General features: G+C 41.0%; 2 protein-coding genes and 1 non-coding gene across 4 annotated transcripts; 2 read left to right on the top strand and 1 right to left on the bottom strand.

Moving 5' to 3' along the window:
* Positions 1-19028: 19028 nt before the first annotated feature.
* LOC149298362 (small nucleolar RNA SNORA35) lies at positions 19029-19158 on the top strand. Its single transcript, XR_016272446.1, has one exon. It is a non-coding gene; the product is annotated as a small nucleolar RNA SNORA35 (small nucleolar RNA).
* A 26117-nt stretch (positions 19159-45275) lies between these two features.
* Positions 45276-51701, bottom strand: LOC149298361 (methylosome protein WDR77-like). Its single transcript, XM_089487510.1, has 10 exons — positions 51617-51701; positions 51164-51349; positions 50639-50780; positions 50493-50542; positions 50039-50109; positions 47994-48048; positions 46208-46276; positions 45790-45898; positions 45536-45604; positions 45276-45405 (listed from the first exon to the last, which is right to left on the bottom strand). Exons 1-10 carry the CDS (start codon positions 51699-51701, stop codon positions 45276-45278), a joined length of 966 nt encoding a protein of 321 aa, XP_089343636.1.
* A 644-nt stretch (positions 51702-52345) lies between these two features.
* Positions 52346-58316, top strand: LOC149298360 (ATP synthase peripheral stalk subunit b, mitochondrial-like). 2 transcript variants are annotated; one of them, XM_089487563.1, is made up of 7 exons: positions 52346-52366; positions 54367-54419; positions 54816-54961; positions 55525-55688; positions 56224-56349; positions 56442-56621; positions 58245-58316. In XM_089487563.1, exons 1-7 carry the CDS (start codon positions 52346-52348, stop codon positions 58314-58316), a joined length of 762 nt encoding a protein of 253 aa, XP_089343689.1. The 2 variants fall into 2 exon arrangements, with proteins under 2 accessions (XP_089343689.1, XP_089343690.1); XM_089487564.1 differs by having other exon boundaries at positions 52346-52373; positions 54383-54419.
* Positions 58317-72089: the final 13773 nt, after the last annotated feature.

Genomic DNA, 72089 nt, shown 5'->3' with positions numbered 1-72089 from the left:
ATTTACAACATGATGATGAACATATGATCAAAAAAGAGCCACTATGTAGACTCATGAAACAGAATAGTTGTAATTTTTTTTTTTTTTATATACCGGAAATTTCCGATGGATGTTACTATGCATAACAGATTTGGTTTGTATGCAAATGGACACTTAGTTTAAATTTCTCCTTTGATTAGGTCATCCATTGTGGTTATGTTGTGGTTAAGGCTTGGCTTCCCTGTGATTCATGCAGCTGCAGTTTACATCAACAGAAAGATGTGACAGGTTCAGTCCTGTATCATCTGTATTCACAGGTATACGAAGGACTTGTCTACATCTCCATATTAGAAATACTATTTATATTTTCTCTACTCTTAGTTGAGTAGTTTTGAGATCTATCTGGTCTATTTGAAAAGTGCTGTTAAATACATGTAACAAACATTGCTACCAAAATACTGTCTTCTGAAGATGATCAGAAACTATTCACTGAAGTAGAGACATCTGGTCCAAATAGACAATTGGGAGTATTCACTAAGGTGGGGCGTTTGCAGGAGACTTGTGCTTCAGCTCTTTGACTTCGCTACGCATTACAAAGTGCGATTTTTGCTGTGGTAAGAGCAAGAGTAACATTGTCCCTCCAAAAAACATAGAATTATATATGCTTGGTATATGCACCAGTAATGTGACACTGCTATCAAAGTTTTCAAGGTTCTGTCCTGGAGATATGATATGGATGCTGCAGTGGAGCCAAGCCACTGATGAGGTTTTTGGTGGTGGAGAGGGCTCTGCATTTTGCCCACCGCTTCTCCTTGAAGACTTGAGGTCACCTGCTTCTGGGAATTCTAGACGTTTAAGCCATTCCTTCAGGGAGGGAAGCAGGACAGGGCTAGGCTTGGTTGACGGGGGGGGGGGGGCAATTGCCTCCTGTGCCTGACCTGCACGTATGTGAAAGTGGTGTGAAAGGGAGTTTTTGGTTTAGCATGTGTGTACTTGTGTAAATGTGTGTACATATGTGTGGTATGTTGGAGGGTGCTATGAGTGAGGTCTGTGTTTGTCATTGAAACACGTCTCCTGTGTCTTGTGTTCCTGAACTACTTATAGGGCTCTAATGCCGGCTCTGATTTGATGACATATTTTGGCCCTATGTGGGATTAAAACATCTGCATCCAGCTAATTATAAAGTTTGTTCTGCACGTTAGGTGTATCCATCTACACCCATTAGAAGCGGTTCTTTCCGAGGCGTGGTCCAGCATATACTTTATATGAAACCTTAATTCTGGGTTTTGCATATGGTTGGTACTCTAAGGGATAAATAAACAAAAGAAATTGGAATACTTATTCTTTACACCCCAACTCTAAGGTGGGAATGGACACCTGGTAGACAGACATTGAAAAGCCTTCCCCACCCTTCTGCCATGTATGTCAGAAATTGCAAGATATATATATATATACTTCTACTTGTCGCGTAAGGGCTTTTTTTTTTTGATTGCCGTCCTCTGTATGGTCGAGAGCTTTAGTCATAAGCATATTAATTCTCGCTTACTGCTGTTTGTAGATTTACGTGCATGGGTCAGGAACGTTCCTATCCTGCAGTGATGAAGTTGAAAGTTCAATATGTAGGTCGAATGGTTAGGCTTCTGGAGTTCAACCGTGTGCTTTGCCCAAAACTATGTATAAAGTAGCAGATATGTGCAAATGAGGGAGTACATTTAATAGCAGCTATGGATTATGAATCAAAAGCCTAGCTTTTACCCTTATTTGTATGGTTGTAAATGGGGGTCCATTTTAGAAAGTATTTATAATGTTAAGGGGGCAAATTCACCATTTGTATCCCTAATGGCATGCCATTGCTGTCTAGACCTTTGGTCACAGCATAAAAGTAGCGACAGATTCTTCATGTCAGTCTCTGGGAATCAGTAGAGCTGTTCTTGGTCATGTGATCTCTACAGGTGACAGAACAAAATCTTTTGTGGGTTGAATTTTACGTTTATCTTTGTTCGGTTACACATTGCTCAATTTATTATTGAAATAAATGTTTTTCTGTGTTCATTAGTACTTTTTTTATGGTAAATGATGGATAAAATATGTATATGTTGTATCTGAAGAATGTCCTCTCCATTCAGAAAAAGATCATGAATAATAAGGGTGCCTTTTAAATAACAGAGCAAATTCCTCGTTTAACAAATGCATAGCAAATATGTCCACTACTTAGAACTTCAGAATACTAAGAAAGTGAAGCCAATTCTTCATTCTCAATAATATGTTCCATTAAAAAAAGTGTTGACAAAACAGCAGTATATGCTGTATTAAACTCCTTATTATAGGGTGACACAGTCTCTGAATATAAATCTCCCACGCTCTAAATCCTTGCTGACTCACATAAATGATGTCACAATGGTTTCAGTACAAGCTAGAATGAGTGTCCAAATTAACTAATTATGAGCGAATGAGGTGTGTCTATAAGTTAGGGTGTTGAACCTTAAAGAATGTTTCCAGACTACTGTTGTGATGCGTTTTTAATCCATGGTGACAAGCTCGGAATGGCTTTATTGCCAAATGGATCTGATTTGTGAATGCAAAATTAGAACACTTCTTTAATTCCTACCTTCTTTCTTTATTTTGTTTGTGGAGGTTTTCCAAAAGAATGTGGATCATTCTAGCATAAGTATATGGCGATAGAGTAAGTGTGGCCATAAGAAAATGGTAGAATGGTTCAGAGAAAATGGGTAGGTGTTCTCGCTTGAGTACAGTTTACAATCCATGCGAGGGTCAAAGAAGCCTCTTAATTGAACCACAAAAGATGTGGAGTTGTATAAGCTTTGGGGACCTCAGAGGTCCTCAGAAGTTACTGTGAACCTCGTAGGAGACATGTCTACTATTTGGCATATTCTACCTTTTTTGTCTTTAATGGTAGCCTATGTGTAACACACTGTTCTTCATTACCACATTAGATACATGTTGTACTTTAGTGTTTATAATAACTGTTCTAGAATATACATTTTCTATGTCTGGTTAACCATGACGCACGTGTTAAATAAAAGCATTTCCATATATGTGGTTTTTGCATTGAAAGAAAATCATATTCTATTCTTCAGAAAACTCAGCTCCATTTTGGTATTTTTTTACTCATCCGACTGTAACTTTAGGTGTGGCTGTCGCTACTTCAGGAAATTAAAATGAATGTTATGAGTCTATTAATATTTGCTAGAACATACATGCTCTTGCCCTGAAACTAGGCAATGTGATCTTTCAATGATCCTGCCAGGTAGTTTCATTGGGACTGTTTTAACCATTGCTCTCATTTGCATATGTATTACAAGTATAAGGGTATTACAGTATGTACTAGGCCTGGAGGACGTCACAAAATGTCTTTTGCAGCTACCTCTGTATCCATCATAACGTCATGAACTATTACAGCTTAATATAATTTTTTTGGTTTACTTAACAATGCCCCTCTTATCCTCCAAGCTGCCTGAGCACACATGTAGTCTAGGCCTGGCCTGGCCTGTCCATCTGCACAAATATGACCTACAAATCAATCTTTTACAGCCCAAATACCTATCTGGTATACTTTTAGATAATGGTCATTGTGCATATAAAATGGTTTAGCCCTCGGTACACTGGTCAGAAGTCCTGCTGTTTATATAAAATATATATTGTCTATGATTATTGTTAGTTGTTCCATTGGTCTAATGCCAAGCTCAGTTAATGCACAAACAGCATAGGTGTAGGTGTACCAAATCCTTAGGCTAGTAGCAAGAGGATAGTGACTTGAATATATTAACAGTAACAAAGGTTTTATATAATGTTTATTGATGGTCTGTGCCTTAAGTCCCACACTACAATATGTCTATTAGTGAATAGTCCAAGCTTTCAGAAGAATACAATGTATAATATGAACCTTATGCATTAGTAGATGGTTAAAAATATTTTTCTTAGACCTAAAATCTGACTTTTCCTCGATTGCAGATGGAACGATGCCCTCCTTTTCCTTTTTGGATGAATCGGGTACTGCAACTCTGAAAGCCCGACCTGGACCTCGTGCCAGACCAATGCTTAATTTCTCTACTAGTGTAAGTGTTTTATACCTTATCTGGCAACCGTTCATTATTCATGTTGCCAATTATTGTTATTTCATATCAGAAAAGGTAGACTTGTGCTATGCTTACTCACACTAGAATATGAGTTCTTGCTGTGTTTTTTGGTGTCCTTTTAACTTTCATTTGCATACAGCCTACAATACATTGCATGCAGTGCATTCTTACAGAGGTTAAAGATAATGGATCTATATAACATTTAATGTACATGAGTGCTTTTGCTCACGTAATGTATATAACAAATATTATACATAACTATAGTTGACCTTGCGTTCCAGACATTTGTGGATAACAGGCCAACATACAATGCATGAGGTTGACAAACCCATAGACTGCACATACTAAGCAATATGGGGGTTGGGCAGTGCGGAGGTATTCTTATTGTGCAAATACAAGGTTTGTTTTTCCTGGTCAGGTGCTTTTATGAAAAATGTAAATATGGTTGGAGTATATCAAAGAAATACAGTACAATTTTAAAGATGAGCCATGATTTATTAACAATAATAAATTATACATTTATAGGATTTATTAGCCAGGTGTAAACTGCAGTATTTAATTTAATATTAATGATATAATCCTTAATCATAAAAATGTATAGATATATACAGAGCACTGGCTGTGCTATTGTGAAGTTGTCATGCTCTGCGCATATACGGTAGTTCCAGTCCTCTTCCCCTAAACATACTCGGTACCTATTTCACTGACAAATGAGACACGATTGCTGTTGGTTGCGGTTCCCAGCAGGACATGTATTCTCGGGTGTATCTCAAGATAGGTTGAACTTGGACATGTCAAAGTAACTATTATGTGATCTACCTTGGTCACATTCCTATGTAAACTTAACATATTATGAATATTTCACATTTGTTTTGTAATTGTTGCAACTGTGATCTCATGCAAGAGTTAGAACTGAAGTCAGATGGGATCTATTCGCTAAAGGGAGCATTGTTAAGTGTTGTGGTTTCAACTCCCCACTCAACTATTTATTATAAAGAGCCAACATTGGCATGAGTCTCTCGCAAGAAGGAACTGTATAAAGCAGTGATGAATTGGGTGAAACATTGCTTCCCTGGGTCTCCGTGTCACTCGCCTCTTTCTCCAGGACAGGAGAGTGGTGGTTAGCCATGCCTGCTCCTTGCCCAATCTTTTTCCCACTCCCAACTAATTTAATGGAATCTGGGGATACACCTGCCCCTTGAAAAGCTTGGATTCTGCAGACCCCCCACTCCTACCACCTGGCTTAATATATTTCCCTGCAAGGTATATACTTACTGCCAGTAAGTCCCAGCAATGGCTCGGGTAACTCTTTGGGCATGCTCTCCCATTTATTTTAATAGTAGTGCTTTCCTGCAACTGGTTGACAGCTCCTGTGTTTTCTAGGTTGCTGTTTTTTTGATTTTTTTTTTGTTTGTTTTTGTTTTTAAGAATTCATATTACATTAATATGCAGGTTGTCCGGGACCTTAAACTGCCCATTTTGTAATATTTTGTTAAAAAAAAAATAGATAACTTTCTAGTACATGGAGATCTATTCTGTTTAAAGAATGACTGGAGAGGGCAGTTCATTCCTTTCCTAGTGTAAATATTTGAGGATGCTTGTCAGGGATTGGCAATTTAACCATTTATATTTCATAGAGTTGAGCAACAACTTTATTTGTAATATACTTTTACCTCGAGGACAACTTTTATATAAACACAGTGAAATCTAATGTAAATGTGGCAATAGCAGGTAGATATACTTTGGCACAGTACACATTTTTAATATATTACCTCCGCTATATCTTACACCCTGGAGATAGGCAATTTTTTTTAGAATGACCAGTTGGTGTCTTCACAAGACTTTAAAAGGAGCAACTCACTGCTCCTATGTGGTAATTAATTCACACATTTTTGTATAACATGCCTGATGAAGGGACCTGAGAGGTCTTGAAAGGTTACAATCTATATTTACCAATAAAGGTATCATTCAAACGCCACTTGTCTCCTGTAATTCTACAGCTAACACAGTACCAACTCTCATCTCCAATGTGGTATGGCACTCTGGTCTTCCCCGGTGTGTATGTTGCATTCAGTTATTCCGCATATGGAGGGTGGCTCTCAATTATGAAACTCCCAGCTATATGAAATAAAATAAAAAAAAAACAAGCAATATCCCTTTACATGTGAAAAAACAGGTCCTTGAAATTCATTTAAATTGCTCAGAACCACTTCCTGCGGAGTCCCTCGCTGTCAAGCACTTTGGATCCTATGTGCTGAAATCTTGGCTGTCGCTGATGGAGCAGCGTTCAAGACGTGCATGAACACTACACATTTTGCTGATAGAGGATCTGTGGAATAATTGAATGGAACGTACCAGGGAGGACCAGAGTGCTATACTGCATTGGAGCAGTGCGTTGCTCCTTTTAAAGTCTTGTGAAGTGAGGATAAGGGAGAGAGAATCATGCTGACCCTGCTATAAGCTGACATTATACACCTTAAATAGGGTTAACTTTTAAACTAAGTTCATCCAAAACATTTACAGTGGTCGACCGACAATGAACACAAGCCAGGCCCAGACGGGCTATCTTGCACGCAGAGCAAATGCGCAGCGTAAAAACGTAGTGTGCTGCTCATATCCAGCCAGTGGTTGCACCTACATCAGCTGCTAGCCTTAAAGTGCCAGGGCTGCCTTCAGACCGGCCCTGGCCCAAGCTATCAACGGTTTAAAAAAACAGATTTACTTCTGTAATGTAGATGATTATTCTGTAATGATTTAGCAATACTTGAAAAGTTCTTCCCTTCTGTTCTGCTCAAACGAGATTTCTGGTATTTAGTTTTGGTCATATTTGTTTAAATATGCAAATTTAGCACTATTGATACATATGTATTATATGTACACATATAATGTACATTCTTTGTGTCAACCCAGCCAAACCGGCTGTGGTTAAGCTCTTGCAATGGTTACATATGTTTCTTACAAATTCTTGACATGCCTATTTGATTACTGGGAAGGGATCTGCCATTTCCATTTAAAATTGCTATCTGTTAAAATGCTGATCACTAAATTGTTGAAATACAATTTTGAAGAACTAATTACATGTTAAAATATATATATATTTTTTTTTTTAATGTTTATAAAACAGGCACATTCCTTACAAAAAAAGAGTTCATTGGGAATACTTTTTACTGAAGCCTGTCAGTAGAGGTGGCAGAGGGCTCGAAAAAATTATTTTGATGCAAAGGACAAGGTAGAGCTACCTTGGGCTCGCCCTTATGTGGCGATCTCAGACTGTGGCTTGGCTCCTGCTGCCCCCCTGATCAGATGATAATGTTTTGATATGTAAAGCCATTGAATTCAAAGAGGGTGTACTTTCTTTTTCACACAACTGTGCGTGCATGTATGTATGTATACAGTATATGTGTGTATACTTAGAGTTTACATTATTTCTAGTTTCTTTTGTCTGTATACGTTTGAAAGCTGTTGGCCCTTTTGAAAATGTATGTAAAAAATACATTTTAAGCAAATCAGTCAAGTGTATTTAGATGGGACCAGGTGAAATTGGTGCATGTTTTATTACTTTTTTATTCTTGATGCTTACAATTCACATTATCATTGTCAGAACACAGAGACTCAAGCATTAGCGGTGCCAACCCCATCCGTTCCACCTGGATTTTCTGATAACTTTATGGGTAAGCAATTTTTATATATTTGCCTTGAGTACAGTGGGATTATGGAACACTAAAAAAGTGTAGCAATGCTCACCTTCCGCAAGTCTGAACTTTCCCAAGTAAGCTAATGTTGGTGTCTCTATGTTGAAAAGATATCCCTGATTTTTCCCTCTCGCTCCTTCCCTCCTTGATTAATCTATAATCTCCATAACTACCCTTCCTTTTCTGATTTCACTTTGCCTACCGTCTGTTCAACTTGCCTACCTTCTCCATCTCACACGCTTCATATCGTGAAGCTGTCTCCATTCCTCTCCACTTAACCTCTTAATTTTTTTTTCTCATACTAACTTAACATCATGGGAATTCAAATGCTGCGTGGGACAAAGACTAGCCCTGGCTTTAAGACCCACCCAGCTTGACTAACAATTCCTACAGTGAGGAGGCTATATAATATTCATTTTCTGAGCTGTGGAGATTAATTAGGCAAAAATATTTGATCTCGATTTTTTTATATCTTATATCCGGTTTACAAAAAGTGGTAGCAAAAAAATGGTTCTCAAATTTTAAATTTTTTTTATTTTTTTTTAATGTATTTTAGGAAATGGGGCAAAATTAAATGGGAATTACAGGATGTACAGTTCTGTTGGCGATTTGAGAGGAAGTCACTATTATGAAGATAATTTTGATGAAGAGATTCCAGCCCCACCCAATATGCCGCCACCTCCTCCTCCTACAATGCCCCCACCTCCTCCACCACAGGAGAGCCCACCCTCATCCACAATATCCTCTCCAGCTTCTCCAAGTCCACCAGACTTTATACCACCCACACCAAATACTTCTGTACCTACTGCACCTAATTTCAATGTTGCACCTGTACCTCCTACCATTATGTCACATGGGGACGAGCAGCCTAATGTCTCGAAATGGAAATCTGAAACTATCCTTAATACACTGCCGACTGATGAGCCTGTGGGATTGCCTAATCGGTTTTCCTTAAATCCTACCCTTCTGCATAAACCTGGGCAGCCAAACTATGATATAGAACCCCGGTCTACTTTACCAAGGTCATTTAAAAATCCACCTCCTGCTCCAGCAAGGACATCATCTATACAACAGCAAGAACAAATGATCCATCAAATAGACAACATTATGAGTAACCATTATGCCAAGGAACCTCCACTCTCACCATTAGCATCAAGCTTTAACCCCAATGTCCAAGCCAAACTTTTTGCAACTACAGGGCAAGGACAGACACCTATAAACGATACGTTAAACAAGAGGAAATCCATGATAATAATGGAAGGTCCACAAACAGTAATTCGTAGCATTGATCAGAATGTGGAAAGGACTTCCGGGACCGAAAGGGAGAATGTTGATTTTGTACCAAATGTGCAAACCAGTTTGAGTTTACCGGTTACTCCTGTCATTGGTCGTTTCAAGAGTGGCAATGAGACATTAAGTTTAGGAAATGTTAATGAAATGCCTGCATTCGATGGTAGTGACCACAAACAGCCCAACAAAATAACACAGAATAAAACTGAAATAGTATCAGTGGTTTCGGTAAATGACAAGGCTAAAGGAGCAACAAGACGTCCCCAGAGCAGCATAGAGTTCAATAAAATTACGTTTAACAAAGAGGCATACTCTACAGATAATTCAAAGCCCACTATAAAGGTCATCTCACTGAAACCTATTTTAGACAATTTTTCCATAGCCAATACAAATGTAAGTGGTAAAAAAGATTCTTTGACCAAAAAAGATATTAATGCATTTAATAAAGATTTGGAAAGTGTTGAGTGTGGTATGAAATCTGAGGCAATTACACCACCACCTGTCACCTCTCCACCTCCACCACCATCTATGGCTCCACCAAATCCACCTTCAATGCCTCCACCGCCTCCACCAACTGCACCACCACCAATGCCACCTATGATTCCAATGGCTGTACCACCAAAGACACCACCTGCTCCTCCCTTACCTACCACTTCTTATGCATCACCTGTAGCTGCTAAAAACAATGACTCTCCGACTTTTCCACCTGCACCACCATTAATGGTTCCCCCACCTCCTCCACCAAAAGTACCTCCTGCACCACCTTTGCTGTTGCCTGCTTCTCAGACTTTGACTTCAGGACAAACTTCCCAGCTACCATTACACAAGGCATTACAGGCAAAAGAGGAGACCCTCAAGCACTTAGTAAAAAAGGAGACTACTATTGAAATTAGACCTGCTCAGTTGTCTGTTAATGCTAATATTGATGATGATCAAAAAAACAGAGTTGGCAAAATCAAAGAAGAGTTGGAAGCTTTCTTGTCATCGCCAAAGAAAGACGACCAGAAAATTGGTGGTCTTAAAAATGTTCGACAAGGACTGGAAATTAAAACCAAAAATGCTAACATAAATGTGCTATCAAAAGGTGGAGATACCAATCTGGTTAACTCCTTGATGTTGAAAGTCCCACTCTTACCTGCTAAGCCTGATAAAGAGGATCCTGATGCTGACAACTCTGAGTGGCTTCCTAAAAGTAGCAAAGTGGATATTAAGATTCCTGAGCCAGACTATTTGCCGACAAAACACACTCCGGAAGCTACTCATAAAAAACATCTTGTACAAGATACTAAACCCAGTCTTCTTGAGCATGTGCCTCCTTCACCACCAAAAGCTACAGATATATCAAACAGAATTAATCCCATCCCATCATACAAGTCACATCATGAAAGGAAGGCTTCTGCTGGCAGCTGGAACTTTGATTTGGAGTCCTCAAAGCCAGACACATTGCCAAGTTTAGAAAAAGAAAGCATTTCCAAATCTGAAAAAATCCTCCTGTCCAAGGATGAACCACCAGTAGAACAACCTACAAGTGTACTCGAACCCACTGTAACAGAAGATAAAATTGAACCTGGGTCCCCTATGGCATTGCTCTTGGCAGCAAAGAGGCGTGCCCAAAAAGGTCCACGTTCTCGGTCTGTAGACCGTAGTATTTTGCCTAAAGTTTTGGTTACAAGTTCAACAAACACCTTTGCCGTTGTGCCAAAACAGGAGAATAAAGGGCATATTTCTCAGGAAGGTGGCTTGGGTGCCTTAAATGACACCAATATTGCATCCACTTATTCAGGCGGTCTTCTGAACAAATCAAGCTGGAGAGATGAAGGATTTCAGGTTACTAACCTTGACATACCGGAAAAGCATTCTCTGCTGTCCAGTGACTACAACAGCTTGGATAATGATGGGACACAATATCCTAGAAGTAAAACTGCACCAAAAACAGACAGTAGTGATAATAACTGGAAGGACAAATCTGCCTATCTACAAGAGGAACAGTCCACAAATGAAAGTTCTATTTCCACAAATAAATCACATGATAGTGGTATACTTAACTTTAATATTTCGTCATTCCCATCTCCCACCCCACCCTTAAAAACAAATGAAGACATTGAATTTGAAATTATTCCACCTCCAGCAGAATTCATGAACAGTCCAGGGCCAAAGGAGAATGAAACACAAAAGCAAGATATGACATTTAGTTATAATAATAATAATACTCGTGACAAAGTAGACTTTGGAATACAAGGCAGTGAGCATAATTATACAACAAATCAGACCACGGTTTCCCAAACAACATCAGACACCAGGGACTATCACAGATACACAAATGACAATTACAGTACTGGAATCACTAGAGATTCACGCAAAAGCTCTCTAATTAAGCAACGGTTATATATGCCTGAACCAGAAGTCCCCAGAAATTATGGGAAAAATACAAGCTCTCTAAGATCTGCACCCTTGCCATTGTCATATAGTCAAATGCATTCTCACTCAAACTCCGCTATGGCTGTAGACCCGCGTCGTCATTCGGCTGCTACATCCAGATACCTTCCCCAGGGAAGGAGAGTGTCATCTGAGAACCTAAATAGAATGGGAATGATGAATGATATGAAATACAAGCTTCAAAATCAAGACTACTCTGCCATCAAAACTACAGTCAGGTAAAATCCATATATCTATATAAAATCGTCTCTGTATAGTTTTTGTTTAACCCCATAATCTCCAAAACAATTACACAAGCTATTGGTTGTTTTTTTGTTTTTTTTTTAATATTTATGTAGATATGGTGGGGATAAAAGTCCCCATTAACTAAAGTATTAATGATTTAGAGTTCTACATAAGTTGTACATATTTTATATTTAAATATTTCAGTAATTTTCAGTAACAAAACAGAAGGCGTTCTGTGTTTTTTATTCTTTGCCTACCTGCTTGGTCTATGAACTTTTACACCATCAACTGCATTAAAATCATAAATGTGCTCGGTCCATTTGTTAAACTATGCTGGTGCATTTTTGTACAAAATGTACGATTGTGCCCTTAATAAACCTCTTCAGGATTTTCTAGTATTTCATGGTTTACTTTTTCACTATGAGTCATAATTTGACAGCTCCTTGCATATTTGCAAGTTATGGAAATGTATGTATGTGTTAAATAATAATAATGAATATAAATGCACACATTACAAAGACATATCACTTTTCCTGGTATTACCTTACTTGCGTTTAGGTCCACATTCTGTTTAGAATAAAAGCCAACACAACATACGATGCAACTTATTCTAGCAATATTAGTGACAATGATAATAACTAATATAATACAAAGCCATCCAGGGCTGGCACTTGATCAAATCAGGCACAACAGCCAGAGCTAGGTCACACGTGAAAAGTATCACGTGACCCTGCTGAGAATCTACCTCCTGAAACCTCATATCATGGAAAAAAGAGGGTTAATGCTGAGCTTGCCTCTTTGTGCTAGGGCTGTCCTGCTAATGCTGGGACTGGTGGCTACCTTAGACCTAATGTTCTTTCTTTATTGAGGACCACTGGGAAGCTGTCTAGGATGCCTGCTACTAAGATTATCCCTTTAGTGATCTACAATATTTTCATCAAATCTGAATGCTGTTCTCATATCTTGTCTGTTCCCCTGCAGGCCGCAGAGTAACTCTCAAGGCATGACCTTCACTGTCAGACCAGGCACAAGGCAGCCTATTTCGAATACTTATCAAGGTGGCTACATGTAAGGCTACAGTACCCTCAAGGTTTCTGTGACAGAGCAACAGAAGAAGTTTCCGATGATCGACACATCTTTTATCTAAGGACAAGTTTCATTCCTAATCTGTTTACTTGGTTTTACCTTGACTTTGCTTATTTCATCATTTGTTGTTTGGAGTACATTTTCACAAGTTTCCTAACAACCAGGATAATGGAATTATATATATATATATATATAATGGGTTTGTTACACTTAGCTGCTATATATATACATATTCTTATTTTTGTTTTTTCATTTTCTTTTCTAATACTGCATACTAATATATTAATATTAATAAGTAGAACATGTTCTTTTAATGTGTTATTTTGTTTTGCCAAACCTTGTAAAAAAAAATTGTTGTATGGTCTTCTTTTTAATGTTTTTATTTGTTGTGTTGTGTCTTGGTCAGCTTCATGGTTTTTCTTGTATTGTTATGTATTAAAAACCAGAAATCCAGTTTACCGAACTATAGTCCGGTAAGGGTCATTGGCAACGCAGGTTTTCCATTGTTCCTTATTCAGTGATGTACATTATTTTTGTTATAATAATAATGTATATTAAGCTTTTATTTTATAAACTGTAAAATTAAAATACATTTTTAAATATAAATAGAAAACATTTCTGTGAAGTTATTTGTTTTTGAAATGTATATAAACTATGGAATATATCTCTATCCAAAAGCACTTTTGGATCTGTACTAATGTGTATATTTCTGTGTTTGGTACGCTATGGTGCCTTTATATAGTATTAAACAAATGGCTCTTCTTTGCATTTAATGAGCATGCTTAAAGCTTGTGTGTGTGGTTTTTTGTTTGTTTGTTTTTGTTTTTTTTGTTCTCAATATTTTAAAACAATAAAATTATTTTATGCATTCAGTTGAATAGTGATGTATGTAATGCAGTATTTTGGTGAAAATATACCCTTTTATAATTAAACTTAAAATCAGAATAAACCTAAAAGTAGACTGATGGCAGTGAGCCAAAGGGGAAAAGGGAGAGTAAGGATTCACAATAGTATCCTTTGTTTAATTAAGAGCGCAGGGTTCAACCTGTAAAATGATCTTTGAAAGCCCAGTATATGCGTATCCGTGATGAGGAAAATCTCTTAACTTTGACTTTTGTTTGGTTGTGCAGTTTCACGCACCACAAACAGGTCCTCACAAAGCAATGTTTGAAAGGATGGGGTCCAAAGCAAGGAAAAAACACGAGGGATCTACAAAATTAATCATCAAAGAGGGTATATGGGGGGAAAAGGCAAGGGAGGGGTGAAAGTAAAAGGAAAGTGGTTCGTAAAAGAAGACACCAATAAATACAGTAGAGGAGCTGAAAAATAACAATGGGTCTGAAGGATAAAGATGGATAACAAAAAATAAAGGTTCTTCTGGGGGAACTCTTTGAAACCTTGATTTTGTTTTTTATTTCTTTCCAAAGTAAGTGCAAAAACAGATAGAAACTTCATTTTTGGCCCCTGTGATCACAAGTAGCCACAGAAATAACCTTTTCCTGTTATATTTCTGCAAGTGCTTCCATGGAATGGAAAGTCTTACATTTGCCTATGTCTGGAAAATTGGCTCAGTTCTATTGCAATAATAGGAGAGAGGACTAAAAGAGAAAATATTACCTTTTTATTTATATAGTGCCAACAATGTATGCAGTGCTTCTTACAATACATATTCTCAAGGGGTTTGGCAAAACGAGAGAGACAAAGACAAACCGATACATTGGGTAAAGAGGGCCCTGCTTGCAAGCTTACATTCTAGAGGAACACAAATAAGTCTACAAAAAATGAGTGTTAAAACACACCTGTTTTTTTTATCTACAGTCCTGATTTATCTAGTGGCCACCAAAACCGGAAACCATGAACGGTTTGCTATTTGCTGCGATGATTGGCCATTTGAAAAAAATGAATGATGAGCCAACATGATCCATACACAGTAACATAGTAGGTTGAAAGAAGACCAATGTCCATGAAGTTAAAGTCCTTTACCTATCCTTCCTGCTTCTGATCCAGAATAAGGGAATGAAAAAGCTATTTTCAAATTTTGCTTCTGGGTCAAAAAACTCTTTCCTGACTCCAAAAGGCAATCAGATTTTTCCTTGGCTCAAGAAACTGTAAAATTGTTACATTCTATAATTTATAGTCCTATATGTTGTCCTTTTCTAAAAAAAACCACATATATATATATATATATATATATATATATATATATATATATACACTGCTCAAAATAATAAAGGGAACACTTAAACAACACAATGTAACTCGAAGTCAATCACACTTCTGTGAAATCACACTGTCCGCTCAGGAAGCAACACTGATGGACAATCAATTTCACATGCTGGTGTGCAAATGGAACAGACAACAGGTGGAAATTATAGGCAATTAGCAAGACACCCCCAATAAAGGAGTGGTTCTGCAGGTGGTGACCACAGACCACTTCTCAGTTTCTATGCTTCCTGGCTGATGTTTTGGTCACTTTTGAATGCTGGCAGTGATTTCACTCTAGTGGTAGCATGAGACGGAGTCTACAACCCACACAAGTGGCTCAGGTAGTGCAGCTCATCCAGGATGGCACATCAATGTGAGCTGTGGCAAGAAGGTTTGCTGTGTCTGTCAGCGTAGTGTCCAGAGCATGGAGGCGATACCAGGAGACAGGCCAGTACATCAGGAGACGTGGAGGAGGCTATAGGAGGGCAACAACCCAGCAACAGGACCGCTACCTCCGCCTTTGTGCAAGGAGGAGCTGGAGGAGCGCTGCCAGAGCCCTGCAAAATGACCTCCAGCAGGCCACAAATGTGCATGTGTCCACTCAAACGGTCAGAAACAGACTCCATGAGGGTGGTATGAGGGCCCGACATCCACAGGTGGGAGTTGTGCAGAACGTTTGGCATTTGCCAGAGAACACCAGGATTGGCATATTCGCCACTGGCGCCCTGTGCTCTTCACAGATGAAAGCAGGTTGACACTGAGCACACGTGACAGGCGTGACAGAGTCTGGAGACGCCGTGGAGAACGTTCTGCTGCCTGCAACATCCTCCAGCATGACCAGCATTGGCGATGGGTCAGTAATGGTGTTGGGTGGCATTTCTTTGGGGGACTGCCATTAGGTATCGAGATGAGATCCTCAGACCCCTTGTGAGACCATATGCTGGTGCGGTTGGCCCTGGGTTCCTCCTAATGCAAGACAATGCTAGATCTCATGTGGCTGGGGTGTGTCAGCAGTTCCTGCAAGAGGAAGGCATTGATGCTATGGACTGGCCCGCCCGTTCCCCAGACCTGAATCCGATTGAGCACATCTGGGACATCATGTTTCGCTCCATCCACCAACGCCAAGTTGCACCACAGACTGTCCAGGAGTTGGCGGATGCTTTAGTCCAGGTCTGGGAGGACATCCCTCAGGAGACCATCCGCAACCTCATCAGGAGCATGCCCAGGCGTTGTAGGGAGGTCATACGGGCACGTGGAGGCCACACACACTACTGAGCCTCATTGTGACTTGTTTTAAGGACATTAACCCCTTCGTGACAATTGCCGGTCCGGGCACGTCACTGAAAATCGTGACGATTATGACAATTGACGTGCCAGGACCGGCACGTCTTTAAACGGGTGAAAAAATCGATCCGTGATCGATTTTTTCACTCAAACGGTGTTGCTCTAATGCCTCGACATCGAGGCATTGAGCAACACCAAAAAAAACATTCCCGCCCCCCCCCGATCGCTCCTAGGAGCAAAAAAAAAACATGTTTGAAAGACTGCACGTCTTTCAAACATGGCGGCGCCCGCCGCCGAAAAACGGGTTTAGGAAGCGATCGCGAGTCGCTTCCTTTGCTTAGCTGGTGTTGCTAAGATGCCTCAGTATCGAGGCATCTTTGCAACACCTGTTTAGCAAAGGAAGCGACTCGCGATCGCTTCCTAAATGCTCAACTTACCTTCCCGGTGCCGGTGTCTTCGAAACACACGCGGTGTTTCAAGATGGCGGCGCCCATCAAGCCGGGGGGCGGAGCCTGCTGACATCATCGGGGGGGTGTTGCTGGATGTCATGGACATCCAGTGAATAACACCCCTAGTGGTCAGATCACTCATAAGAGTGATCATGATTTGATAAATCAAAGGCAATGTTTTCTAAACATTGCCTTTGATCAGTATTGGATCTGCCCCCCTCCTTCACTTGCTTCTAGTGAGGGAGAGAGACAGATCGGTGTGTTCTGGTATTTCAGGTATTCCCTAATAAAAATATATATATATTGATCCAAAGGCTCTTATAAGAGCCACCCATATAATATTAACCCCTTCATTGCCATTGATCACTGCATAAACAGTGATCTTGCATAGTGGCAATTGTTTTTGGGGGTTTTTTTTTTTTACATGTTTTTTTAGTTTTTTTTAGTTTTTTTTTTTTTATTATTATAGCCATTAACCCTTTCCTTCCCCACTATTTTTGCTGCAATTCTTACCATGCAGCGGTATACGGCTGAGGAGGCGTATGCCTTTTTGGCCACAGATTCTGAGGCCACTGATACAGCGTCAGATTTTGACGTTGGTCAGTTCACAGATACATCTAGTGATGTATCTGTGGCTGTTAGGACGCCTACCACACGTAGTCGTGGCAGTGCACCAGAGGCATGGGTAGCGCCTAATAGGTACAAGCCAGCTATCCCTCCTTTTTCTGGAATTCCTGGCATCAATATTGATGTTACAGGATTCACTCCACTGCAATTTGTGCAGGTTTTTTTGGGAGACGATGTCTTGGGAGACATTGTCACACAAACAAACATTTATGCCCAGCAGCACCGTGCTGCTAGCCCTAATTCTTTTTGGGCAAAACAGCCATGGACTCCCATTGACGTGCCAGAATTTCTTAAATTCTGGGCACTCACAATGTTAATGGGCATTATAAAAAAGCCCTCCATCCGCTCCTACTGGAGCACCAGCCCCATCTTTAGTACCCCCATTTTTGCCCAAACTATAACTAGGCAAAGGTATGAAATGATTCTTCGTTTCATGCATTTTAGCGACAACAGCCTGTGCCCCCCTAAGGAGGACCCCCAGTTTGATAGGCTGTACAAAATCCGCCCCCTGATTACCCATCTCGCTGCCAGGTTTCCAGAGGTTTATACACCTGGAAAGAATATCTGCGTGGATGAATCCCTAATGAAATATAAAGGAAGGTTGGGATTCAAGCAGTATATTCCTTCCAAGCACTCCAGGTATGGAGTGAAGGTGTATAAGCTCTGTGAGAGCGAGACAGGATATACTCATGCCTTCCGGGTATACGAGGGTAAGGATAGCTACCTTGACCCTCCAGGTTGCCCAGATCATCTGGGCACCAGTGCCAAGATTGTTTGGGACCTAATATTCCCCCTTATGAACAAAGGCTACCACTTGTATGTAGATAACTTCTATACAAGCGTCCCTTTGTTCAAGCTGCTGTATTGTTTCGATACGGTAGCTTGCGGTTCTATAAAAAAGAACCGCTTGGGTTTCCCACAACGCCTGGTACGAACCCGGCTAGGAAAGGGGGAGACCTCAGCTCTACGCCAAGAGGAGCTTTTGGCATTGAAGTTCAGGGACAGAAAAGAGGTGTGCATGCTGAGCACCATCCACGATGAGAGAACCGTGGAGGTTTCTGTCCGTGGCAGAGCTGGGGTCACTACAAATCCAGTGTGCATCAGGGCCTATAACAAGCACATGGGTGGAGTTGATCTGTCAGATCAACTCCTACAGCCCTACCTCATTATGAGGAAGACAAAGGCCTGGTACAAGAAGGTTGCAATTTATCTAATGCAAATTGCAACCTATAACGCTTTTTTGCTGCACAAAAAAGCAGACACTGGGCTGAAGCTGTCTTTTTTGCAGTTTCAGCTCGAAGTAATTTCAGGTATCTTGTACCGTGATGCACCTGGTCCCCAAGTAGTGATGGGAACCAACAGAATTGGGGCTACCCATTTTATTTTTAAAATCCCCCCTACAGCAAAGAAGCAGAATCCCCAAAAGAGATGCAGGGTATGCTACAGCAGGGGGCAAAGAAAGGACACCACATTTTACTGTCCAGATTGCCCTGGAAAACCTGCACTCTGTGTCGGTGACTGCTTCAAGCTGTATCACACAGTTTCCCATTTTTAATTTTTTTTTTGTTCCTGCTCCATTTTTGTATTTTTTTTTAATTTTTTGTTACATTTACTGTTTTTTAGCTTTTATTTGCTCCACCATTTTTAAGCGTTTTTATTTGCACTGTCAAGTGAACCCTGTGTCCATTCCGTGGCATGAGGGACCACTTAAGGTGCTAGATCAAATCCCTTCTTGGAGATAGGCCAGGCTTTCTTGTAACCTGTCCCTACTGATAGTTGGGTACAAGCATTTTTCTTTACCCAGATGTAAAATTCCTACTGAATTTGAATTGCTCATGTTCCAAATGTGGCCCTTTTGCCCCCAAACAATCTGACAAACCCATGCATGTGGGGTATCGATGTACTCAGGAGATGTTGCTGGACACATATCTGGGTGTTGTGTGACAGCAACATATACCAGGAGCTGTAATTTCACACCTGAAGTACAAAGTATGTGAAAAAAACACCAAAAACAATTACTATCCCAAACTTTGACAAGGGTTGGTGGTAGGATTAGTGCATGGAAAGGGTTAAACTATCAGCATCTAAAATACCCTGGGGTGTCTAGTTTTCAAAAATATATGGTTTGGTGGGGTAAATTTAATTTGCTGGCTTCAAAGATGCCCCAAATACCACATGGAGACAGAATTACCAGATTCAGAGAAAAATGGTTTTGAATTAGCAAAACGCTACTTGTACTTATTGCCCCATAACGTGTAGAAGAAAGCAAAAAAACATAAAAACATTGGGTATTTCTAAACTCGGGACAAAAAGTAGAATCTATTTAGCAGGTTTTTTCAGTAGTTTTTTATGATGAATAAAAGATTTTTCAAATAAAAGTGAGAAAATGTGGGTTTTTTTCAATTTTTCGTCATATTTTATTATTTTTATTATAGGAAATTACATCATATGAAAAAAAATTTGGTGTCTGAAGAAAGCCCTTCTTGTCCTGAAAAAAACAATATATAACTTGTGTGGGTTTAGTAAATGGGTTAAGAGAAAATTACAGCTAAACACAAACACCGCAGAAACGATAAAACAGCCATTGTCACGAAGGGTACAAAAAGTAAAATCAGCCTTTGTCACGAAGGGGTTAAATAAAAGTTGGATCAGCCTGTAGTGTGGTTTTCCATTTTGATTTTGAGTGTGCCTCCATATCCAGACCTCCATGGGTTGATAAATGTGATTTCCATTGAGGATTTTTGTGTGATTTTGTTGTCAGCACATTCAACTATGTAAAGACGCAAGTATGTCATACGATTAGTTCATTCATTCAGATCTAGGATGTGTAATCTTAGTGTTCCCTTTATTATTTTGAGCAGTGTATTTTTGAAGGCACCCATTTTGTTTGATTTTATAGGTTTCATAAAAAAATATTTTATATATATATATATATCCTCATCGATCGACCTTGTTACACAGGGTTTGGCCTCGTATAAAAGGCTGAGCCCAATTATTAAATTATTAAGTTGCAGGACTGCTGAATGCCTAAACCTATGTGGTGCCCAGAATTCTCTTTTACCAGCTATGCTATATGACTAAGCCATGATTGCTGTATAATGCATTTTCTATAAGTGCCTACAGTTAAGACAACCTAGCCAATCCCACCAACAATTAAATATGAGATTTCATAAATACAGGCACTGCATACATTGTGCATAAAGGACACATGATAAATGAATGATGAGATCAATTTTATTGCAGCGTATATTTTAACTCCTATACATTTGCAAGTTGCCTCGCCTTGTTTATAACATGCTTTTTGATGAAGCAAATTGTCCCTTATGGCTCATTTACTCATTTCACATTTTTTTATGTGCATGTATACAGATACTCATGTTTGATGACTACACAGGGTGTGTGTTAATAGACAGGGAGAGCCCATAGTTGCAACATGTTTTATAAAAACATTTGCAAGAGCAAACATGTCACAGATTTTAGGAATATATTATATGTTGAATTAAAATAAAACAATTAAGCGTTGACATCCATAAATCAGCCACTGTCTTGTATCTTCATCTCACAGTGAGTCTGAAATGATGAAGGATTTCATAGCTGTGGGACCACATTCTAATTCAACCCCTATATGTGTGCTTAAGGCAATTCAGATTATCATTTTAGGTTTTTTTTCTTTGCCAAATCTGTGATCTGTTTTGCCAAAACGTGGATGTATTTTTCAGCGGAGGTGAAACGTTATGGCGAGGATATAGAAGCTGCTAAGGGATTCAGCTGACATTTCCTCTATAGATTATATTAAACTATGGATTAAAAAAATAAAAAAGAGCAATAATGCAAAAAAGGCTGTACTAATGGGACATTAGTTAAAGAAATTCAAGTTATAACTTAAATTTCAATTTTTATTTTGTGTGAAAATCTTTTTATTGAGTTTTCCAGGTTTCCTTTACAACAAAATATAAATTTACTAGCATCAACTCACAAGCAACTTGTATATTAATGAACCTTTGCTAATGTATGCAACTGAACCATGCCAGTGGCGTTTACCTCTATTGATAATGTTCTATGTAATAAATGAATCTGTGTTAAAGTATTTTGTTGCATACACACCTTTAGTCCTTTTCATCATTGGTTTTATTCGTCTATCCTCTTAGCCATTTCCTATCAGAAAACAATGTTTATCCCCGATTTATTCTATCTCCATGCATCTAAAATAAGAACAGTCTCCCTGATTTCCTGATTCATTATGAGGGTTGGCGTTAACAAAGATGGGTCTTTAATGTGCCCTGCATACTGGGTCGAATGAGTAGGGGAATGTAGTCAAATCCAGGGACACACAGTCATTAGTGTACATGGGCAGTTTATTTATATAGTTATCAATGTTTATTCATTATGTCCACCTAAACCATATCTTCCAAGGACAGTACCTCTTTGGGACCCCATCCTAGGGCTTCTCCTGGCTTGGAGCGCAGGTAAACCAAGTGGCCACATTGGTGGCTTGCTGAAGGTCTCTGTAAGTGAGTTAATCTTTAAGACGTTCATTCTCACCTTCCATGAAAGTTGGTAATCAGAGCGGCATTGTTCCACTCAGCATCATCTATACATTAAGCGGACGGGATGCTTGACCAGTGCAGGACTCAGGACATGGTAATTACAAAGAAACTAAAGATGGCATTTGGATGGGCAAGGGCTACAAAGTAAATGAGGGTGTATATATAGATAGTAGGGAAGGAAGTGTACACCCAGCAATTAGAACTGGGTGTGCTTTTCTAAAAACATATCCAGACCCTTTTTGAAGGCATTCATTGCATTTTCATCAGTGAATTGTAGTTTAGCCATTTTAATTGCCTTTTTGTAGGTTTTGTTGGCATCTTTGTAGTCTAAATAATGCTGCTGATCTTTCGCTTTTATAATTTTATTTCCTGTCTTACATTATTGGTAAGCCACATTGGTTTTTATTTGTGTTGTTTGCATTTATTGCATGTATACATTTATGTCTATAATTTTGTAATGTGTGCTTAAAAGTATCCGACTTGTCTTTTGTGTTCTGCCCAGAAAACAATCTTTCCTATCTATTGAATACAAATTATACTAAAACTAAGTGTTCTGATGGAGTAGTTACCAATCTGCTTTTTAGAAGTAATCTAAAATGAAACCAGGCTATGGTCACTACTTCCAAAATATTTTATGCTTACTTGGATGTTTAACCCCTTAATGACAATTGCCGGTCCTGGCACGGCACGGAAAAGCATGTGCTTTACGACAATTGACGTGCCAGGACCGGCACGTCTTTAAACGGGTGCAGAAAGCGATCTACTATCGCTTTCTGCACCCAAAAAGCGTTGCTGAATGCCTCGACCTCGAGGCATTCAGCAACGCCGCGATCGGCACGAAGGGGCCATCTCTGGCCCCTCCACGGGGCGTCAACATCCGCCATACTTTGTATGGCGGCGGACGCCCGTTTTAAAAGCGTTTAGGAGGCGATCGACGATCGCCTCCTAAACTTAAATGGTGTCGCTGGAATGCCTCGATCAGGAGGCATCCAGCGACACCAAACACTAACCTTTTGATGGGCTGTGACCGCTCCGGAGAGCGGTCACAGCCGCAGCTGCCGGCAATCTTCGCCATCAAGGAAGATGGCCGCCGTCCTGTAACAGGAACCACAAATTTTAAAAAGTTCGCTAGATGGTCCAGACCATCTAGAGAACTTTGGCTCCACTTGCAGGTTGAATACAGGTACTGCATTCACCATGCAAGTCAATGGAGCCCAGCTTTCTAATCACAGTGTGATTAGTAAAAATAAATTAAAAAATAAAATAAAATTAATAATAATTAGAAAAAAATAGTAAAAAACAGTAAAATGTAAAAATCATTTCCCACTGATGTCACTATCAGGGGAACCTCCAAGTTGAAAAAAAATGTTAAATTTTTTTAAAAAAATAATAATAAAAAAATATATATATATATAAAAAATGCTGGTGGTAAAATATGTGCATGCAAAGAGTTAAAATACCAGCATTTAAAATACCCTGTGGTGTCTAGTTTTGAAAAATATATGGTTTTGTTGGGCACACTGAAATGGCCCGGCTCAAAGATGTACCAAATAGGGCATGGGCAGTGGATCCCAAATGCCAAAGTTCAACATTGAAAAAAGCGCATGCCCCAAATGTGGCCCTTTTGCCCCAAAACAGCCAGGCAAAATCATTCATGTGAGGTATCGCTGTACTCAGGAGATGTTGCTGAACACATATTGGGGTGTTTTGTGATAGTGACATATACGAGAACATTTTAATTCATACCTGAATTAAAATGTGTGTGGAAAACCAAATGCAAAAAAATGACTACCACAAAGTTTGACAAAGACTGGTGGTAGATATGGTGCATGGAAAGAGTTAAAATACTAGCATTTGAAATACCCTGGGGTGTCTAGTTTTCAAAAATATATGGGTTTATTGGGCACACTGAAATGGCTCGGCTCAAAGATGTACCAAATAGGGCATGGGCAGTGGATCCCCAAATGCCAAAGTTCAACATTGAAAAATGCGCATGCCCCAAATGTGGCCCTTTTGCCCCCAAACAGCCAGGCAAAATCATTCATGTGGGGTATCGCTGCGCTCAGGAGATGTTGCTGAACACATATTGGGGTGTTTTGTGATAGTGACATAAACTAGAACATTTTAATTCATACCTGAAGTAAAATGTGTATGACAAAACAAATGCAAAAAAATGACTACCATAAAGTTTGACAAAGACTGGTGGTAGATATGGTGCATGGAAAGAGTTAAAATACTAGCATTTGGAATACCCTGGGCTGTCTAGTTTTCAAAAATATATGACTTGATGGGGTAAATTGCATTGGCCGGGTTCAAAGATACCCGAAATGGCACATGGGGGGAAGAATTACCAGATTTGGAAAAAATGGCTTTGAAATAGCAAAACGCTACCTGTACTTATTGCCCCATAATGGGTAGAAAAAAGCAAAAAAACATAAAAACATTGGGTATTTCTAAACTCAGGACAAATAGTAGAATCTATTTAGCAGGTTTTTTCATTACCTTTTATAGATGAGTAAAAGATTTTTCAACTAAAAGTTAGAAACAGTCATTTTTTTCTAAATTTTTCACCATATTTTATAATTTTTTTAATAGTAAATAATATGATACAATCAAAACAATGTCATCTAAAGAAAGCCCTTCTTGTCCTGAAAAAAAAAATATCTAATGTGTGTGGGTTCAGTAAACGGGAAAGAAGAAAATTACAGCTAAACACAAGCAGCGCAGAAATGTTAAAAAGGCCATTGTCACAAAGGGTACAAAAAGTAAAATCAGCCTTTGTCTCGAAGGGGTTAAGACACACTCCTTATTGTTAGTTATTTTTATAACCAGATCCATCCCTTATGAAAAAATTACTGCAGTTTTTCTGAAGTAATACTGCAGTTTTTTGGACATGAAAAAACTGCAATACTGCACTTTTACTGCAGTTTTACTGCATTTGTACTTCACTGTACTGCAGTTATTTTTGTAAGGAAGTACAAATGCAATAAAGCTGCAGTACATTGAAGTACAACTGTAGGTTTGCAATATTAAAAAAAAAAGTGCAGTAAATGTGCAGTAATACTGCAGTAAAAGTGCAGTACAGTGAAGTACAAATGCAGTAAAACTGCAGTAAATGTGCAGTAATACTGCAGTAAAAGTGCAGTATTGCAGTTTTTTCATGTCCAAAAAACTGCAGTATTACTTCAGAAAAACTGCAGTAATTTTTTCGTAAGGGGCAGGCATCCATACTGGTTGGGGGCCTCTACTAATTGTGACATAAATTTGTAATTTAGCAGGTTATGAAACTTGCTGCCCCTAGTGGAACTAGTTCTTCCAGAATTCCAATTTATATCTGGGTAATTAAAATCTCCCATAAGTAAAACTTCACCCAGATTTGCAGGCTTTTCAATTTGTAATAAAAGCTGGTCCTCCCCATCAATGCTAATTGTTAGCAGCTTGTAGCATATACGTACATGTAATGTGTGACCCTTTTTATATTTGTCTGTGAGTATCTGCAAATCTCCACCATAGTGTCTCCTCATTACTACCAGAATCATCATGCACACCTTGGTTAATATGGAGCTTTAATTTAGAATTCACATATAAACAAAACCATCCCCTTTTCTATTTACTCTCTCCCTTCTAATTAGTAAGTACATTTACTGACCAGTCAGTTCAATGATCCCACCACGTTTCTGTAATCATGGGCGTAGGAACCGGGGGGGACAGATCCCCCCCCAGTAACTCATGCGGGGGGGACCGATAATGAAGAAATCCCCCCCAGGGCTGTAGGACCCCCCCCCCCCCATAGAAACGCTGCAAATGCGGCCCGCGAGACTGTCACGTTCTGCCCAGGCTGCGGAGCTGCATATCTGTCTTGCTTCAGTTTCCCTGTTTTGCTTCGATCCATTCCTGGATTTCCTTTTGCTCTGTTCTGATCTTCCATTCCTTGCTTCTGCTTCAGGTGTGCCCCACCCATGTGTTCTGTTTGTCTCAGTCTGCAGTCTAAAGGTATGTCTCAGTGCTATGTGTTTTGATTACATGTTTGGTTTGTTTCGTACCACTGTCAGCATGGATTAGCGTTAGGACCCCCCGTCATTGGAGTACTTTGGCGTAGTGGTGGGCTAAGCATACTATGGCCATATGATGTGACGGAATCTCCAATTGTTATCATATAGTTTTAGGCTAGTTCCTGTATTCATGTTTGTTTGTCTCTTATGTACCTTTGCCCTTCTTCCTTGTATCATCTGAGGATTCTGGTTCCTCTCTCCTCTCCCTTTGTCCTAGTCAATATGGCCTATCCTTGCTTAAAGGAGAAGCGTCCGAGGATTCCGGCTCCTCACTCCTTCCCCTGTGTTCCTTGCCTTGTTCCCTGTCCTTTTGTTGTGCCCTGTATCATGTATATCTTGTCTAGTAATGTTTATTCCTTGTCTGGTTCACTGTAGTGCCCTGTAACGTGTATATCTTGTCTGGTTATGTTTCGTGCCTGGTCTCCCTGTCCCTTGCTTGTTATGTTTCTGCTATATCCTTTGCTTAGCTTCCATACTCCCAGCCTGCAGCATCCTGCACGTGATTCCAGTGATATGTTTTATGCCTGCTCCAGGGTGTCTGCAGGATATCACTTTGTTTCATTCTGGACTTCATCCGCTGCTATATCAGGGCGCTGGTGTTTGGCTGCCAAGCCTAGGAGCTCAACACCTGGGTGAGTGTGGTCGCCCTGCAACCAGGCCCTGTCTAACTCCACTACTGCACTGTCACTCCTGCACACAATCTTTGGGCGCGCTGGGTCCTTTCAGTCATCTGTTTGGACCCAGTCCGTGACAGAGACCTCGTGGTGCGGTCCGCGTAAGATCGGCAGCCAGGGCAACCGATCTTACACGGTCCGCACCTCGAGCCCTGCTATAACAAGAGCCCTGCTACTTACCTGTGGGAGGGTCTTCTGTACTGCACATAGGAAGCAGAACCCAGCAGAGTTCACGTGGCATCACATCCTGCTTCCTCTGTGCAGTACCAGAGAACGCAGAGGGAGGCCGTGCCCCCTGCTGAAGTCTGTGAGCGGCATCGAGGAGCTGCAGTCCAGGTAACGGGGTGGGGAGGGTCTTTGAATCAGTATGCGTGATTGAGGGAAGGAATCTGTGAATGAATGAGTATATGAATGAATGAGTGTGTGTGTGATAGCATGGATGTGTAAGTGCTGGAACCTAGGCATGATGGCACTGTGATTGCTGTTAGCAGTCACACTCCTATCATGCCAAGTCAGCTAGTACATGCTGAAACCTAGCTAGCTGCCCCCCTTGTCTATTAATGCTGCCAGCACTATGGGGTCTGCACATCACTTACAGCCACCCTGTACCAGCATGTACTGGCTGACTTGGCATGATAGGAGTGTGATTTCTAACAGCAATCACAGTCCCATCATGCCTAGGTTCCAGCATTTACTGGTTGGATGTATAAGTGCGGGAACCTAGGCATGATAGGACTGTGATTGCTGTTAGCAATCACACTCCTATCATGCCAAGTCAGCCAGTACATGCTGAAACCTAGCTAGCTGCCCCCCTTGTGTATTGATGCTGCCAGCAATATGGGGTCTGCACATCACTTACAGCCACCCTGTACCAGCATGTACTGGCTGCCTGGGTATGATACGAAAAAAACAAAAATGACCCCCCACCTTTAAAAATAATAATAAAAACTCACAAGTAGGTAACACACCACAATTGGACCAAAACAATTAGCAAGGGTCATTTTCGTTTTTGGCTAAGTGAACCGTGAATGTTTTGGTCCAGAATTTTCATTTTGGTGCATCCCTAGAATAAATAGAATTATTTCATTTTTAATTATCCTGAGTCCTGAATTTGTAGTCACAAAACTTTCTAGGCCCAGAAATCAGTGAGAGGAAAAGTAAAGATTTTGTGTCCTTTACTTTATTTTAATCTGCATATTTTATTAAAGGCCATATTTTCTCATAGTGAAAAATGAGTGCGGCCCGCGCACGTATGCAATTCTGATGAAGTTGCCCACTTCAGAAAAAACTTGGACACCCCTGGGGTAGACAGTAGGAAGGGGGGGTAGGGAGAGGGTAGCTAGTGAGAAGGGGGGGTAGGGAGAGGGTAGCTAGTGAGAAGGGGGGGTAGGGAGAGGGTAGCTAGTGAGAAGGGGGGGTAGGGAGGAGAGGGTAGCTGATGAGAAGGTGGGGTAGGGAGAGGGTAGCTGGTGAGAAGGGGGGGTAGGGAGAGGGTAGCTGGTGAGAAGGGGGTAGGGAGAGGGTAACTGGTGAGAAGGGGGCAGTAGGGAGAGAGTAGCTAGTGAGAAGGGAGGGTAGAGAGGGGGTAGATAGTAAGAAAGTGGGAGAGAGGGGGTAGATAGTGTGAGAAGGGGGAGAGGGGGTAGATAGTGTGAGAGATGGGGAGAAAGTGGGAATCTGATGGGGGAAAATGCTGTCCCCCACAGATTTTTAGGGGTTCCTACGCCAATGTCTGTAATACAGATTAAATCATACTGTTCCTCACTCACCAATATCTCCAGCTCACCCATTTTGTTTGTCAAGCGTCTTGATTTTGCTAAAAGACATTTAAGATTACTTCTCACTTCTGGTTCTTCCATTGACAAACATTTTGTGGCCACAGGTTTCATTTTATTTTTATATACCTTCTTATAATGTATGCTAACCCCATCACTGCCCTCCCCCTTTTCCAAAAGCTAGTCCCCCATCCTATCTACTTTAACTGCTTCTCCAGATCTATCTTTGCGCTCCCCCCAGAACCTAGTTTTAAAAACTCCTCTATCCCTCTAGCCATCCTCTCCTCTAACACTGCAGCCCCCTCATCATTTAGGTGCAGTCCATCCAGTCCTCTTCCTTCCGTAGGAAGGGTGAGGTGACTGAAACACACACCCCAGGCACAGCTGTGAGAAAGTGCTGAAAGCAGGTCCTGAAAAGGGTGGAGCCTCTATGCATCCCTCCCCCCAATTGGAGGAACAGGGAGAGGATATCCACGTAGTGCACAAAAGGTTGGAGCCTCTCCTCCATTGATCCAATCGGGGAAGAGGATTGTTGGAAGGTTCTGACCTTTTAAGACTTGGAAGCGGCCGTCGGAGAAGGTAGGGAGACATTAGTAGTGAGAGAGTAGGTAAGAGAGTGAGTAAGATTGAGTGAGGGTGTGAAAGAGCATGCATAAGACCCCATGATGCCCAGCCAGCCAATAGTCAGGCTCAGCATATAGTAATGGTAGTTATGGTGTACCACTGTCTGTGTCTGCCTTGGTATATAATGATACGAGCTAAACTGTACCACCATCAGTGCCTGGCTTAGTATATAGTGATGGGAGTTACGCTGCACCATCTTCAATGCCTGGGTCAATATACAATGATGGAAGTTACACTGCACCACCGTCAGTGCCTCGTTCAGTATATAGTGGTGTTGCTGTGTCTCCTTCTCACTTTTTTGTTACTTTTGTTAAATTCTGTACAAATTACCCTACAAATATATAGGTTTTTAAGTAAAGCGTGACGTAGTGTACACAGTGTATTCTCACATATAAACTGGTTCTAAAATCTGCCTTTTTGGAAAAATAGAAGATGAATGTAGGTCTGTGTAAACAATATCAAACAAACAATCAATGTTGTATTCTGACCTAGGCCTAGGGTGGCGGGTCCAGGGAGTAGCATTGTCATAACATAACAGGGTCACCCTACAGAGATGTCAGGCTCCCTGTAGCACCACATATCAATGGGCTGGTTGAAAAGGAGATCACTGACCTCCCCAAACAGCCTATTAGCACTACATAGCACTTTGCCAACCAGGCACACTACTCTATAGGGGCTGTTAAAAGGTTGCTGTGCACCTTTAAGACAGATTAGCAGGATGTCATGTCATATTACGGTGCTCAGAAGGACACGGATAGGCAAAATGCTGTTGCTGTAATGCCTCAATATTGAAGTTCTAGAGGGTGACCACAAGCGCCATAGCCAGAGACATGTTGCCTCTCGCAAGATGGCGTCTGTGACAGAACCCTCCATCACTGGGGTCCCTGGAGAGGCCTGAGAGACGGCCTCCTCCCTATCGACTATGGGCCCAGGCCTTGTAGAGACTTCTGTGTGTGGATACAGGGGTTCAGTTTCTGCTGATGTACCCCATGTTTTAGCACTGAGTCTCAGAACTGTAACGTCAGCTCGACATCCTGTGGTAGGAAGAAGGCTGATTGTCTTAAGCCAATTATATGTCTATCGTCATTCCACGTCTACGTCCCCAATTAATGTAATTATTTATGTCTCATGTCATTCTGTCCTTCCCCCGGATATTGTGTTGCAGGATTTGATCTAATTACTTCCTTCCTGCCATGGTAATTAGATCATGTGATATTTGTCTTGCCCCTTTTCTTACTTGTGTATATATAGCTCTGTATTTGGTTTTAATAAATGAGTCCTGTTTTCACCTCAACATGAGTGTTGCCTGATGTTTGGGGTGGGCTGTAGCCTCGCTGTGTAGCTAAGCTTCGGATAGCCACAGTGCCAATGCAGCTACGGTGCAGCGACGTCCCCCCTTCTATCTACAACGCTGGTTCTGCCCGCCGCTGAAGGGGTTACTTGTTGGTGTCCTGTCAGGAGGAAGCAACGTTTGGCGGGAGTACCCAGTCGGGGTACAGGTCGGTCCCGTCACAGCGTCGCCCACTAAAAAATAAACAAGTTTATTCAACCATACAAGTCAATATAAAAAAAATGATAACCATCCAGTTTGAACAAAAGTAATTAAAAAAAGCCAAAAAAAATATAGATAGATAGACAGACATAAAAAATATACTTTTATGAGCAAGACCTAAAATTAGCGCTTTATCTTCCCAAAAATCCTTACATGTAAAGAGTTTAAATAATATTTGACATACCCATGGGGTGTGTAGTTTTCAAAAATGTATGGACTGATGGGTAATCAGGCACTGATGGTAAATTGAATTGGCCAGGTTCAAAGATCTCCCATATAGGACATGGGCACAGATTGACCAGATTTTTTTAAAAAACACATCGCCATGATGTGGCCATTTAGCCCCCAAACAATGCAATAAACATATGCATGGGTGGATCATTGTACTCAAGAGATGTTGCTGAACACATATTGGTATGTTGTTTGCCAGTGACAGAAACAATGAGCTGTACATTCATACTTTAAGTACCATGTGAGTGACAAACAAATTACAACTACAAAGTTTGACAAAGGATGGCGGTAGAATTAGTGACTGAAATCCCCTGAGGTGTCTACATTTTGGGCCCATTTTTACATTTCCACTTACTCACTTTTGTTGCCAAGGTGTTAGACATTAATGGCTGTGTGTTGAGTCATTTTGAGGGGATAGCAAATTTACTCTGTTATACAGGCTGTACACTCACTACTTTACATTGTAGCAGAGTGTAATTTCTGCGTTGTTGTCACATGAAAAGATATAATAAAATATGTACAAAAATGTGAGGGGTGTACTCACCTTTGTGAGATACTATGTGTATGGGTAGGTGTATGTTTATGGGCAGGTGTATGTTTATGTGTGTATGGCAGGTGTTTGTAAAAGCAGTGTGTGTGTGGGCAGTCGTGTGTAAGGGCAGTGTCAATAAAATGCCACGGGCGCAAAAGGAGCCAGCTACAGCTCTACTCACAACAGCCAGGCAGCACAAGAGCCTGTCGCTCTGTCTCTGTACTTATTTGTTAACTATAAAGAAAAGCTTTCAAGATTTTTCCTGTCTTTCTCAGGTCTGAAGCAATACATGTCTTTTAAGTATAATGTTAATCAAATAAAAGGTATCATTGCACACTGCAATACTCTGGTATTTTGGCATCTTATTTATATATATTTATTTAGTTTTTTCAGTGGCATGATTTAGTGGTGGAACTTCTTAGTACCCTCCTAGTTTTGACTGTGGTATCTTATGTATAATATATACACTGCTCCAAAAAATAAAGGGAACACGTAAACAACACAATGTAACTCGAAGTCAATCGCACATCTGTGAAATCACACTGTCCACTCAGGAAGCAACACTGATGGACAATCAATTTCACATGCTGTTGTGCAAATGGAACAGACAACAGGTGGAAATTATAGGCAATTAGCAAGACACCCCCAATAAAGGAGTGGTTCTGCAGGTGGCGACCATAGACCACTTCTCAGTTTCTATGCTTCCTGGCTGATGTTTTGGTCACTATTGAATGCTGGCGGTGCTTTCACTCTCATGGTAGCATGAGACGGAGTCTACAACCCACACAAGTGGCTCAGGTAGTGCAGCTCATCCAGGATGGCACATCAATGCGAGCTGTGGCAAGAAGGTTTGCTGTGTCTGTCAGTGTAGTGTCCAGAGCATGGAGGCGCTACCAGGAGACAGGCCAGTACATCAGGAGACGTGGAGGAGGCTGTAGGAGGGCAGCAACCCAGCAGCAGGACAATTACCTCCGCCTTTGTGCAAGGAGAAGCAGGAGGAGCACTCCCAGAGCCCTGCAAAATGACCTCCAGCAGGCCACAAATGTGCATGTGTCCACTCAAACGGTCAGAAACAGACTCCATGAGGGTGGTATGAGGGCCCGACGTCCACAGGTGGGGGTTGTGCTTACAGTCAAACACCGTGCAGTACGTTTGGCATTTCCAGAGAACACCAGGATTGGCATATTCACCACTGGCGCCCTGTGCTCTTCACAGATGAAAGCAGGTTCACACTGAGCACACGTGACAGACGTGACAGAGTCTGGAGACGCCGTGGAGAAAGTTCTGCTGCCTGCAACATCCTCCAGCAGACCGGTTTGGCGGTGGGTCAGTAATGGTGTGGGGTGGCATTTCTTTGGGGGGCCGCACAGCCCTCCATGTGCTTGCCAGAGGTAGCCTGACTGCCATTAGGTACCGAAATGAGATCCTCAGACCCCTTGTGAGACCATATGCTGGTGCGGTTGGCCCTGGGTTCCTCCTAACGCAAGACTATGCTAGACCTCATTATTACATAAAAATTTTGCAGCTCCTCGCATACAATAGTATGACTTGTTTTAACTGACTTGAGTTCATAGCTCAATATCTTATTTGGGGTTTATATACTTTTACATAGCCCTGTCCCTTGCTGCACTGTAAGGACAAATCCAAAGGATTGTCAGCTTATGTTCTTAAGAAATAAGAAGCTTACGTTAACTTGTCTACCTTTTGAACAGGATCTATCAGTTCCTTACACGTTTATAGACTGGGTAGGTATTCCTATGGAGAGCGAAGATCAAGTATGTAGCAAACATGATACTGGTTATACAGACAAAGTATTGAGTTTATCAATATAACCCATTATGCGACCATACACAATCTGCCACTCTGAAAGAGCTTGGATTTGAGCCTTCTTTTTAGTTTTGTATTTTTATTTTAAGGCTAGTGCAGTAGCGTACCTAGCGGGGGGCGAGGGGGGCGGTCCGCACCGGGTGCCGCTCATCAGGAGGGTGCCAACTTGCCGGCACCCGGCACCCCTCCAGAGACGGACACTAATGTCCGCCGCTGTAGGAGCAGGCTCGCAAGGGAGCGGTATCGGAGGTCTTTAACAGACCTCCGGCTCCCTTGAGTGATTTTAAGCCGGGTTCAACCCTTGAACCCGACTTTAAATCACTCAAGGGAGCCGGAGGTCTGTTAAAGACCTCCGATATCGCTCCCTTGCGATCCGCACGGCAACAGCTGCTGTGCGCCGGGATTTGTTGTCAGATCCTGGCGCACAACACTGAAGCCGCGCCCACTGAACCGGAAGAAGACAGAAGAACTGAAGAAGAGGAGCGAAGAGGAGGAAAAGAAGCTGTAAGGAGAAAAGAGGAAAGGTAGGAAAGCATTCAGTGAGTGTGGATTGGTATATGTGTGGATTGGTATGTGTGGATTAGTATATGTGTGGATTGGTATGTGTAGATGTATATGTGTGGATTGGTATATGTGTGGATTGGTATGTGTGGATTGATATATGTCTGGATTGGTATGTGTCTGGATTGGTGTGCGTCTGGATTGGTGTGCGTGTGGATTGGTGTGCGTCTGGATTGGTATGCGTGTGGATTGGTGTGCGTGTGGATTGGTGTGCGTGTGGATTGGTGTGCGTGTGGATTGGTATACGTGCGGATTGGTAAGTGTGTGAGACTGATGGGTGTTATGCTGTACCATTTCCAATGTATTTTTCATTATATAATTATGCTCTAGTACATCATACCTCCCATCACTCTATACTGTTCCATACAGTGGCAGAGCTGGGAGACAGAGGCCTTGCACCCCCACCGCAGGACTCCTGAAAGGTAAGTGAACTTCAAAGGGGGAGAGGGTAGATAGTTAGGAGGGGGTAGATGGGGAGAAGGGACTGAGACGGGGGGATAGGGGGTAGATAGGGAGAAGGGAGTGAGAAGGGGTAGGTAGGACAAAAGGGAGTGAGAAGGGGTAGATAGGGCAATCATACTCCTATCATGCCAAGTCTGCGATATTTTGGTGTGTTAGTTACTTTAAATAAAAGTGTTAGATTTTTTTTTATGGTGTTAGGGGGTCATATTCGGTTTCGGCCAGGTAAATGCTGCATTTTCGGTTTCAGTCCAGAATTCGTTTCGGTGCATCCCTACTACTAATGAAGTGGTAGGCCTACACCACATCAATGTTTGGCTTAGTATATAGTGATAGGAGTTATGCTGCACTATTGTCAATGTCTGGCTCAATGTATAGTGATAGGGATTACGCTGTACCGCCGTCAATGTGTGCCTCAGTATATAGTGATAGGTGTTATGTTGTACCACCGTCATTGTCTGCCTCAGTATATAGTGGTAGGTGTTATGCTGTACAACCGTCAATGTCTGCCTCAGTATATAATGATAACAGTAAGTGTTATGCTGTACCACCTTCAGTGTCTGCGCCGGTATATAACGGTAGAAGCTATGCAGTTTTAAAGTGTGTGTGTGGGGGGGAGGTGCCACATACAGGATCCGCCCCAGGTGCCAAATACTCTAGGTACGCCCCTGGGCTAGTGTATAATGTGGAAGCATAAAGTTGTTGATGCTACTATACAAAACAGATCAGTTCTGTAGTTCGTCTACCTTGAGCATGTTGGGATTCACAGCAAAATATGCTATTGCCTGTTCTTGATGTGTAAAGGCAGTGGCGTAACAAAGGGGGTCATAGTGGGCACAACTGCGACGGGACCTGGGCCTGCAACCACTTTATCTTGTCTCCCTATGCGCATTCAAAATTGTTCAGAAAGGGCCCTTCCAACCGTCCAGTATATGTATTAGAATGAATGTGTACTTGTGTGTTAGTGAGTATGAGTAAGTGTATGTGTGTTAGCATGTGTAAATTTGTGTTCACATATGTGAGCCAGAATGTATGTTGCAAGAGGAAAATAAGGCACAGACAAGCTGCTTGGGGGAATGATGGTGCAGACCAGCTGTTGAAGGACAAAGATGGCAAACGCAGAGTGTTTGAGGGTTAGGGTGGCACTGATAAGCTGTTTGGGGTCAAAGGTGGCACATGTTGCATTGTAAAGCTGGGAGGCTCTGGGGCAACTTTCACATCTGGGCCCTGTGGTTTCTAGTTACACCCCTGAGTGAGGGACCTGCCTTTTACTGTTACCATGCGGGCTCCAACACCTCTAAGTCTAATGCTAGCTATCCATAGAAAATAGCAGCAGGACTGATTATTTAATTCTGCTAATAGAGATAAGAAATTATATCTCATGAAGTTAAATACACACTAGACATACTAGCGAAAACTCACTTTGGTCTGCATTTCCTAAAGTTCAATTATTCAGTTTAGAAAGGGGAATTATTTCCCATGATTTGCAAACTAAATTAGTTTTTGCTCGATTATAAGCCAAAGTTCTTTTCAGAAAAAATGATCTGAAAAAAAAACACCTTGTCTTATAATCAAGGCCATCTTTTCTTCAGACCTCAAAAAAATTGAAAGTATCACATGAAACACAGATACATGAAATCAAGACGATATGGATACACATGTATTCTTGCAGCAAATTGTGAACTAGTGTCCCCTTGTGGGTGTAAAACAGGAGAGATTGGCTACAGTTGGTTTATGGCAATTGAATACAGTAGTAAATAAATTGTTACAGGAACTTCCAAATATCACACTAATCTTTTCAACATTGTAATGTAACACTGTTTCAGCCACACTCATTGGCAGTAGAATGGGTCAAGTGGTGACAGTGACTTTAAACATTGTCATAGAGATGTTATATGACTGTGGAAGAAATTGAGCCCCCATTACATATTAAAGCCTTGATTTCTTGGCAACAAGACTTAGATACCCAAATAGAGGAAACACAATGGATAAATAGTCTGCTGGAAATAAATAGAGTTACCCATTGTTTAAATATGTCAGAACTCCATTATAAAATAATGCTCCGTTGGTACTTAATCCCTGTTAGAACTGCTAAAATTAATCGGACATCATCTCCCATGTGTTGGAGATGTAATCTAGCTCAAGGCACGTTTAGACATATATGGTGGGATTGTAATAAAATCACACAATCACGGCCAGAATTGTTCATATTAATTTCTGATCTTGTTAAAGTAACCATCAGTCCGACTCCGGATAAAGCACTTTTACATTTGGATTTAGCTAATATTTCTTTTAGCCAAAGAACTTTAGTAGTCCAGTGCTTTTTGGCTATGAAGATAAGCATAGCAAGAAAATGGCTACAAACATCAACAATAAACATAGAGAATGTGCTTAAACAAATAAAGTACCAATGTTTAACCCCTTAATGACAATTGCCGGTTCTGGCACGGCACGGAAAAACAAGTCGATTATGACAAATGACGTGCCAGAACCGGCACGTCTTTAAACGGGTGCAGAAAGTGATCTACGTTCGCTTTCTGCACCCAAACGGCGTTGCTGTAATGCCTCGACCTCAAGGCATTCGGCAACGCCACGATCATGTCTGGCCCCTCCCCGGGGCGTCAACAACCGCCATACATTGTATGGCGGCAGACGCCCGTTTTAAAAGCGTTTAGGAGGCGATCAACGATCACCTCCTAAACTTAAATGGTGTCACTGGAATGCCTCGATCAGGAGGCATCCAGCGACACCAAACACTTACCTCTGGATGGGCTGTGACCGCTCCGGAGAGCGGTCACAGCCGCCGCTACCGGCGATCTGCACCATCAGCAAGATGGCGCCGGCCCGGGAAAAAAAATAATAAAGATGAAAAAGCTCCACTTGCAGGTTGAATACAGGTACTGCATTCAACCATGCAAGTCAATGGAGCCCAGCTTTCTAATCACAGTGTGATTAGTAAAAATAAAATAAAATAAATAATAATTAGAAAAAAATAGTAAAAAAAAACAGTAAAATGTAAAAATAATTTCCCACTGATGTCACTATCAGGGGAACCTTCAAGTAGAAAAAAATTTGTAAAAATGTTTTTTAAAAAAGGCAAAAAAAATAAAATATATATATAAAAAATATATTTTTGTGAGCAAGTCCTAAAATTAGCACATTAGCTTAAAACAATTCTCGCATGGAAAGAGTTAAAATACTCATGGGGTGTCTACTTTTAAAAAATTTATGATTTGATGGGGTAAATTGAATTGGCCGGGTTCAACAAGGTCCCAATTAATACAGGGGAAAGGATGGCCACACATCTAATTTCCAATTAGAAAAATGCACACGTACCAAATGTGGCCTTTTAGTTCCCCCCAAAAATGACAAACCCATGCATGTGGGGTATCACTGTACTCAGGAGATGTTGCTGAACACATATTGGAGTGTCGTGTGACAGCGGCATATACCAGGAGCTGTAAATTCATACATAACATAGGTGTGTGGGGGAAAAATACACACAAAAGAATACTACTGCAAACTTTGAAAAAATTCTGGTGGTAAAATGTGTGCATGCAAAGAGTTAAAATACCAGCATTTAAAATACCCTGGTGTGTCTAGTTTTCAAAAATATATGGTTTTGTTGGGCACACTGAAATGGCCCCGGCTCAAAGATGTACCAAATAGGGCATGGGCAGTGGATCCCCAAATGCCAAAGTTCAACATTGAAAAATGCGCATGTCCCAAATTTAAAGTGCGCCCACTTTAAAGTGCGGCCTATATTCGAGCCAATACGGTATTAGATAGGAGCTCATACATTTAGGTGTGTGGTATGATTGTTGATGTCTATTTCCTTTTTTTCTTTCATTGCTTCTTCTTTGTGGTAAGCCTAGGGGATAAATTGCTGAATATCCCGGCTTACAATTGTCGTAATTGTTATGATACTAGTATCGACTTACAGATAACATGTGAAGTCTATAGATAAATCTTAGATGGTCTTTCATCTTATATGTAATACTCTAATATTTTTGATATTTGTATTTCCATATTATAATATATTCTTGATATCTGTATTTTTATATTTTTCAATAAAAAAAACAACAAAAAAAAACATTGTCATAGGATGCCACCTTTGCCACAAGTTTTTAACATTTCTGCCCTGTTTGATCTGCCCTAGTAAGTGCTATTATTGTAAAGTGGACGTGTCTAGGAGTAACAACCACTCAGCCACAAAGCAGTAGCAGTAGCTCTCCTCCTCTTTGTCTCTCTCTCTGCAACTTTTTCCATTCTGTCCCTTTCTTCTTCTTATCTATCTTCTTTCTTATCTCCCCTATCTCTCCCGTTTCTTTCTCCTCTTTCTCTCATTAATTACCTTACTGAGGTCATGTAGTGGGAAGGCAAGGTCTTGCCGAGCCACAGGTGGATCCAGAGTGTGACCTTGGGGGGGAGTCACACTTAGACACAAGACACACACATAGTATGTGTGTGTGTTGGTATTTTCGTGACCATGGGTATGTTTGTGAGTGTGTGGGGGGCATTTTAGTGTGTGAACATTTGTCTTTGACAATGTTAGCATGTGTGTGTCTGGTTGTGTTAGTTTATCTGATTATGTTAGTGTGTGTGCACATGTGTACATGTGGAGTGTCTAGTTGTGTTGGTGCGAGTGTCTGGCTGTGCAGGCTCTGAATCCGCCCTTGTTGGGAACTTTTAAAAAGGCAAAACCCCACCGTGATGAGAACTGGAATAATGTGGATGGCAAAATTCTGTACAAACTTGCCAAATTCAAGAAAAAGTAAAAACAAAAATTAAGGGCATGAGTCATAAACCGGATATTGAGAACGCACCTTTTGGAAATCATACAATTTTTTTTTACTTGAAAATACTGTAGCTTGCAGTACAGTAAGGACTCAGACCCTACTATTTATGTGTGTCAGTGCATATGCGATACACTATGTGTTCTGACACCTTTATATCAGAACCAGCATTAACTTTATCAGCAAATTGAGCTACAGTAGATCATCTGTTGGATTTGACCACACAGGCCAGCCTTCACCCCCACCATGTGCCTTAATGAGCCTTGGCCACCCATGACCCTGCTCCCGGTTCACCGCTTTTCCTTCCTTGTACCACTTTTGATAGGTACTAACCACTGCAGACCGGGAACCGAGTTGTCTAGCCATCACGATTTGGCCCTTGTCAAAGTCACTCACATCCTTAACCATGCCCATTTTTCCTGCTTCTAACACATCAACTTTGGGGATGAAATGTTCACTTGCTGCTTAATATATCCCACACACAGACAGGTGTCATGGTAAGATTATCCATGTTATTCACTTCACCTGTCAGTGGTCATGTTATGGGTGATCGGTGTAAATAGCTTTAATAAACTATGACACTGTGTACTATTAAATGTGTTTAGACCTGCTAAGGAACAGAGATGGTTGTTACATTCTGATATGTAAAACCATAGAATTATTTTTTTATACGACTGTACGTCCCGACTTCATAGAAACGCACCATGTGTACCTCGCTCATGAAATCAGGCATTCCCTTTCAGCAGGCACCACTGCGGCCACCCACCAGAAGCACACTTAAGGACAGGAAAGCCTCTGCAGGCTATGGAGCACTTCTTTGTTTTAAGTACAAACAGATCAGGAGTAGGAGAGGGAGAAAAATAGTTTCTCAAACTTAAAGAATAATAAATAAAAACACTAAGGGGGAGGGATCAAATATAGTTTATTTAAAAATGATTGGGAGCCTAGTGATCACCATATCAATGGCATAAGGCATCTAGAGCCATACTGAACTGGGAACAGTGCTAAAACACAAAATGTATATATACATTTTTTTTTATTTTTTTTTAAGTGCCTCTCAGCCCTTCCACTTTAAGTTAAAAAAAATATGGATATGTATATATGTATACATACATACATACATATACACACACACAGAAAAATCCATAATATAGGATAATATGTAAATCAGGGATGTTGCCCACTATTTATGTGGGGTATGACTGTAAAGGAGATGTTGAACATAAATTGGGTAATTTTTCAGATGTGGCACTTGCAGTATTTCTTCAGTATTTAAGTGTAAAAACTCTTACATGTAAGAGTGTAAAAAAAATTAAATGTTTTTTTCTCTATTTCAGTATGAGTTACATCACGAATAATAACGTTCTTTGCATTGCTATGATTTTAAAAGAAGGTCCTACCTTAAGACAAAGCTACAGCTACCTGCCACCTCCATGGTCTCAATCATCATCACCACTAATCAGCTACTTAAAAGTTGCAAATTAGAAGCAGGAAAGCACTCATCGAAATCACATTCAAATGCATTCTTTTTTATCATACATAATGAAAACAAGCATTTTCACTGCAAATCTGAAGGGATCAGACTATCCAGTCTAGACATGCATTCCCATATATGGCCTACATAAGGTTCTAGAAAAAATATAAACCAGTCTGAGAACTGTCACTCAAAAGGGTTAAACTTGACATGAGTAAAGAAATATGAGGCTCTGTGCCTTAGGCAGTCTAACATTTGCATGGCTGGTTAATAGGAAGCTACATTTTGGGGATTTTGTAGCACACTCTGGCCGTTTAACATTTTTGCTGTGATTTTTTTTTTAGCCGTCATTAAGCGTAGCCTCACAGATAAGTTGCTTTTTTTTTCTTCAGGACAAGGGCTTTAATTATTTTTTTTCTCAATTCTGTCTATTGCGAAACGAACCACAATGACAGAAAAGCGTACAGTAAACACAGAAACAAATGATACAGAGTGAATGACACTGGAAACAAATGCAATGTTTAAGACAAATGCAACGTTTAAGACACGTCCGCGTGGGAAAAGGAGACGGAGCCAAAGACGACTGGATACGCAGGACCACAGCGTCATCAAATCACTAGGTAAGTACAACAGAATGTGGTTCAATGAAATGAGCAAAGGTTGTGCATGTGAAGGTCTGAGAAGACCGGGTAAGTACTGGCAGCGAATGTATGCGTACTGCCTCAGTGTGTAGAATCACAGAAAGTGAAGTGAGAATGAAAACAACGCATTCAAAAGAAGCAAAATATCATCAAATCAAAACAAAACAAAACAAGAGCGGCATCGACATCATTATTATGGTAGAAATAAAGGTAAGACAGAATCCACGAGCAACAGAGGTCATAGTGGCACGTAGCTGAAATAAGTCGGGACAAGGCCATCAAGTGGATTGAGGAGCGTCGACCCCACAATGAGAATCGCGGAGACAGAAGAAAGACCTTCCAATGGAACCAGCGCAAATCATGCTTATGTGCTAAGCCCTTGGATGACATCACAAGGTATTCCATACAGCAGATGAAGACTAGTTTCCTAAGCCAAATCTGGATCGGGGGAGTGGAATGAGATTTCCAGAATTGAGGGATGAGGGCCCTGGCTGCGTTTAGGAAGTGCACAGTAAGGGAGCGTTTATAGCTGCCAATCGGAACAGGGGAGGCCTGCAATAAGACCAGCTGGGGCGTTAATTGATAGTCAGGGTCACAAACCTCTTTGACAACCGCCGACACTTTGGACCAGAATGGACGAACCAGGGGACATTCCCACCAGATGTGGACGTAGGAGCCCACGTGGGACTCACAGCGCCAACACAACGCAGAGACCTGAGGAAGGAACTTGTGGAGTTCCACCGGAACCCTGCACCATCTGGTGAGTATTTTAAAAGCTAGTTCCTGTGTCTTGCTGGAGATGGCCCCCTTATGAGTTAAGTAGGCAATATTACTCCATTCCAGGACCGAGAATTGGACGTCCAACTCATGTTCCCAAAAACTATAGTAGTAAGGTTTAGTCTTACAAGTGGTGTCTAAAAGAGCGGAGTAAAGGAGAGATAGGAGATGTGGGGTCTCCTTACCCGCATCACAGAAGGATTCAAAGGGCGTGAGAGGGCGCAGCACCCGGGAATCCCTGAGCAGACCTGAAACAAAGTGTCTGAGCTGAAAATAAAAGAAATTAAAATGTTTAGGTATAGGGCGAAATTTACAGAGATCATGGACGGGACGCAGAGAGGAGCCATGTAGTACGTGGTGTAGTCTGAGTATGTGGACACCAGTAGGACAGACCTGGACCAAAAGCAGAGTTGTGTGAGATGGGTGTGAGAGGACTAGGGTGTGAAAGGAGATGCCCCCTGGCCAAGACCCGCTTAAGAACTCTCAAGGTTGGTTAAATAGTTGGATGATGTGGGATATGCGGCAGTTGCAGTGGTTCGGGGATCCATGGTACAATAGAGATATGCCGGGTGAATAACGAGTGCTCAATATGGACCCAGTGTTTGGGAGCGTAGAGGTACCATTCCACAAGGCGCTTAAGGTGGGAGGCCATCCAATAAAGCTCGATGTTAGGGAGCCCCATACCCCCCTGCAATTTCGGCCTAGTTAAGTGAGAATAAGAGAGCCTGGGCGTCCTACCACCCCAAACGTATCTCGTGAAAATCCTATGACAGGCTTTAAAAAAGGCTTTTGGTAAGAAAATAGGGAGAGTCTGAATGGGGTATAGTAGCCAGGGAAGGATGTTCATTTTGAGGACACTCATCCTCCCAAACCAGGAGAGGTGGGGGAATGACCACCTCTTCAAAACAGTGTCAATGGAGCAGAGGAGCCTGGTTAAGGTTGGCGAGGTCAGACAGACAAGGGGAGATAAAAAGGCCCAAGTATTTGATGGCTTCCGTACACCACTGAAAGGGAAAGGAGTCAACGCATCGGACTCGGAGCGAGTCAGTTATGCTGAGCCCAAGGACTTTCGCCTTTTGGAGGTTAATCTTATAGTTGGAAATAACCTGGAATTCACTTAATTCCTAAAGTAGATGGGAGACTGAGTCTAGCGGGTTCTGCAGAAAGCGGAGCACATCGTCTGCGTAAGCCATGACCTTGTGATCTGTGTCCCCCACCCGTAAGCCAGAGATGGAAGGGTTGAGACGGATGGCATTAAGGAACGGCTCCAGGGATAAAATAAATAATAAAGGGGAGAGGGGACATCCCTGACGGGTGCCATTGGACAGGGCGACCCGACCCGACAAGATCCCATTGACTCTGACCTGGGCAGACGGGCCGGAGTATAAGGATTTAATGAGAGATATATAAGTGGGTCCCAGTCCCACCCGTGCCAGGACCGCAAGCATGAAGGGCCAGGCCACCCTGTCAAAGGCTTTTTCGGCATCCATCAACAACAACACAGAGGGGAGTTTGTGATACTGAGAGTAATCAGATTAAGTAGGTGAATTGTGTTATCCCTTGCCTCCCTACCAGGGACAAAGCCCACCTGGTCACGGTGGACAAGGGAGGGAATCAGAGGTTGTATCCTGAGCGCCAGTATCTTAGCTAGTAGTTTCAAATCTGTGTTAATCAGCGATATTGGCCGATAACTGCCACAACTTTCAGTGTCCCTACCGGGTTTGGGGACTACAGTAATCACAGCGGTATTAGAGGAAGGGTAGAGTGGTGTACCATTGGAAAGGGCACCAAAAAGTGTTAGTAACTGGGGGCCCAGTACCTGAAAGAACTTCCTATAGTAGAGTGGGGTGAAACCATCCAGGCCTGGGCATTTACCCTGAGGTAGGAGTTTTAGGGCCTGAGCTATTTCATCCAAGGTGACAGGAGCATCCAGCACGTCCCTAGAGATCCTAGCTGTTTGATATTTGGATTAATAAGCATCTATGGCGTTCCGCATAGGAAGGTAAGTTGTACAATTTTTGATAGAAAGATTGAAACCGTTTTTCTCAGAGCGATAGTGTAGGGAGCCCTGTGCGTCTCATATTTTAGGTATGTATGTAGCCGAACGTTTGAGACGAAGGGCTCCGGCCAAAGCCTTACCGGGTTTATCACCCAGTTCGTAGAAGTGTTTTCTTAGGAGCAGGAAATTGCGTTTCACCTTTTCATCTAAAAGGGAAGCCAGTTGGTCCCGTGGTGTCTGTAACTGGAGCAGGAGAGCCCCTTCACCAGTGCGTTTATGCAGCGCTTCTAACTGAGCAATACGTTGGGTGAGATTAAGAATATTGGACAGTTCTAATTTTTTCTTCTGAGAGCCCAGTTTATTCAGGTGTCCCCCTCATGACCGACTTGTGGGCTTCCCAGACAGTGGGAAAAGGGGTTTAAGGGCTCTAATTATTTTGACCATACCTAGTTTACTATAATAATAAAAAAAACATAGCAAAAAAAAAACAAAAAAAACACACCTTTCCTACTTTTTATTGAAAAAAAACCCAGCTAAATTTTTTTCCCCCACAAATTATAGAACTAGCATAATGCTGTTTCAAAATCCTTTTTTTTTTTAAAATATTTATCTGGTCATCTTGCCCCCGTGTCCTCCTTGGGACATCAAACCACATACTTTGGAAAACTAGACAGCCCAGGGTATTTCAAATGGTCATATTTTAATTCTTTTCATGCACTAATTCCACCACCAGCGTTTGTTAAATTTGGTAGGAGTAATTTGTTTGGATCACCCCCCCCCCCCCAAAAACATCACAAGCACAGCTATTTTAAAACAGCCCATATGCATAAGGCATTGTCACGAATACATTGCATTTGGAGCCCGTTCCCCGTACTAGCTTTGTCGTGAAGGTGTTAAAGTATCAACTGTAATATGAGGACACAGTGATCAATTACACAAGGATAACATATGAGATTTTTTTTCGTATTTCACCGTTACAAAATGTAACCATAATGTATGAAAAACTAAATTACATTTCCTATTTCTGTCAATTCACTTTATTAATGCCTAGGGTATTTATTAAGTGCCACAATTAACACTGCTTAAGAGTCACCCCAAACAAATGATTAGCACTACTGGTACAGAACAGAAATCCGGAATGGTGCTGGGAGGTTTATACAAAACCGCATGGGAAATTTAACAGTTCTCCAAAAGAAACTCAAACTCTGTGCTGCCAATGTGGCATGCAGAATTCGGTGAAAGTAGCCTGCCAACACTGAAGTCAACTTCAGGCATTTTAACCCATCAAACCTAATGTAGAGCTTTAGTAAGACGTACGACAAGCCATGGTTGCACCTCCTGTCTAGTGGTTGGTATTAACCCGGTGTGTCTTTCCAGAAAATGCCTATGACTCGCACTCTTTAAGGCTGTGATGAAGAACTTTGTGATCCCAACCAACGGTAGTGAAGCTGGAGTGATCAAGAGGTGACCATGCTACACCAGTCACAAAATCTTCATGCGATTGGTTCCTGAAGCTGTGAACAAAGCGAAAATCTGCGTTAGCAATCACACAACAAATAAGGGGAGGGGTAAATACTTGGAAAGTTTTTATAACAAAACAAAAAAATTTAAATATTAACAATTGCTATATACATAAAAGCTTACACTTCTTTTGAGTCTGAGTCAAGTACTGCTACAGAACAATCTTCACTCACAGAGGCCAGTAAAGGAGTACTGCAAGGGAACAAAACAAAAAGGATTCAACTAGCAAGCCAAAGAAAAAAAAAATATATACATATGTGTTGCTCATACATGAAACTATATAATTATACATTTACACTGACATATCATATATGTCTCACCCAGAGCCCTGGCATACCTATTTACAACAAATCCACAAACAAGAGGATGGTTTTCACCTGTGTTTCGAATATGATAGTCCGGTGACGGTCTGGGAATGCACAGCCAGCCCCTGGGTAGAGTCTGAACTCTTCAGATTTACAGTGAAAATGTTTCCACTTTCATCACCTGTAATTAATAAAAGGTTTAAAAAAAAAAAAGGACAAAAAAAAAAAATCTAACCATTGATATATTATATAAATGCATGGAATTAGGATTAATTAAGGCTTTGGAAATTGTATAAAGATTAACTTCCTGTCCTAAACATCTGAGTAACAGAACCATTCATCACTAAAGTGGAGGATCAATCAATAACTGCCTGAAAAGCTAAAATGCTGCTTTCTTAGTATACAAAAGTTGTATATAGCCCCACCAGCAACAAAACAAAAAACCCAAACGTATTTAGCAGGCACAGAAATGAAATCAAATACAATGTACCACAAGCAAAGGTATCATCCTTGTCTGGATGCCATGTCAGAGAGGTAGGAATGTGGTTCGAGGAAAGATCTGCAATGGATAAAAGGAATAAAAATCTGTTATATTTGTTGCAGGTCATTTGAAAACAAGAAAACAAAATAAAAAAAAATAAAAAAGTATCGTGCAATATAGACAAAATATTCTTGTGAAAAAACAAACAAAAAAAACCCAGAAAATACAATTATTTCCAAATCGCACAAATTAGGGAGTCCACTCTGTAGTAGGGGGTTAGATGCTTTACCTTACTGAGTGGGTGGTAGAGAAGTGGAACAGCAAAAGTAGCAGAGGTTAATGTATTAAGGAAATGTAAACCGACATGGGATTGGCATAAAGCAACCCCGAACCTAAGAACCAATTAAAATGGACAGACTAGATGTGACAACTGATAAAGGGATTTTAATGTAGATTTAAAACGGATCTGTTCAGTAAAGGGACGCTCCCAGTCATCATGTGCACTGTAATAGCCGTGTGGTGGATTTACATTTTTGATGTGTTAGTTTTGTAGATGCATGGGGGTATTCTGCAAAATCCCTCATTTGTCTTTGTCCCTTTCTCATCCCTGTTCAGATATTTCGGGTGCAAGAGATGTGGGCCAAGTGTCTCCCTGCACGCGAGATACAAACTCCAGCACTGTCTTAGTGGTCATCAGGGGTTCAGACCCTTGTGCTCAGACACAAGCGCTTTTCAATGGGAGCGCTTTCTTGCCACTGACTGGCTGCACAAAGTATGCATAAACAAAGTACCAAAAGTATTTGGAAATACATGCGTCTTAAACGGATAATTTAATTAGGGCAGCAACAACGAATCGATAATAACCGATTATGAAAATAGTTGTCAACGATTTTCATTATTGATTAGTTGAATCAATTTTTAAAGTTAGTTTTTTTCCCCCAGAGCAAATGCTCTGAAAAACTCCCCTCCTTCTATAATGCAACCTCAAATAGTGATCGGATTATAACTCTAGAATCCAGACCACCCCTGCAGCGCTGCAGGGGATTTGGATTTTAGTGCGCGATGTGCGCAACCTCCGCTACTTCCCTTCACTTCACTTCCACTTGCCCCACCAGGGGTTAATATATCAACAAAAGAAAAATGGGACAAATAAGCACCACTGGGTGAGCTAAGCCTGGAGTATTATCTTTATTTTTATGCTTTTTTGCCCAGTGTTTCTTCTGTGGATATATTAACCCCTGGTGGCGAGGTAGTATTTTTTCGGGATCTATTAATTATGTGCATTCTTTAATTTGTGTTTTTGATTGCTGTAATATTTGATTTATTGTCCATATATTTATATTGTATACTATTTTTTTTGTCTATATTTATTAAAAAGTATATATTTTTATACCTATTTTAGCGCTGTCAGTTTTTCTTATATCGGGGAGGGGCATAAGACATCTGGGGTATAAGGCATTTCAGGGGGCACAGTGGCATATCAAGGGTAAAAGGTAAATAAGTGACATATCAGGGGCTATAAGGCATATCAGGGGGGCACAGTGTCATATAGGGTGTATAAGGCATATCTGGGGGAGAGTGGCAAGCTTGGGGTGAGATGTGCATAACTGGGGGGGGGGTTGGCAAATAAAAGAAAATATAAACTGGAGGCATTTTCCTCAATCATAGCTTTTATTAAATATGAAAAAAAGTTTACATGAATTCATATTTACTAGTAAAACTTTTTTTGGTATTTTGGTAAAAACTTAGTTTGAGAAATTATGTATTTTGGGTTCTTGTACCCAATGGTACTCACTGATCCGAGTAGCAGGTTTTGGGTTTCTTGTATCCCAGAGTAAAACGTAGCCATCCTTTAAAAAAAAAAAAAAAAAAAAAATACAAAATATACAGGCGATTGACATGCTGCATTTGCATGTAATATATTAAAGTCTATGTGGAGGTTTCCAAAGCAGGTTTATAAAATATTGAAAAAGTTTGTTTATGGAAATAATTGTGTTTATTGCTATTTTGCCCTGAACACCATATCTAAAAGAAACATGAAACATACAAAGGGGTACTCTAGAAATACTTGGGTAATGCCAGAAGAAAACACTTTATTAAAGAGGCTAAACACATGCTTAACCTGTCAAGTCCACCCCAAGAACGCACCTGTTCGTCCTGTGGCAAGAAGCCCATTAGGACGTCCTGACTTTGTTGCAGTGGCAGGCAGGGGAGGGCTGGCAGCCTAAGGCCTGGGGGGCAAATCAAGTGAAGTGGCTCCACCCCTTCGCACTCACCTTTCACCCCTCACGCTGCTCCCATCATTATGCGGCCATTAGGCTGCTGGAAAACTTATCTAAACGGCCGCTGGTTGCGATGCCACCGGCCGGAGCTACTTTAATCCTTTTTTTTATTTTTTATTTATTTAATATGCCGGATCGGCTTGCCATATTAAAAATAATTAAATAAAGTATTAAAGTAGCGCCGGCTGGCAGCATCAGCACCCGTTTAGATTCGATTTCCAACAATCTGATGGCCGCATAGTGATGGGAGCAGCGTGAGGGGTGAAAGGCGAGTGTGAGGGGGCGGAGCTTTCACCCCTCACGCTGCTCCTATCACTTGGCGGCCATCGCACACGGCCGTTGGGTGCTGATGCTGCCGGCCGGCGCTGCTTTAATACTATTTTTTTTTTTTTTCATTTAATAGCCAATCCGGCTTGCCATATTCAATTTTTTTTAAAAAAAGTATAAAAGTAGCGCCGGCCGGCGGCATCAGCACCCAGCGGCCGTTTAGATTAGATTTCGGGCGGCCTGGGGGGCAATTGCCTCCCGGCCCAGCCCGCCCCTGGTGGCAGGGAAAATTCCACGCTGCTTACACAGAATTCAGACTGTGAAGAGATGAGGCTGGCAGGAGCATTGCTCAGGCAACGGTGCTCATCATTCAACTGCTCACACCTACTGGCAGTTTACATTGCTCCCCCTGCTGGCCGATTGCAATTATTGTAACCTGCAAAGCAGGGCTATTGGAGCCCTGCTTGCTGATCACATCATAATCAGCACAAAAAGATCCAGAGGAACCGCCTCAAAACAATGAAAAAAAAAATAAAAATATATAAACCAAAAAGGGATCTTGAGCCATACTGCCCCGGGAACAGGGCAACAAAACAAAAATACATTTGAAAATAGACATGCAAATGGGTCAAAAACGATTCAGACAAGTTTTTTTGGTGTGTTTTTGAGACCTCAAAAATTGGATTTCAGGAACGAAAGTTGTTGTTCGACACCTAGACTTACTCTCACTCTCTCGCTCTTTAAATGTCTCCTAATCTCTGCCGACCACTCCCGTGGCTCGCACCTTCTGGTTATCCTTTTTTTTTTCTACATGTGCAGATCACGGAGATAAAGTTCCAATGAACTTGTGCAAAAACGTTGGAGCTTCTAGTGGACCCCCACCGATCCGCCAATCGGGGAGAGGACAGCACCAAAAGCTCCACCATTTTGGTGGAAGCTCACACAAGGTTATAAAGGGGCAAAATGGTGGAGATCACTCCAACATCCGCTATTTTTGTTCACATGAGGTTATCTTAGAGCAAAATGGCAGCAATTCTGGTGATGTCCTCTCCCTGATCCAGAGTACATTACCAGATGCTCGCCATTTTGGGAGACATTCACACGAGGGAATCATGGTAAAATAGAGCTTCAGGTGACTTCCTTTCCCCTATCCCCAATCACAGAAGAGGACGCTGCTATTTTGCTACCCCCAAAAGTAAATAGCATTATGTTATGAAAAACCCCAGGACTGAAGGGGTTAAGCAACACACTTTTCTAACCATTTATTTTAGCAAAGGCCAAATGTACTTACCTCACCAGAAGATAAAAAGATTGCCTCTTTGCCAGGGCAAGCAGACACGCATGTGACATAGTCAGAATGTGCTAAAACACAGAAATACACATTAAAGACGAGACATGCAAGCAATATAACCTGTTAAAAGGAGGAAAATCCCCCTATAATTCATGGGAAACAGGGAGTTCAAATATATTAAATTGCTGTTCCTCGGTAGGTTCTAGGGTAAAATTCATGTTTAAGGGGTACAGAGAAAGAGCCCGCCACGTAACGGTACAATCATAATCACTTCCATCCTTGGCGCGGTATCAGTTTTGAGAAAGTGGAGATAGCTGGTCAGTTTCGAGAGATATATATATTTTATATATATACACACACACACACACACACACGCGCATATATATATATTATTATTTGATAAAAAATAATTGAACTAAGGACACAAATCATGCACTTTGTGACCTAATCTCACCTTTGTAGGATTTTAGGAGCATCTTTTGTGAAAGGTCCCAGACTTTGACACTAAAAACCGAGCACAAAAACACATCATTTAAGAGCCCAAGCCCCAAATCCACCAGAATTCACAGAGCAGCAGACCTTCCTTTTTAGTACACCAACCTGCAATCTCTGCTTCCACTTACTGCCTGCGTCCCGTCAGCAAAAACACTCAAGGTTGTTACGATGTCGTCATGTTCATACTTGGTAGATTTACTGACTAAGAGAGATTCATTCTCCAGTAGTTCCCAAAGCTCCACAGCACCTGCAGGGACAGACACATCAACATAGTAAATGGCATTATATATATATATACACACACACACACGTATACATGGGGGGGTGGGGTAAGGGTAAAATGCATAAGAAAGGGGACCATATACATTTAAGGGGACATCACAGCTATCAAAGCATATGACGTCCCTTTAAGGTGTTGTGCATTTACAGTTCATGTTCATATTTTGCTCAAATCATTGCCTCGTATGCCAAGTTGTTGATTTCAGTTCCACATAAACATATTTATACGAACCAGTGCAACGTCAGGCGTTTTGGCAGCTATGGCAAAAAGGCACATAAAAACAAATTGCAGATATTCATAACAGCGGTACGGCGTTACGGATCCTTTCAGAATGCCAGCCACAGGTGTACCTGAATCCGAAGCCACCAGGATGCCGTTCTCCAACACCCAAGCCACATCTGCCACCCCGGCTTCGGTCTGCACGCCAGCCGTACAGAGGCTCTCGTTAGGGGCACCAAGGGGATCCTTGAACACCCAAATGGATCCACCCCAAGTACGTCCATTAAGACTGGAAGCAGCCAAAAGCAAGACTCCATCTGATGATTGAGAGTTTAAAAAGAAAAAACCATATCTTAATATATTAGCTTTCTAAGTAGTTTCTGCTGCGTTACTACAAGGTATTGCAGAGCCTGGCCAGCACTATCCATCATATACTGGTTGAGCACCATGCGGCGCCCACCTGACAGAGGTTTCTCTTGCGATTTACCGCTGACTCCTCCCGCTGTCATCCAACTCACCTAGAATCCCACTACCCCCTCCAATTAGGCCCACTTTCTCCTACTACTGTCTCCCGCATCCGTCACCTTTCCGGTAGCGGGCAGCTTCCAGCTGTACGTCCATGCATGCTGGGGCCCTCATCGGGCTCCCCCAGGGACTTTCTTTCTTCATCGTTCCACCACGTGCAACTCCGAAGCGACTCCGGTTTTTTTCTTGTTTCCTTCCCGCCAACCACTGCGCCAGCAAGCCCCGCCTACACGTCGATGCGTCAATTGTCGCTTAGCGTTGCCCTTGAACTTTATGAGGGGGCGGAACAGACATGTCAATCTTTGCTATATCGGATAGGGTGAAAAGCTGAATAGAATGATTATTTGAACCAAATGTCAACAGAACTGCTATAATGTTAGCAAGCCGTTGGCTGCGTGTGGGGCACTGGGAATTGCTTGTTGAATTAGTTTTACAAATATTAGTTGAAACTAAAATGTGTTAATATATATATTTCAGTTTAGTGTGTCTCGCGTTTTTGTTTCAGGTATTAAATTATTTGTCAAGTAAGTACGTAATACCGACTACAGTTACTGGTATTGAAGCCATGGCGTTACTTTTACCGTACCTTCCCACTTTTGCCCTAAATTGACATGGTTGTCAAAGACTCGGTGACGTCGACTGACCCGGAGGAGGCGGAGCCAGCGCCATCTTACTTTCTAAGCTGTGTCAGGGACACTGAGGGCACAGGGTGACCGGTAGAACTTGCCTCGCTTTTTTTTTCCCCCCAGCACCGGTCCCATTTGTGTATTGCCACCCCAAGCAACATCATGTTGTCTAGAGTAGCTCTCGTTTCGGGTGAGTATTTAACAAGAAAGGCTGTGCGGTGAGGCCTCTGTTACCGCTAGGGCTCCATAAGGAAAACCATGGAACCCCACATTTAGACATTATGCGTTTACGGTATCCGTAGCTGCTCGTTTTGTTTGTACGATGAACGGGTTTTTAGCGCATAGCTTTCGTGTTTAGGCGATCATTGCGATAACGTGCATGCTGTTTGAGATCCGTAAAGCACGCGTGGATCGGGCGTGAGCTGAGGGGGTCATGTCACTTTCTGTATAATCTTTTATTTATACGGCCCAGCAATTCATGTAGCGCTTCTTACACTACCTGAATTCATAGGGCATGGCGGAGCTGGGACTGGCACGGTAAAGTCATACGGGGCCTACTTATTTTCTTCACTAGAAGAAGAGTTGACCGGAGAGTTGTGGTTTAAACTCCTTTTTATATTATGAGCGTCCAGCCCCGGTATCCTTCTGCTGCAGAGGGGACCTAGCGCTGTATGTGGCATAGTTTAAATCAATGACACTTATTTGTTTCCTCTGATGAATTATACAGTATGCAGGGCCAGCACACCCTATCTTGACAGCCGAACCTGCAGGTGTTGGCCCTTCGTAATGGATAGTACAGCATTAGGTTTAAGCCACAACTCTCCTGTCAACGCTCTCTTTAGTGAATACGGCCCCATCTTAGATACAAAGCTTCTAAAACTTTTTTTTTTCTTATGTGCACGTTGGACCTTATAGCAGCCTCAGAGGTGACCTAGTCTATCTTATTACACTTGAGTGTGAGTGAAAGAAGACAGGATATATATCCCTTTTAAAAGGGAAATCAGTTGCTTAGTTATAATGTAAATTTGATTACTTTAGAACGTAGCGGAGAAGTGGAGTTGTTGTCCAGAAAATGTGCTAATGGGGTTTACATATTTAAGTGGAATAAACATAAGGCTGTCCTGGCTTTAACACAAAGGTCAAATAATGTATGGGGTTTTTCAACAGGTGGTAAAGCTAAGCAGACTGGGCAGGCCCAATAGCTCTTCAGCTTCCAGGACTTCCTCTTAGTTGTGTTCTTTAAACTTTCTTGTAGGTATAGCCTGTGATATATTTTGACTGATTATTCACTTTAAGAGTTGGTGGTATTTAGTACAAAGCTAGTTCTGGCTGAAGTCACTTGGACAGTTTAATAAGCACTATTTGTTGTGCTAAATTATGGTTTATTTTTTGGGCATGCCAGTTTGTGCCCTTTCCCTTGGATCCCGTCTATAGTCGGCAATATCTCATCTGACCTTGGTAAACTCGCCCTGTTCACTAGTGCTGCAAAGGTGGCTCTGCAGGACAAGGTCTCTGTATAAATCCCTAACAGTGATTCACACAAAACATCTCTGTAGATGCTTCTAGAAACTCTTGCGAGTTCCCCACCGTCCGCCCCGTGTTACGATCTTTATGCCCTTGTGTACAGTGAGACGTATATGATATTGTGAGGTTTAAAGACACAATGTTTTATCCAAGTTTTAGCACTTTGATCTCCCCAACCAACCTATTTATGCTGGCGGAGCACAGCCTCCATAGACTTTATTACAAGGTGCTCTGCGCACTAGGATATGACATCATATGAAGCGCTCTTTCTTAAAGGGCTACAACGCCTTTTTGTGTACCACAGATCCAACCACAGAGGCGACTAAGTAAATATACCACTGAGCCTATCATTTGAAAAAGTAAACACAGTTTAAAGAGGTCCGCTTACAATCTATAGGGAATGGGGTGTAGAAAAATACAAGGTATAGGGAAGAGGGGGTGATGTTGCAGTAGATTAATGTGTATGATAAGCTCAGCAGCAGCCTTCTGGGTAGATTGCAGAGGAGAGAGTTGAGACCGGACGGATAATTACCAACCAGAAGGGCGCTACAATAGTCGAGCCTGAAGATAAGAGAAGGGAATAGGCCTTTATGTGTCTTCTTGGGTGAGGAAAGGGTGGACGCAGGTATGAGGGATGCTGGCTGGATGAACTAATGAAGTCTTCTTTGTTTGTAGCCTCTGCTCTGAGGAACTCTGCACCCCTCAGTGTTGGGTAAGTAATAGTTCAAGTAGACCATACTAAGTAATGTGGTTCCCACTTATTGGTAGGATTTGGTTGGACAACTTATTGTTGAATGTGGGCGCTAAGAGACAGGATAAGGTGTGCAGTCTCAATGGTACACAGTATTGGTCGTGACCTCAGTCACTTTTGTGTTGTCCTTGTGTGGGTTTTCTCCATGGGATCCATGGCCATCTTTGCCAATAGGAGGTTTTCAAGGTTCTGGATTTACAACACTGCCCCTGGTTTAAATTTCTAAGATGCTTTTGGCTATGAAAGCCACGTTAAGGTGAAAGTGTTCATCGAATCCTTAGAATATTTTATTTCAATGTGTAGGTTAAAACAGTAGGTTGTATAACTTGTGTATTCTTTTGTGTTTGTTGCCTTCAGCCTTTTGAACACAAGTAGGTCTTTTCACACTGGGAAGCCTGCCCTCGCTCCTGTTCCTCCCCTTCCTGAGAAAGCAGGGAAGGTTCGCTATGGCCTGATCCCTGAAGAATTCTTCCAGTTCCTGTACCCCAAGACTGGAGTCACAGGTAAATATGTTTAATGTTGTATTATTTGCTGCTGGTGGAGGAATTAGTCTTGAGTATCATTTAGTCACTTTGAAATGCATATGTTTTGCTTCTTAGGCTCTGGTTGGGAAGCATATGTTAGGCCATTAGCTGTGTGATATTGACTGCCTTAATACATTGGTTTCAGGACTGTCTTCGTGTAAAGGAATGATGTGCGTTCAGAACTGGAGTGTGGCCCGCGGCATCTTAAATCCTGCCCTACTGCAGGGGCGTCCAGCCTGCGGCCCTCCAGCTGCTGCAGGACTGCATCTCCCATCCTCCTCAGCCAGCCCTTTAGCTGAAAGAGAATTATGGGAGATGTAGTCCTGCAACAGCTGGAGGGCCGCAGGTTGGACGCCCCTGCCCTACTGTAATGATTCATTACTGTCATGTTTGCCGTCACAGAGCCCTGTTTTCTATACTTTGTTGTGCATTGCCATGTTACAGCTTACCATGTGAATGTTGAAAACTATTTTATAAAAACATCCCTTCGTTTTCAAGACAACTGGGGTAATCCTTTTAACAGTTTTGTGTTTTGTGTTTAGGTCCCTACATGTTGGGTTCCGGACTTCTTGTTTATCTTCTGTCCAAGGAAATCTATGTCATAAATCATGAAAGCTTTGCAGCAGCCTGTATTGGAATAGTCATTGTCTACAGCATCAAGAAATTTGGACCTCAAGTGGCAGAATTTGCTGACCAGCTAAACAACGTAAACTTGCTTTTCAATTTTGTCTCCTGCGTTCTGTCCTGAAATATCTCCACAAAGCACCAGAGGGTCCCTCGTGATTAAAATTTATATCAAAGATGTTTTTTTGTTGTTTCACCGAGAATTTGAGTCTTTTAATGCCATGTTGTATTTTTATGTATTTCAGACAATTGTAGTTACAATATATTCATTAATGTGACAATTAGGCTGTCCTCCTTTAAAGCCTCAAAAAAAAATGTAGGTTCTGTCTTTTAGGGGTCATTGTGCATTACTGTCAGAGTGGGCAAAAATTCAACAGAACAAAATCTAGTCCTCTTCAGATTATCCCGATACCAGGATGAAGTCACTGGTCCTGTAACTGAGTTTATAGTGTAGTAGCACAATTCATAATATCTGGGTTGAGTTAGTTGTACTGCGTCTCACAAAAAAGGTTAATTCTAGTTCTGAAATATCCTCTTCTTGGTTTACTTTATTTTATTGTCGAGTGTTGCCTCCATTCTGCTTTCTTTTTTTAATCAATGATTTTTATGCATTCTAGGAGAAAATTGCCAAGGCTCAAGAAGTTAAGGACATTGCCTTAAAGAACCTGGAACAGGCAATTGAGGAAGAGAAGAAAGAACAGTGGAGGGTTGAGGGCAGACACTACCTTTTCGATGCCAAAAGGGTATGTCCTATGGCAAAGAGACTCATCCCCACTATTTTTATAAGAGTAAAAAAAGTGTTTGTGCTTCATTCATTCTAATTTTTCCCCCCTAGAACCACGTGAACATGATTCTGGAAGCTAACTATAGAGAGCGGTTGTTGAATGTCTACAATGACGTCAAGAAGCGTCTAGACTACCAGGTGGCCCTGCAGCACCTGCAACGTCGCAAGGAACAGGATCATATGATCAACTGGATTGAGAAGAATGTGGTACAGAGCATTACTCCCCAGCAGGTAAACACTTTTATAATGCATGAACACATTGGTTAACGCACTTCAAAGGGTATTTTGCACCTAACTTAATCGTTTAGACCTTGTAGTGCATTTAGTTGTTAAAGGGAGGCCTTTTCCAGCTCACAATAACTATACTAGATCTGTGGCTATAGCTGTCTTTATCAGATGGACCTTAATGACATGTACGTGCTCAGAATGCATTGTTTTCAATGAGTTAGGGACCGCCTCTGAGATCCACCAAGACCAAAACAGCAGTATACAAGTAGAACTCTCCAGCCTCTGCAGTTCTATGTGCTGTGTGCTGCTCTTAAATCTTTTTAGAAAGTAGAGGCCATGTGCAATCAAATAATGAACAAATGAGGACACAATGTTGTCCTACTAGACGCAAATACGTGTCTTTTGTTTGCTTCTTTTTGTGATTCGTGTGTGTGTGCATGTGTGTATATATACCGTATTTGCTCGATTATAAGACAACCCCCCCCAAATCTGAATATTAATTTAGGAAAAAAGAAAAAGCCTGAATATAAGACGACCCTATAGGAAAAAAGTTTTACCAGTAAATGTTAATTCATCTAAACTATTTTTTTTTAAATAAAAGCTATGATTGAGAAAAATATTTTGGTTTTATTTCCTTCTATTTTCCAACCTGCCCCCCAGTTATGCACATCTGCCCCAGAAATGCCTTATACCCCCTATGTGCCACTCTGCCTCCAGAAATGCCTTATGCCCCATATGCCACTCTGGCATTTAGAGGGTTAAAAGGCATATTATGGGGAAGAGTGGCATATAGGGAGGTTAAAGGCATTCAGGAGGCAGAGTGGCGTATAGAGGGTTAAAAAGGCATTTCTGGAGGCAGAGTGGCATTAAGGGGGTTAAAAAGGCATTTCACAGAGCACTCTGTCTCCAGAAATGCCTTATACCCCCCATTTAACACTCCCCCCCCCCCCCCCCCCCAACTTACCGGTGCTTCTGACTTCCCTGTCATGTAGCCGGGGAACTCTGATCTCTGACAGCCGGGGAAGGTCTGCGCGATGGACGCAGACAACCCCCGCTGCTAGCCACACCTCCTTCCTGCTGCAGCGGAAGTTGTCTACGCGAATCGCATACACATCTACACGCTGCCCCAGCTACACACCGGGGACTCAGAAGTACCGGTAAGTGGGGCGGGGGGGGGGAGACAGAAGGATCCAGGTCCCCTGCAGCTGCGGGGGATCTGGATCTTAGTCGCCTCGTAGTCAGACCTATTTGGTATTTGCTCTGAAAAAAAAAACCTCGTCTTATAATCGAGCAAATACGGTATATAATTTCTCGTACTCTACCTTGGGTAGGTTTTGTTTTGTTTCCTTACTGTGCATTGCCATTTAACCTTACAAGTGGGATGCAGTACCACATGACACTGAAAGTTTTTGTTTATGTATATTATGTTTTAATGGCCAAATCTTATTTGATATTCGCTGAACAGCCAAAAGATATACAGTGTATCCCATGTTCAAGGACTTATTTGGCACATTATTTTCAATAGCGCCCTTTTTTTTTTTATTTTTTTTTTTACTTCATTTGAGGAAGTCATTACATGAAGGAAAGTTTTAATATATACTTTTTTTTTTTTGTTCTTTCTTGCAGCAAAAGGAGAGCATCACCAAGTGTATCGGTGACCTGAAGCTTCTATCCAAAAATGCACAAGCTAGAGTCTAATGTTTTTCGGCTTATGATGTACAATTCTGCATATATGGATTCCAGCTGTCAAAGAACTGTACCATATATAAATCTTAATTAAATATTTCTACACTATCCTGACATCAGTTAATTTATTGGAGTGTCTTTGGAGTAAGCCCAAAAGGGCCAGTTTCTGAAGTTTATAAGGAGGAGGTGTGTTGGACAATGCATGACGTGAGTAGTAATCCTGTAAGAGTTTATTTGGCTAAAAACCACTGACAATATTCACCGATCAGCCATAAAATTATGACCACTGACAGGTGTAGTGAATAACACTGATGATCTTGTTATCGTGGTACCTGTCAGTGGATGGGATACATTAGGCAGCGAGTGATCATTTCATCCTCAAAGTTGATGTGTTAAAAGCAGGAAAAATGGGCAATCATAAGGATCAGAGTGACGTTGACAAGTTTGACAACCTAGGTGTACCGGTATGGTTAAATAGGTGTACTGTCACTGACTGCTTAAGGAGCCAGTCAGTGGTAGTAAAGTGCAGGAGATGCATTAGACGTGAGATATTTTAAAGGGACCATGCACTTATTATATGCATTAAAGTGCATAAGATGGCTGGAGTGTCTCTTTAAAGAATTAATATTAAAGTACTGTTTTGTTTCAGATTGTTCAGAATCCCTTTGCATGCATTTGTATTGTACCACCAACATAATTAAAGTGCATATAACATGACTGTGCTGACAACTTTTGGTCACTGTACCATTCTTCTCCTGACTTCTCAGCCCTGCTAATTTACACCCTGAAGTTGCACCTGGGATCGCATCCCACCAGCTGAAACTCAACATTTCCAAGACTGAACCTCTGGTTAATCCACTGTCTCCTGACTCCTACCTACATTTACTTAGTATTACACCCCTTGTAGCTCTTCTTTTACCTCCAAACATGTTCCTATCTGCCCTTCGATTTCCCAAGAACTTATTTCTCTTTTCACCATTAGGACGTCTTCTTCCTAATCCAGGATTCTGCCGTGCCATACGTAGACTCTGCAATTCCCTGCCGCCGTCTATCAAACTCGACACCTTTTTATTCAAACTGTAAACATCATCCAGCAGTTTACTGTCTTAGAACAGTTTTCATTCCTTTCCGTCGAGGAAAGGTATCGCTTTAGGACAAATATGTAAGATGGGAAAAGCTACGGCACTTTGCATTATTACTATTAATACATGACTTTAGGGCTGCAACTAACGATTATTTTCATAATCGATTAGTTGGCCGATTATTTTTTCGATTAATCGGATAAAAAAAATGTAATTTTTCATTTATTTTAAATTATTTAATAAAGTAACATAGGATGTTAAAAACAAACGGCAGAATAAAAATTTTTTCTTGTTTTTATTTCCCCAACCTGCCCCCCAGTTATGCATATTTGCCCAGGCTTGCCACACTGCCCTCCCCGACATGCCACACTGCCCTCCCCACATATACCTTATATACCCTATATGCCTTATACCCCCAGATATGTCACTCCGTCCTCCCCAGGTATGCCGTATACCCCCCTGATATGCCATAGTGCCCTCATAGGATTTGCAGACTCGTTCACAGACACAATACTTTTATAAATAAATACAGGATTAATCTTCACTGCCCCCAGGATTTAGATTCCCCTCAGTTTGCCCCCCCCCCCTTTACCTCTAACTGCACCTTAAATTGACCTTATTAAATTAATTAAATGAACCCTCAGTCCTCAGCATTAAATTAATCCTGAAGAGAAGACCCCATTAACCACAACTGCCCCTAAATTATCCCTGAAGACCCCATCAACCACAACTGCCCCTAAATTAACCCTAAACACCCCATTAACTATAACTGCCCCTAAGTTAACCCTAAACACCCCATTAACTATACCTGGACCTAAGTTAACCCCCACCTCCCCTAACTTTCAGCAGCCCAAATATTAATTTTATACTCAGATGAGTGTCACAGCCATGGCGATGCTAAAGAAATGGGCGAAGCCAATCGTCCGTTGGCTCCGCCCCTTTCTTCCTCCCTGTCCGTCACTGCCGATTTGCCCCCGCCCCTTTCTCCAGCAGCGATTGCAGGGAGGGACTGGAAAAAGGAAGTGGGCGGGCCAATCGGCAGTGACTGCAGGGAGGAACTGTAAGTAGCAACTGCTGCTGTGACTCCTGTGAGTCACACTAACGGATTATAACACGAGGGGTATTTTTCAGAGCATTTGCTCTGAAAAAACCCTAATTTTATAATCGATAAAAATCGATTCAACTAATCGATAATGAAATTCGTTGCCAACGATTAGTTGTTGCAGCCCTACATGACTTTAAGATTCATGTAAAATATTTTAGCTTACTAAGGTGGGTGAAAAGATATTAACATACTTTTGATATAAATAGGAATGTACCACAATCCATTTTTCATACTTTACTTGTCTAAACATTCCTTCTTGGTGGAAATTCAGTCCCTGCCTGTTTTTTTTTGGGGGGGGGGGGGGGGGGTTGTTTTTTTTTACCACCAAGTTTGGTGGACATTGAACAGAAAAAGGATGAATGAATCATGTCAATAGGTCCTTTGTAAAGTTCCCTAGTTTTACATATAATTTTATATGGCCAATTTGAAATATTCGGCTGTTACCCTGCACCAAGTTGAACACCAAACCGTTAAAGTGATCTATGAAAAAGTCTGAATAGTTTCATTGTTTGCACTAAAGGTGAGCGGTTCAACGTAGATGGTATAGAGCAGGATCCAGAGCAGAGGGTATCCCTATATGAAACTGCAAAACTATCAAGCCCCAACTGGACACACGTCTACTCTCCTAATAAATCGGTCAAGTTAAAAGTCTAATCCTTTATTAAACAAGTAAGGTCCAACATAGTGTAAATTAAATGTGTTGGACAGGGCAAGGGAGACATTGTCCCTGGGGCCCTCTAAAATTCTTGATCGTTGACCTCCCGCACACATGGGGACAGGAACGTGGTGGAGTCGCATAATGCGATGATTATGGTTTCCACCAAAAGCAGGTGCGGAAGAAACTGTAATAGAAACAAAACAAAGGTAGATTTTACTTTATAATGGTGAAAGAAGATAAGTGATGAGCACTTCCATAAACCATCTTATGGATCAACTACACTATATGGGCAAAGGTATTGGGGCACCTGACCATTACACCCACTGGGACTTTGACATTGCATTCTGAATACGTAGATAGTAACATGTATCCCCCCCCCCCCCCTTTGCATCTAAAACAGTTTCCACTCTCCTGAGAAGGTTTTTCACAAGATTGTGGAGTGTTTCTGTGGGAATATTTGCTTATTCATCCAGTAGAGCGTTTGTGAGGTCGGGCACTGATGTTGGATGAGAAGGTGATTGATGGGGTTGAGGTCAGGCTCTGTATGGGACAGTCAAGTTTCACACCAAACTCATACAACCTTGTTTTTATGGAAATTGCATTGTGCACTAGGGCACAGTCATGCTGGAATAGAAAAGGGTCTTCCTCAAACTGTTTCCGCTAAGTTGGAAGCATGTCATATGCCGAAGAGGACATAGCACACCAATTTTGAACACTTTGGGGATGAACTGGACCAGAGAATGGGAAGCAGGCCTCATCCAACATCAGTGCCTGACGAAATGCTCTGCTGGATGAATGGGCAATAATTCCCACAGAAACACTCCAGTCTTTTGGAAAGCAGAGTCAATGTATTAAGAATCCTATGTCATCAAAGTCCCTGTTAGTTTAATGGTCAGGGGTCCCAATATTTAATGTACAAGACACACCTCAAGGGCTAGTGTTCTGGTGTATCTGTCGGCAGAAAATGCGTTGGTTTGTGTAAGTATGAGGTTCAATGATAGGTTTTCTATAAAAACACTTTATGCTCTAGAATTGGGCTGCCTAGGGGCCCTACTGTTAAAAAAAAAAAAAAATAAAAAAAAATAAATGTGCTTTAAAAGTTGTATTTGGTTGTGCAATAATGGAAAATGATGAAAACATGATTTAAGGTGTATTGAAAGCCCTATCATGCTTGGTGTTGTCTATGACTGAGTCCTCCCGTTTACTCAAATCGCAGGTCGCAGAAAAAAGACATCAGTGGAATTTTAATTAGCGTTTGTGTAAGAATGTATTAGAATACATGTAAACCAATTTACCTTATCCAGGAAAACCTGTAGGAAGAATGAAAACAGAAGCATGAGTCGTTTTTATAGATTCTTCCACCATAAACATTTCTATTCCATGTTTCTATTCTCAGGTCTAACTGCTTCTCAATGCCTAACACCGTCTTCTCTATATATTTCCTGCTTCTTTGGTCTCATTACTCTCTCCAGCTGTAGGCTTTGTTTTATCAATGTCCTTTACTATCCATACTTTACTGTGTTACTGTCTCGATATCACTTATCCTTTCTTTTTTTCCCCATTCCTATATACCTGTTTACCTTGTTTCCTCTAAGATTTCTCCCCAGCCTCTATTTAATGTCCCCCTTCCCATTTAGGTGCTATTCACGTTCCTGTTATTATGTTTTCCTCCCCAAACCTCAGTTTCCTTTCTTTAAGTTCTACTTACTCGTTACTCTTTACTTCTTCCTCGTCCTTGTCCTTGGTCATGCTAGATGAAAAAGGTGCATTTAAAAATTTAAAATGTGTTTTATATATATATATATATATATATATATATAATATGTTGATAAATCGCTTGTGTGTTTTTATGAAAGGGATCTGTACTCAGACTCACCCTTTGTTCAAATTGTTCTTTCTCCATTCATATACATCTCTCTCTAAATATGGAAAAAGATATAGAAATGAGAAACATGATTGTGTTACATGGAGTGCTCTTTCGCTTCCATTAATAACCCATTATGATACTTTCTATATCATTGCCTAGGTAAAGTCAAAACTTTATTTTTTTAGCCTATGTCAGGGGTGTCCAACCTGGGGCCCTCCAGCTGCTGCAAGACCACATCATCCTCAGCCAGCCCCTTGGCTAAAAGAGCATTATGGGAGATGTAGTCCTGCAGCAGCTGGAGGGCCGCAGGTTGGATGCCCCCGGCCTATATGTTATAAATGTGTGCATACATACCGATCACAGACAATTCCTTCAATTCATTCTCCTAGAAAATAAGAGGAAAAATGACCAGCTAGCTTCATGGGCTACACATGTATCCAGTTATCATCTGCTTTAATCACCTTTGTCGGTCTCTTAGTATTTGGAAATTCATGAGGTGTAATGATATGTGTGCAGTTTAATATAAAAGTATTGTGATGGAAGGATAAATATTGCAATAGCATTTATCAGTAATTTCAGCTACCCAGTTTATTTAATTACTGTGAAAATGGCTTAACGTAAATAATTCAGTAGCCAATTCTTAAAAGGGGCGGAAAGACTCACTTTATTTGGGTGCGAACTATAGATAGGTTATACAAAATTGCTGCTGGTGACCACTGATTTGACCTTGTCTAGGCAGACTTGACTAGAGAGCAGATCCTAGTGGGGGAGGACAGGGTGTGTGTGCAGGAATAGCCCCAGGCAAAATAAGAGAGCTGATAACCCTCTCTGGTCCCTTGGTGTGCTTTTGCTACAATGGGGTCGTTACAAAGGAGATCTCTGATCTCCTCGTCTGGCCAATTTACACTGTGGAGTCTGTGTTGTTATTTTGCACAACTGCTACAGTCTTTGGTTTTTAGGTTACTAACTTTGGAAGTTCTGATCAAATTCCCTCATCACGAACTTTTGTTCAAATATGAACAACTTAGTGTGAGCGTAGGTAAGATGCTTAAATAAGTCAAATGTAGGTATGTAGGTGTTGTTGAGTTAAGCTGGGTCGTGTTAGGTTTATCTGTTGCCTGCATTCTCTATTCTGTAAAAACTGACCAGTTACTGCTTACCAATGCCAGCCGATTCGCTTTAGCGTTATTATAAAAGTATATGTCCAATTCTTCCTCACTGTAAATGTAAACAAATAAAAAGAATTTAATTATCGCGAAAGGCTAGATACAGCATACTCGTGGTTCTAGAAGTTATGCTCTGGTAAAACAACCCCAGAGTAAATGGAGTCAGTGATCAGGATAGCTCAGAATGTTTATGTAATCTGTAAAATAACTGATTCAATAATAATAAAAATTAATTTCAGAAGAAACTTACACACTGTCCTCATATCCTTCATCTGTGGATGCAAAACAGATATAATGTGGTTAACAATACAGAATAAACCAGCATAACTAATAAAGTAAGTTGTATATCAAACTTCACGAGTCTTCTAATTCCCAAGGCAACAGGACAAAGACGTTGCTAAAATGTAGGGCTGCAACTAACGATTATTTTCATAATCTATTAGTTGGCCGATTATTTTTTCGATTAATCGATTAATCGGATAAAAAAATGAATGTACATTTTTCATTTATTTAAAATAATTTAATAAACAAATGATGTTAAATACAAACGCAGAATAAAAAAAAAACTGATAAAATGCATTTCTTGTCTTTATTTCCCAACCAGCCCCCCCAATTTATGCACATTTGAGCACAGACATGCCACGCTGCCTCCCACATATGCCACTCCACGCTGCCTCCCACATATACCACTCCACCCTGCCTCCCACATATACCACTCCACCCTGCCTCCCACATATACCACTCCACCCTGCCTCCCACATATACCACTCCACGCTGCCTCCCACATATACCACTCCACGCTGCCTCCCACATATACCACTCCACGCTGCCTCCCACATATTCCACTCCACGCTGCCTCCCACATATTCCACTCCACGCTGCCTCCCACATATTCCACTCCACGCTGCCTCCCACATATTCCACTCCACGCTGCCTCCCACATATACCACTCCACGCTGCCTCCCACATATGCCACTCCACGCTGCCTCCCACATATACCACTCCACGCTGCCTCCCACATATACCACTCCACGCTGCCTCCCACATATGCCACTCCACGCTGCCTCCCACATATACCACTCCACGCTGCCTCCCACATATACCACTCCACGCTGCCTCCCACATATTCCACTCCACGCTGCCTCCCACATATGCCACGCTGCCTCCCACATGCACATTTGAGCCCAGGCTTGCCACGCTGCCTCCCAGACATGCCACTCCACGCTGCCTCCCACATATACCACTCCACGCTGCCTCCCACATGCACATTTGAGCCCAGGCTTGCCACGCTGCCTCCCAGACATGCCACTCCACGCTGCCTCTCACATATACCACTCCACGCTGCCTCCCACATATACCACTCCACGCTGCCTCCCACATATACCACTCCACGCTGCCTCCCACATGTGCCACTCCACGCTGCCTCCCACATATACCACTCCACGCTGCCTCCCACATATTCCACTCCACTCTACCCCCACATATGCCACTGTGCCTGATACGCCTTATATCCCCTGATACACCACTCCATCCTCCCCAGACATGCCACGCTGCCCTCCCCACATATGCCTTATATATCGTATATGCCTTATACCCCCAGATATGTCACTCCATCCTCCCCAGATATGCCTTATACCCCCAGATATCTCATAGTCCCCTCAGAGTCACAGACCCGTTCGCATCACACTGACACCATACTTTTATAAATAAGTACTGGGTTAATCTTCACTGCCCCCAGGATTTAGATTCCCCTTAGTCTGCCCCCCTTTACCTCTAACTGCGCCTTAAGTTAACTTTATTAAATTAACCCTCAGTCCTCATCATTAAATTAACCCTAAACACCCCATTAACCATAACTACCCCTAAATTAACTCTAAATACCCCATCAAACACAACTACCCTAAATTAACCCTAAAGACCCCCATCAACCACAACAGCCCCTAAATTAACCCTAAACACCCCATTAACAACTGCCTCAAATTAACCCCAAACACCCCATTAACCACAGCTGCTCCTATATTAACCCTAAACACCCCATTAACCATAACTGCCCCTAAATTAACCCTAAACACCCCATTAACCATAGCTGCCCCTAAATTAACCCTAAACACCCCATTAACCATAGCTGCCCCTAAATTAACCCTAAACACCCCATTAACCATAGCTGCCCCTAAACACCCCATTAACCATAACTGCCCCTAAATTAACTCCCACCTCCCCTAACTTTCAGTAGCCCAAATATTAATTTTATACTTACAGTTAGATGAGTGTCACAGCCATGTGGTTCTGGCCTTCTGGGAGAAGGAAGGGGGCGGGGCCAGTTGTCACAGTGATTACAGGGAGGGACTGGTAAGTAGGAGCTGCTGCTGTGAGTCAGACGAAACGGATTATATAATGAGGGGTATAAAAATCGATTCAACTAATCGATAATGAAATTCGTTGGCAACGATTTTCATTATCGATTATTATCGATTAGTTGTTGCAGCCCTACTAAAATGTAAAGTCCACTAATATCTTATGGAAACAAACTTTGTCTTTTTATTGTTTTTTTTTACATATATAAAGAAAATTTATGTTGGTCACATGATGGATGTTGATATAATACTTACTTATTTTGTCCTGAATTCTCTCCATCTGTCAATAAGAGATTTTAGTTAGTGCCTAATATGTGTGTAAAGCATTAGATTATGGGCAACATTGTGAGAAAGCTTTGCAGAAACTAGATTTGGAATAAACACATCAACGTACTAGAGAAGAGACTTATTGTTGCAAGTAGAAATACATAAAATATTACAGCCAAATTTAAACTAATTAAATTGTCCAAAATTCATTGAATAATTAAAGGACTAATTATTCAGATAGCATGAAGCCTCATATTGTGAATTGGTTTCTTGAGGTATTTTAGTTACGCTAGTTGATATATTATACATGAATTCATAGGGTCATTTTAAATGTAGATGGGGTCCAGTTCATATACAGGGCTAAGCCCTTTATGTCTATTTTTCATTGTCACTTGATGAGCCACCAGGAAGACCCATTGTGTCTAGGATTTCTAGGTGAGGGTCTATTCCAACTAATTGATTGCTACTTACAACCCGTAGTGAGGATGCAAAAAAGTTATTTACAAGACACTAAACAAGTATTTTTAGGTGGCAGCCTAACTATCATTGGCTGTCTATGGATGATACATCGCTCTATTCATCCATACTACATAATCATGCTTTTGTAGCCATAGATGTCTGAGACGCTCCAGCTCTTATAAGGACTGTACCATAGAGCTTTTTGTTTCAATCAATTAACTTCCTATTAACACATAACTATTTTTATTTTGATGAATTAATTTTTCTGCACTTACAAGAGACAGCTATGGGGGTGCAATTTTCACCCTCATATGCAAATCTCTACATGGCTTATTGGGAATTTTATTTATAGCAAATAAAAACCGTATAGGTCCTGTATTACATATTATGATTGTTATATCGATGACCTGTTTGGTCAGGAGACAGAGATCTAATATTTCAATTTGGCAATTATGTGAATACAAATCATCTTAATTTAAGATGTACTTTAGAAATGAATAGTAACATAATATCTTTTTGAACCATAACTTAAGTGTTTCCAATAATGTAGCCCGCACTAGCACTTTTCATAAATAAGCAGTGGGAAATGCAGTTTTACATTTTTAAGAGCTGTCACCAACGTAACACTTTAAGAGGCAAGCAAATAGAACAGTTTGTCTGTTTAACAAAATCTGTAGCGATCAACAAGTATTTAAGAAAACTAGCTCAAAAGATTTTTTTCCAAAGGAGATATAAGGACAGTGATATACATCGGGTTTTTCACCTTGACAGCAGATATAAGGAAACTGAATGAGTTATTAGAGAATCTTAATAGTGGCTACAAGAAACAGAATGCTTTATGTGTGAAAGATGGGGTATTTACTTTCCATAGGCATCGCTACGGGGGGCAAAGGGGGCAATTACCTAGATTACTCCTTTTGCCCCCCCACCGATCAATAACCATCAACAAACCTCCATTTCCACAAGTGTCCAAAAGTATAAATATCATCATTAATACATATCTATATCTAAACACCAAAAGGGAATACTAATCAACAATCAATATGTGTGTAACATATACAGTATACAATTAACGATACCTATCTACATTTAAATATATAGAACTTACTGCCAAGTAATAGCAATAAGCAACTTGCCATTCTCTGTGTCTAAAATTATAACTAACCATATATGTCATCAACAATACCTATCTGCATCTAAACACATACAAATCAATACTAATGAATAATAATCAATAACTCCCAAAAACCCTCCATTCCAAATCAATAAGTGGCTAAATTGTCCATAACCGTAGATATCAATACCTATACATCTAAATACATAGAGGTAAATACTAATTATTTCAATCATGTCTAAATTATTCCTAACTTTATATCATAATGAATAACTGCACCTAAATACAGATACGTTCATGCTAATCAATAACAATCAATAGCCATCTAAAAACCTCCATTTCAATCAATAAGTATCTCAAATTATCCCTAATCCTAATCACATTATAATCATATATATCTGTCTGCATTTAAATACATAGGAATCAATACTGATCAATAGACTGTTGATGTCATTGGAAGTGAATGTTAACAAGTGAAATATAACTGGACTCATCAAAATATGGGTACTTTGATGTAGTGTCGGCTAAACAATAGACGGCCGTATAATGCCATGAAATGCCCAACATTTACATTTCATGCATGCATTTTAAATGTATTTCTTGCTTTGTTTGACTTTTCCTGAATAAAAAAATGAGTATAAAATGAGCTCCAAATATTCCAAAGGCAATACAGCCATGGTGACATCATAACAATGTGATGCAATAAAGCCAACGCTATAGAAATGTGTGGAGGACATAGGCTCATGCCACAACTTGTTTGGTTTGACAGAACAAGCGACTAAAGCGATTGCTTATCTTTTTGATCCTGTTGGTGTCAGAACTCTGAGCTTCAGAGTAGTAGAAAGCACCACCCGGACGTTTTGCTTCATATATATTGATTACCATCACAAGCACTATTGCATAATGTCTGAAAAGGCATCCAAATCCCAGGAAGTGAGTACATTACATTTTTAAAGATATTATATTGTGAACATTTGTTCGGGTCATTTACATACATTTACATACATTCAGATTCAGGCGTGGGAGGGAGATGCGAGGATGAAAGGCTGTCTGATGGCTGCTCTGTCTTTAATTGAAGTTTGGTAAATCCTATGTTACCTTAACAAATCCTACTAATTTATATTCAGATATGTTAGGGGTTGCAGATCATGTGTACTTTTTTAATTGACATTTCATCATGGTAATTTCTACTAACAATGCAAATATGTAAAACATGTCACTTCAAGCTATATTTTAGGCAGGATGTTTAAGCAAATAGCATTAGAATAAAGTATTCATGGTTAATTAGATTAAGGTCAATTTAGATGAATCCCTACTTTTTTTCTGTGTTTCCATTGATTGTGTATTTTTATTGTTGAGAAGCTTAATTTGTAATGCTGGAATTATTAGTCATTTGAATAATACAATTGTATTCCTTAATATAGGAAGAATCTGACGACGCTGGAAGCAGAGACTCCGGTTTACTGCTTGCAGAAAAACGTCACCTGGAGGAATTGTTATCGCAGAGGGAAGAAGATGTTAGGATTGTACGAAAAAAGGTGGAGAAGATGAAAGAACTCAATGACTATGTAAGTTTGGCCTTCTGGATTATTCTCCTCCCCACGGTATTTATTATGATATTTTACCTTCAACATAAGTGATAATTCACGGGCTTTGACCTGAATGGGCAAATTCTTATAGAGTATAAACTATAGAGTCTGGAGATGGATCTCCAACACCCATTTCAACACTGATATACCCGTAATAAAAGCACCAACTGGGTGCTGGAGGTCCATCTCCAGACTCTATAGTTTAAATCCCTTTGTGACAATGGCTAATTTTCTTTTTTCTACCCTTCGTTACAGTGGCTGTTTTAACATTAATGCGGTGTTCGTTTATATATATATATATATATATATATATATATATATATATGTGTGTGTGTGTTTTTCAGGACAAGAAGGACTTTCTTCAGATACCATTATTTTAATCATATAATGTAATTCACCATATTAGATTAGGTAATAATTAGACTTGCGCATTCGTCTTCGGGCGAACATGAAAACGAGCACGAAGAGGCCGTTTTTTGTTCGTTCCAAAGACACGCCGAAGAGAATACAGTGCCGGCAAGGTGAAGACGAAGACTCACAACCACGAAGAATCGAAGATTCTTCGTGAACGTCTTCGTTTTTGCCGCACAGCCGCCAAAATTTAAAACATGAGTGAGCTGATCTCGTCTGTCCAATCAGCTCACTCTTGTGACGTCACGCTAAGGGTCTCGTCCAATGCCTGTGCTGCTGTTTTTTGAATTCTGAAGGCGCCTTTATAAGACCAGAGCTTGCCTGAGAGATCCATTCATTTTTCGCTGTGACTGCTTTGGCAACACTGCTGTGCTGCATCCGAGCGTTACAGAGAGATTGTTCTGTTCTGTGTGAGACTGGTAAGCCTTAGCCTGCCATTTCTCACAGTGTACTTCATCCTCACTTCAGTGCTACTTAATATAATTAATAATAATAATTTGATAAATTTAATTTTTTTTTTATTTAATTTGTCATCAACTGTAGTGTAAGTGCTGTTGAGTTGACAGTGCACCCAGTGTCTCAGTGGCACTGGGGTGCCCTTGCCCTGGGCTGGCACTAGTGCCTACTGCCTGTCCTGCTTAAATAAATTAAATAGAATTTATAAATAATAATTTAATAGAATCTATAATTTAATAGTTCATTATAATATTATATATATATATATATATTTGTCAGTCATATATATATATACTATAGTATACTAGTGTAGAGTGTACTGTAGACATTCATCTACTAGTGTCTAATTTAAAATCAGTAATATTAATTAATATAATTAATAATTGAATTCATTATAAAATGATATATATATTTGTCAGTTATAGTTAGTAATAGTATACTAGTGTAGAGTGTACTGTAGACATTCAAGACATCTACTAGTGTCTAATCTAAAATCAGTAATATGAATAATTCTATAATTCTTTCTTATCTTAATAGTTAATTAAATTAGCTATAAATAAAAGTAATAATATTAATTAATTACTACTAGCGTATAGTTCAGCTAATCTTATTAGTACTGGTGCTGCAGCTCTATAGTTTGTGCTTTGTTTTAGCAACAGCAAGAGACCAAGTCAATTTTTCTTAATTAATAACCTTTTTAATTTTATTTCATTTGTTTTGCTCACCTCAGTCCATCAGTGAAGTGAACTTGTTGGGCTAGTGAGTGCAGCCGCATAAGTGCTGTGTGTATTTTTGATCAGCAAGCAGTGACGTTAACTGTTTTGCAAAGATTTTCTCATTTATTTTACATTTTATTTCAATTTTATTAAAAGTACCCTTAGTGTTTTGCTCACCTCAGTCCATAAGTGAAGTGAACTTGTTGGGCTAGTGAGTGCAGCCGCATAAGAGATGAGTGGTCAGGAATCAGATTCCTCAGGGAGCAGTGTCCAAATGACTAGTGCACAATTTTCCCCTGAGCCTCCACCTTCTCCGCTACGATCATCACCACCACCACCACCACCAGCAGCAGCAGCAAAACCTAGCAAATCTAAAGCAATTAGCAGTCCCACTATGGCCAGTACTGTTACCACCAGTCCCACCACCACTAGTTCTGCCTCTGTTCATCCACCCCGAGCAGTAGGAGCAGCACCCAAGGCACACTCCAAGGCTATGCGCGCCCCAATTTGGGAGCACTTTGAAAATGTTGAAGAAGGGCGC

Source organism: Sceloporus occidentalis, unplaced genomic scaffold (assembly GCF_023333645.1).
Source record: "Sceloporus occidentalis isolate IW3139 unplaced genomic scaffold, rSceOcc1.0.p SCAF_33, whole genome shotgun sequence".
Taxonomy (NCBI): Eukaryota; Metazoa; Chordata; class Lepidosauria; order Squamata; family Phrynosomatidae; genus Sceloporus; species Sceloporus occidentalis.
Note: the sequence above shows the minus strand (reverse complement) of the source record. Positions and strands in the feature narration are given on the sequence as shown.

Excerpts from the sequence above, each read along its gene's own strand:
- LOC149298361 (XM_089487510.1), bottom strand. The coding sequence starts at position 51,701 with ATGAAGAAAGAAAGTCCCTGGGGGAGCCCGATGAGGGCCCCAGCATGC. Across the intron at positions 50,543-50,638 it reads AGTGGAAGCAGAGATTGCAG|TGTCAAAGTCTGGGACCTTT; the intron begins GTTGGTGTACTA and ends CTCGGTTTTTAG. Across the intron at positions 45,605-45,789 it reads CTATCATATTCGAAACACAG|TACTCCTTTACTGGCCTCTG; the intron begins GTGAAAACCATC and ends GTTCCCTTGCAG.
- LOC149298360 (XM_089487563.1), top strand. The coding sequence starts at position 52,346 with ATGTTGTCTAGAGTAGCTCTC. Across the intron at positions 52,367-54,366 it reads TGTTGTCTAGAGTAGCTCTC|TCTTCTTTGTTTGTAGCCTC; the intron begins GTTTCGGGTGAG and ends GAACTAATGAAG. Across the intron at positions 54,962-55,524 it reads CCCCAAGACTGGAGTCACAG|GTCCCTACATGTTGGGTTCC; the intron begins GTAAATATGTTT and ends TTTTGTGTTTAG.